The sequence below is a fragment of the Neopsephotus bourkii genome, unplaced genomic scaffold, assembly GCF_033783945.1.
Source record: "Neopsephotus bourkii isolate Nb327-2 ecotype Australia unplaced genomic scaffold, CSIRO-AGI_Nbou_v1 NB_491, whole genome shotgun sequence".
Classification (NCBI taxonomy): Eukaryota; Metazoa; Chordata; class Aves; order Psittaciformes; family Psittacidae; genus Neopsephotus; species Neopsephotus bourkii.
The window spans coordinates 104,102-168,651 of NW_026900992.1; the positions used below are offsets into that span (position 1 = coordinate 104,102).

Genomic DNA, 64,550 nt, shown 5'->3' on the forward strand with positions numbered 1-64,550 from the left:
TCCTCCCAGAGGACAAGGCCGTATTGGAGTTACCAGCACTGCAGGTCCCGTGTCTGCCTCCATCACACCCTCACAAAGGCATTTCCACCTGCGCCAGGGATGTCCCTCATTACACGTGGCTGGCGGCTTCTGGGAAGGGCCTGGCTCTGCAGGACACACGCTCTGGCTTCCAGCTGAGAAGCCCAAGCAGCTTGGGTGCTTGTATGGGTCAGGAGCTCCCTGGCCAACCCGCTGCCTGGTTTCCTCCTTCCAGCACCCTCAGTTCCCCCTGCCCCAGCCTCTGCCGTGGTCACACGTGGTGCAGAGCACGCAACCCACAGCGGAAGAGCCCTGACGGCAAAGTACAGCGCAGCGGTGGGGAGCCACTGAGTGGAACTGAGCCCCGCGCAGCCCCGGAGCCAGCTCCCGGCACCGACCTCTCACCGGGGCAGGATGGAGGATTTGGGTAAGCCAGGTCCCGCTGGAGCCAGCACAGCGCTTGGTGAGGGGCTGCGCCTCCAGCAGCTCGGGGCAGCTTTGTCCTTCCGCTGCCTCAGGGTGAAGTGGGGATGCTGCCAAGGGGGCAGCAACGGAGCTGCCCTTCCCACTGTGCCCTCCTGCCCAGGGGTAGACAGGGCCCAGCAATGGAGAGCACTTGAAGGCAGGAAACGGGCTGTGGCAGCGCTGGGAGCCTGGCTGCACTGCAGCGGGGCAGCACCAGGCGCAGCACAGTGTCCAGGGTGCTGGGAGCCATCCCTGGGGACATGCGGGCAGGGAAGCAGCCCCACAGTGGGGGCATCACCCCCGTGTCCCTGTGTGAGGGCAGTGGGATGCTGGGGGACAGCGGCGAGGTACGAGCAGGCAGAGCAAGTGCTTCGCCCTCCCCACAGGAAGCAGCGCTGCGGCACGCAGGAGGCACTGAGGTTGGGCTCTCCCGTGTGGGGCTTGTGCTGGGGTGAAGCTGAGGGCTGGGGCTGTTTCGTTGTAAGACAGAGATGGTGTGAGGAGGGCGTGGGGGGGAAGCAGGACCCTGCTGCCAGCGGTTCCCATTGGGAATGGGGACCCGGTTAAGGGTGCTCAGGGCCCCCACAGCCCCTCAAGCCCCAGCGCTGGCAGAAGCTGCTGCGAGGCTGCTTTTGCTCTGAGGTATCAGGAGCCGCCCTGGGCATGCAGGGAGCAGCAGGCGGTGCTGACCCCGCTCTCCCCATGCAGATGCGCTGCTGGAGGAGCTGGAGCAAAGCTCCCGCGAGGCCCCTGGGCTGCAGGCACCGGCACGCCTGGAGGTAACGCCCGGAGCTGGGGCCGGTGGCTGAGGCCCCGCTCAGCTCGTGACACGGGCGGTGCTGCCGGAAGCACCCTGCAGGCTCCCCGGGTTTGTCCTTCCAGGTGCAGTCGCCTGGGGCTCAGCCTCCCGCAGCGGCTGCGGACACGGTGTACAGGTAAAACCGGCCTGGGAAGGCAAAGCCAATGGGGTTTCCCTTTCCATCGCTTGGATGCCTCCTACAGGGGCACCCGCGTGTGCCCCCGAACAATTCCTTCCACGAGCTGGGGGGGGGGGGGTGCATCCTGCATCCTGCGCTTCCAGCAGCCCCCTCCCCGCCGCATGTCCCCAGAGAGGTCACCTCTGCACGGTTCTCAGCCCCTGCCCCCTCCATCTTCGGGGTGGAAGCTGCAGCACCCCTCACTCTGTGCCCAGCAGCCCTGTCCCAGCCCCGCAGCCGCTGTTCCCATCCTCCCCACCCACGGCAGCCGCTCAGCAGCTGGACAAGCTCCTGGCTGACCTGGGCCACATGCAGAGCAAGGTGAGCCCCAGCCCTGGGGTAAAGGGGTTGGTTACTGACCTGTAAGCAGCTCTCACCATCCTCCTGCCTCCTAGTTTGCAGCAGGGGGGCAGGGAGCCCAGGAGCCAGAGAAGACCGAGCCCAAGCCCTCTCTGGACAACATGCTGGGCAGCCTCACCCAGGACCTGCAGGAGCTGGGCATCACGGCCACCCCCACCAGTGTCTGCTCCACCTGTCACAAGCCCATTGCTGGCAAGGTGAGACCCTGACCTCCCTCCAGCACCTCCATCCACCGCCTCCATCCACCCTCCATGCATCCATCCACTGCCTCCATCCACCCTCCACCTCCGTCCAGCACCTGCATCCACCGCCTCCATCCACCCTCCACCTCCATCCAGCACCTCCATTCACCGCCTCCATCCACCCTCCACCTCCATCCAGCACCTCCATCCACTGCCTCCATCCACCCTCCACCTCCATCCAGCACCTCCATTCACCGCCTCCATCCACCCTCCACCTCCATCCAGCACCTCCATCCACCGCCTCCATCCACCCTCCACCTCCATGCATCCATCCATTGTCTCCATTCACCCTCCACCTCCATGCATCCATCCACTGTCTCCATTCACCCTCCACCTCCATGCATCCATCCACTGCCTCCATCCACCCTCCGCCTCCATCCAGCACCTCCAACCACCCTCCACCTCCATCCAGCACCTCCATCCACCGCCTCCATCCACCCTCCACCTCCATGCATCCATCCACTGTCTCCATTCACCCTCCACCTCCATGCATCCATCCATTGCCTCCATCCACCCTCCACCTCCATGCATCCATCCACTGCCTCTATCCACCCTCCACCTCCATCCAGCACCTCCATCCACTGCCTCCATCCACCCTCCACCTCCATCCAGCACTTCCATCCACCGCCTCCATCCACCCTCCACCTCCATGCATCCATCCACTGTCTCCATTCACCCTCCACCTCCATGCATCCATCCATTGCCTCCATCCACCCTCCACCTCCATGCATCCATCCACTGCCTCTATCCACCCTCCACCTCCATCCAGCACCTCCATCCACTGCCTCCATCCACCCTCCACCTCCATCCAGCACTTCCATCCACTGCCTCCATCCACCCTCCACCTCCATCCAGCACTTCCATCCACTGCCTCCATCCACCCTCCACCTCCATCCAGCACCTCCATCCACTGCCTCCATCCACCCTCCACCTCCATGCATCCATCCACTGCCTCCATCCACCCTCCACCTCCATCCAGCACCTCCATCCACTGCCTCCATCCACCCTCCACCTCCATCCAGCACCTCCATGCATCCATCACCTCCAGCTATTTCCTCCATCCATCCATCACCTTCACCCACCCTGCGCCTGCATCCAGCACCTCCATGCATCCTGTGCCTTCTCCATCCATTGCCTCCATCCATCCATCACCTTCATCCACCCTGCACCTCCGTCTATCCATTGCCTCCATTCATCCTGTGCCTTCTCCATCCATCACCTCCATCCACCCTGTGCCTCCATCCATCCATTGCCTCCATCCATTACCTCTGTCCACCCTTTGCCTCCAGCTATCCATTGTCTCTATCCATCCATTGCCTCTGTCCACCTTGTGCCTTCATGCATCCATGACCTCCATCCACTCTGTGCCTCCACTGACCCTGTGCCACCATCCCTGCTGCACCCCCATCCATCTCCCCGCAGCTCATGGGGTCCCTGGAGCTGCTTTCAGTGCCTCCCACCTCCCTGCAGGTGCTGACAGCGCTGGGCAGGACCTGGCACCCCGAGCACTTCACTTGTGCCCGCTGCGGGCAGGAGCTCGGTGCCCGGCCCTTCTTCGAGCGGGATGGGCAGCCCTACTGCGAGGATGACTATCACCAGGCCTTCGCGCCCTGCTGTGCCTACTGTGCCGGCCCCATCCGCGAGGTGAGGCTCCTCCAGCCCCCCTGCCCTGAACGCCCGGGCCCCTGCCTCACCCTGCCTCCTCCTGCAGAAGGTCCTCACGGCGCTGGACCAGACCTGGCACCCCGAGCACTTCTTCTGTGCCAGCTGCGGGAAGGTGTTTGGAGATGAGGGTACATCCCAGGGGACAGGCTGGGGGGTTCTGCCCCGCTCTGGGTAACCCCCGGCCCCGTCCGACCTCCTCCCAGCCTTTCCCTTGCCTCCTACCCTGAGCACCCCCATGGCCGTGACCCCTGTACCCCTGGCAGGTTTCCTGGTGCGGGACGGGAGGCCATACTGCCGCCAGGACTTCCTGGCCCTGTTTGCCCCCAAGTGCCAGGGTTGCGAGCGCCCGGTGACCGGCAGTTACCTGTCAGCGCTGAGCGGGGTCTGGCACTCCGAGTGCTTCGTGTGCACGGTGAGTGCGGGGAGGGCCGGGGGTGCCACGGGGCAAGCGTGTCCCTGCGGCCGTGCCAGCTGCCCCCATTCCGTGCCCGCAGGACTGCCTGAGCGGCTTCAGCAGCGGCTCCTTCTTCGAGCTGGAGGGCCGGCCCTACTGTGAGCAGCACTTCCACCAGCGCCAGGGCAGCATCTGCCATGGCTGCGGCCGCCCTGTCACCGGCCGCTGCGTCACAGCTGCGGGGCGCAAGTACCACCCCGAGCACTTCACCTGCACCTACTGCCTGCGCCCGCTGCACAAGGGCACGGTCCGCGAGCGCGGCAGCAGGATGTACTGCCAGGCCTGCCACGACAAGCTCTTCCTCTGAGCCCCGGCACGCAGCCGCCCCTCCCGGCTGCCCCTGGCATGGTCCCTGCTGGCACAAAAGGGATTTGCTTTGTTCCAGCCACCAGCCCCCCTGCTGAGCCAAGGTCCCCAGCCTCATCTCTGCCAAGCCAGGCATCCCAAGCATCGTTTCTTGTCATCCCCCCTCCAAGACATTCCTGGCATTGTCCCTGCCCAGCCACGTCCTAGACTCTGCCCCTTGACCTGACGCAATAAAACACTTGGCTTTGCCTTTGCTCTGCTCACTGGTGGCTTTAGGGACAAGGGCACAGAGCAAGATGGGAGGGCTGGAGCCCCCCCAGCCATGTGCCCCCATCAGCACTTCCCTGCCTGCAGGTGCACTGGGGTCCCAGCACCCAGGGGCCACGCAGCCCCAGCCTGCCTGGGGCGAAGCTCCAGCTCCAGCTCCAGCTGCACTGCACAGCACAGGGAAGCGGCACCACATGGGGCCCGGTCCCGCTCCAAAGAGCTGCCCCTATGCCCCAGCAAAAACCTGCCCAACAGCAACACGGCTCCAGAGCAAACCTGGCTGAGAGCAGGACCAGAAAACTGCTCCAGAACCGCAAACCCAGAGGTACAGGACTTGTGTTTGTTTCAGCGTGCACACAGGGGAGAAACCCGCGAGGGAATGGGGTGGTGGAGCCTGGCTCCGGGGTCCCTGGGGAGGGATGAGCACGGCCACGGCCCAGTGTGCTCTGCAGGGGCCCTGAGCCCGGCTGCTGGCGCTGCCCCCAGCACTGGTGCCGGCCGCCAGCCCCACAGGAGTGCAAATCCAAGCAGAGGCTTCCCAGCAAGGAGCCGGGCGCAGGGGGAGCAGCGCAGCCCCTGCAGGCACCACGGCCCGGGTTTAACCCCCATCTCCTGCCAGGAAGAGCGGGGTCTCTGCAGCCCTGGGAAGGGTTTGGCCGAGCAGCATCACCCAGAGCCCCCGGGCGGCAGCGGCCGAGGGCGGCACCCACACACTTTAAAAACTTTATTTATATAAAAAATCATCTTGTTGGAAAAGCGTTACAAGAGTGTGCGCGGGGGGGAGGGGCAGCCCCAGCCCCGCCCCCCCCGCGGGGAGCTGCTTTTTGGTTCATTTGGAATTAAACGTTACAAAAAGGAATTAGTGTTTTACATCGTTAAAGGAAGAGTCAAACCCCAGAGCAAACCCAATGAGCTGAGGGAGGGCTGGAGCCGGGCAGGGGGCAGCAGGGTGGGAGCTGGGGGGGGCAGGAGCAGGGCCCCAGCGGCTCCTCCGGGGGCTCCTGCTCCAGTTGCAGCCTTCTGCAGCGGCTTCCAGTTGTGCAGGGAGCCCAGGGGCTCCCGAGGATCGCAGCACTGAATGTACCACCACCACCACCGAGGGAGGAGGATGCATTCGCCTCAGCCCCTGGGGCAGCCCAGCCTCCCGGAAGAGGATGGAGACAAGAGACCTGCATCCCCTCAGTGAGGACAGCGGGGCTGGGACCCCCCCAAACGGGCTTCCAGCCCCACTGCAGCCAGTGGAGGCTCCCAGCGGGGAAGGGAAGAGCTCAGCTCTGCCAGGAGCCCGGGCACCCTTCCCCATTGAAGCCAACAGTACGATTCCAAGAGCTATTTCACAGTGGCAAAAGAAAGGCACATGTCACGAGGAGGCAGGGCAGTGGCAGCCCCGCCAGCGCCTGCTCCTCAGCCCGGGCACACAGGACACCCAAGAAGCTGCCTCCCCACAGGGACCCACCACCTCCCGTGCAGGGAGGCTCATCCCAAGCCCCTCGCACTGACCACCTTCCCCATGTAAGGATCCCTGCGCACACAGTGGGGGCCAGCAGCCCCATGCAGACCCCTCCGCAGGAACCAGAGCCAGGTCCTCCTTCCCATGGCCCCAAAGCCTTATTTAGAGCAAAGCAAGAGAAGTTATTGCTGTCTTTCCTTCCCCTCACAGCCGCCCTCACCCTGGTCCCACCGCCACCAGGGAGGGACGCTCCCGCTGTCCCCACAGCCCTGGCTGAAGAGTGATCCTGCACAAAAATATATCCTATAGGCAACAAACCAAACCAAACAAGCGGTGGCACGCGAGGTCCCAGTCTCCGTCCCTGCAGGCATCGGAGCAGAGGGAAGGTGTGGGAGAGAAGGCAGTTCCTGGTCAAGGCAGAGATCCGGAGCTCGTTTGCAGCATCCACGCCGGTCAATCCGGCAGAGTCGGGCAGGAGGGATTCACGCTGGAGGAAGGAGGTGGTGGAGGATGGGGAGGAAGAGTTACGGGTCGAGGCGTCCCGGAGCGGGAGATGCAGCGGCCCAGGGGAGGCAGAGTCCGGGCTGCCCCTGGGCCCAGGCGTTTGGCTGGCGAATTGGCACCAACAGTCCAGCAGAAACTCCAGGAATAAGACAAGGTCAAAGTCGGTCCATTCCACCACGAAGAGTTATATATATATATTTATATATATAATATATTATCAACCCCAACAGTGGAGGCAGGGAGGTCACAGCTAGATCTTCTGCTGTGGAGAGAAAGGGAAAGACGTCAGCATGCCCGGGGAGCAGGGGAGCAGCCGAGGTGTCATCACAGCCCGATGGTGATTGCAGGGATCAGTGATCAGAGCAGGACTGGCCTGGCCAAAGCACCCCAAGAGCAGAGCAGAGCAGAGCAGAGGGACGTGTCACTCCTGCTCAGATTGGGCAGGACACCACGGGACATACCGACACGGGGGAGAGCATGGGAGCATCCTCCTGCACCTCCTCTCCCTCAGGCTGCGGCTCCTGCCCCTCGTCCTGCTGCAGACACACCGGGTTAGTGGGGCCGATGGAGCGGGGGGGTGTTAGTTGGGGGAGCCCAGCTCTCGCCTCCTCCTGCCAGCCAGGACAGTGATCGGTCAACTCCTGCCCCCAGCCCCACTCACATCCCATCAGGAGGAGCTGCTCACCATCAAGGGCGCTGCCTTCACCGGCTCCATATCTCCAAGGTCACCAGATCTGTCCAGTGTCCTGCTGTGGTCCCGCTCATTGAGTGTGGAATAGTTGTCTGGAGCAGGAAAGGGGACAGTCAGTCATGTCACCTCCATGGGAGGCAGCATCATCCCCATAGGAGATGTGATCTCTGCCCCCTCCCAGCATACCAAGGAAGCAAGATGCTCCCACCACGCCAGTCCCAGTCCTACCTGGTCCCATGCTGCTCATCTGGATCTCCTCCCGGGAGGATTTCTTGTCTACAAGCATGGGAGAGCAGATCAGACACAGCCCCTGCAGCCACAAGCAGCAGAGGAACCGCTGCCTACCCCAGCTACAAGACCCCAGACCCAGCTGCATCCGCAGCACTGTTGACCTAAGGATGCTACAGGATCCACATGAACATAGGCCCTTTCTAGCCCTGAGAAGCCATCTAAAGCCCAAATCAATGGCATTATGTGAGCAGCTGTGGCTGCCAAGAAAGCCAGGGCTGAAGAGCAGGGAGGGGATGAAGGCCAACTCTTCCGCACACCCCCAAGGGCAATGGTGACAGCGGGGACAGGCACTGCAGGGGGGCACGTACCTGTTTTTTGGTTCCTGTCGATGAGAGGCAAGGTGCTGTCATCAAAGGAGTTGCCTCCCTGGGTCCGAGAGGCGTTGCTCAGGTTCACCTGCAGCATCAGACAGTGACCACTCACACCCTGGCCCATATATTCCTTCCTGATCCGCACATCCCACCAGCACCAGGATGGGCCCAGGAACCCTACCACAGCCCTTGAGCAAGGGGTGAAGCAACCAGAGGGTGCTGCAGAGCTCAGGGCTGCAGCCACGCCTGAGTGGAGGTGGCTGGCTGGGCTGGGGCAGCACCCAGCCCTCAGCAAACAAGGACAGCCCCAGCCTTTGCCAGTGTGCTAGTGGGGTCCTTCAGTCTGCCATCTCAGTGGAGAGAGGGGACAGAGATCCATGGGGCAGCAAAGACACAAGGGTTACTGATGTGGTAGAAACCATGGAAGCACACATGAATATGGTCACATAGGAACTGGGGCTTCTTCCCCCGAAAAGGTGATGGGATCAATAGCCCAACTGAAGTGCACCTACACCAATGCACAGCAGGGGCAACAAACAGGAAGAGCCGGAAGCCATCGTGCAGCAGGAGAACTATGACATTTGCCATCACAGAAGCATGGTGGCATGACTTCACAGCTGAGGAGCTGCAGTGAATGGCTATGAACTCTTCAGAAGGGATAGACAATGAAGGAAAGGCAATGGGGTAGCCCTGTAAGGGAGTGTTTTGATTGTCTGGAGCTTCATGATGGCAATGACAGGGTTGAGCGTTTATGGGTAAGAATCAGGGGGAAGGCCAAGAGGGCAGGTGTCATGGTGGGAGTCTGTTACAGAGTTCCCAACCAGAATGAAAAGGCAGACAGTATGTTCCCGTATGAAGACAGGCTGACAAAGTCGGGACTGTTCCACCTGGACAAGAGAAGCTGCGTGGAGACCTCAGAGCAGCCTTCCAGTATCTGAAGGGGGCTATAGGGATGCTGGGGAGGGACTCTTCATTAGGGACTGCAGTGACAGGACAAGGGGTGATGGGTTCAAACTGAAACAGGGGAAGTTTAGATTGGATCTAAGGAGGAAATTCTTTCCTGTGAGGGTGCTGAGGCACTGGAATGGGTGCCCAGGGAGGTTGTGAATGCTCCATCCCTGGCAGTGTTCAAGGCCAGGTTGGACGAGGCCTTGGGTGATATGGTTTAGAGTGAGGTGTCCCTGCCCATGGCAGGGGGTTGGAACTGGATGATCTTAAGCTCCTTTCCAACCCTAACTATTCTGTGATTCTTTGGGAAAGAAACCGAGCCGTGAGGAACCTTGTTCTTCAGCACTGCCACTGGCCTGCAGTCCTGCAGTCCTGCAAGCTCCCCTGCCTGCACATCTGCAGCTTGGGCGGGACACATGGCTTGAAAGTTCTACAGAGTGGTTCTTCCTTAGCAGAGACTTCCTGCAGCCACCTGCGGAGGGTGGCAGAGGGGACACCTCCCAGGCTGTCAGTCCCATCAGCAAGTTAAGAGCTGAAATCCAGTATCGCTGAGCTCCAGGAACACTCTCCCCCTGCTGCAGGACCCCCCCTCCTACCCTAGCCACAGCAGGGCACCTCCATACCTGGAAATCTGACTTCTTCCAGCCTTCCTTCTCGAGCGGCTTCCGCAGCTCTTTGTATCCCCACACTGTCTGCAAGACGAGGGCGGCCGCTCGGACCTCTCGCTCCGAGCGGTTCCTAGAAAGGGGTGAAGGAAGAGATGTTGGGAGATACCCATGGCTGGGGGGAAGCTGCTGGAGAAGCCCTCCCCTGCCCCCTTGCACTGTCCTTCGAGCAGAGCCTACCCAGATTTGTTGATCAGCACCAGCTTCTCGATCCCCTGAGTTTCCCGCAGCTTCTTGGCAGCCTCAAGGTTGTCCACAATGACTTCATTGATGGTGTTGAGGATTGACACCACTGCATCTTCAGAGAGGTTTTTGGCTGGGGTCTGTTGGCCTCCGGGCAGGTTCTTCACTAGGTTGGGGATGGCATGTTTACCTGGGGACGGGAAAGAGCTGGGCATGAGCAAGTGAGGAACAGGTCTGCAAGGGAAAAACCCCTGCAGGACAGGGACCAGTTCTGCTGTCCCTCTCAGCCCATGCTGCGCTGGGAGAGCAGCAGCAGACAGGCGCTGGACCGATGCATGCCCACACACCTCCTGAGCTCAGGACGTCCCTGCATGGCCCAGACGGATGGAGCCCAGGTCCCACCCCGTGCAGCCCTCACCTATCAGCTCCTTGTTGCGCAGGTCCACGGCCAGGTTGCGCAGGGCTCCGGCTGCAGCTTTCACCACGCGCTCGCTCTCGTGGCTCAGGAGGTCGGCGATGGCAGAGAGCCCCTTCTCCTGGCGCAGCGCTGCACGGATGCAGCGCCCGTACTGCAGGGCAGAGGCACAGCACATGGGGTCACCTGGGCAGGCACAGCCCCCCCACTCCTGGGGACACCCCCGGAGCCTTCCCACCACCCTCATCTTGGGAACCGAGGGTCCTGGCTTCACCCACAGTGAGACTGCAAAGGTCCCACTCCTGTCCAAAAGCCCCCCTCAACAGGCCAGGCAAGCAGTTTCCCAGATGGTCTTTCCATCCACACCAAAAGAATGCATGTCCAGGATCTGGGCAGCAGCCCAGACCATCATTCCCTGTCCCCAGTGTATGGAAGGGAAGGAATGGCAGTGAGCCCACTGCAGGTAGGGACACAGGCAGGCAGCCTTTGGGAACACACAAGTGGCAGGGAGCACAGGAGAGGCCTGATCCACACATGAACTGTGCTGTCAAACAGCCTTCCTGAGCAGGGAGCCCTGTACAAAGTGAACAGCCTGGAACAGCAGAGCCGAGGCCATCCACAGCTCCGCTGGTACCCCACGGTGATGCTCCTGCTCCCCAGAGCTCCTTCCCTACAGCACAGGTGAACACGGACAGGGCCAGCCCCAAGGCACTCACCGTCCAGCTGCCAGCACACAGGTTCTGAATGGCTCCCGCCGAAGCCTCCAGGATGGCTGGGGTCTTGCTCTCCTTCAGCAGGGAGATGTATATCCGAACCACTTCTGGCTGGAAGAGGAGCTCGTAGCCTGCCCGAGAACAGCAAGGACTTACCAGGGGCTCTGCTCACATCTGACTAGTTCCAAAGGGCCACTGCGGGGTAGGCGAAGCTGGGAGCATTGACCCAAGCTCCCTGCTTCCTGCGGGCTGGATCCTGGGTATGGTGGGAACCAGGCTGCCCCCAGCCCCAGCCCCAGCCCTGACTGCTGCTGCCTGGAGTCCCCAGCGCACTGCTGCAGTTCAGGAGGGCTCTGGGCTGTCGCCTTCAGCCAGGAGACCTCAGGCTCAGGACAGGCCTGGCTGAAGCACCCAGAGCAGGGCATGGGCTGGGGCAGGCCTGGCAGGCAGGCACTGTGCAGCAGGAGGAAGGGGGGGACACCTCCAGCAAGCGGCCACCAACCCCACCCTGAAGCAGCCTGGGTTGAGCTCACCCTAAGACTGAAGGCATCTGCTCTCCAGCTCCCACTGCCCCAGCACGGGGGCAGGGATCAGGCCTTCAGGTATGAGCTCTTTCCCATGGAAACATATGCCCACAGGGGACTTGCACAGCAGCAGCGAGACTGCGCTTTACAGCTGCAAGCTTGTTTTCCACCTTGCTCTCTGTTCTCAGCTGAGGTGAGGGACGTCTCCAGCCCCCAGGGACAGATCAGGCGGCTCCTCAGGCTTCCAGCATAGATGGTGCTGACCCTTCCCACAGCCCGGGTCAGCCTGAGGAGCCACCACTGCACACTGGAGCTGCTCACAGCATCAGGTCTGTCCTGAGCTCTCTTGTGAGTCTTCCAGCTTAACTCTTCACACCCCTGGGAGCAGCAGGCTCCTCCTAGGAACCACAGGGTGCTTCAAGCTAACTAATGCCCGCTGCTCGGGCAGCCAGCAAAGGCTGTGATTCACAGCCCTCAAGACATCGAGAGGCTTGTCCCCAAGGGCTTCTTGGCCCGACCCTTCCTCACACTCATGCTGGAGAACGCTTTAAGGCAGGGTTTAGGCTTTAACTTCTGCCTGTTCTTCATGCCCAAATGAGAAGAGCAGGAAAGAGGGCAAATGTGCTGGGAAGCCTGAGACCACCACCACAGAGGGCTACCCCTCCCGGGGCTCTGTCCCCAGGCTGACCCTCTGTCCCTAGGGCAATAGCTCCGTCCAGGCAGCCTGTCTCGAGGCAGCATGAACCTCCAAGCACAAGCAGCATCCTCACAACGGCTGTGCCAGAGCTGCTGCTTTAACAGGCACTTGGGCAACCAGAAACACCTCCTCCAACCCAAACCCCTGCCTGGCTGAGAGGCTCACTTCAATGGTGAGCTCTACCCACTCCCCTCCTGGACTGCTTGTGCAAGAGTGGCCCTGCAGAGCCTGGCCTTCCACAGACCCCCCCCAGAACATACCCTTGGCTGGAGTTGTTCTTTTGGGAAAATCCACTGTGTCGGCACCAGGGTCTTCTGGGAGCTTTTTACCTTCAAAGGGCAAACAGGAGTCAGGCACCTCCTCTCCCCACCCACCTCAGCCCAACAGCTCTTTGCCACTTGCTCCAAGGACAAGCCCAGAGGTGAGCTGAAGCCAAGCTACCAGCATGTAGCTGGGGCAGAACCAAAGCAGGCCAGAGGAGCACCCATCGATCCAACCATGGGAGAAGTAGAACCAGGAGCACACTCACCTCTGGAGAACCACTCGTCTATTGGCGAAGCGGAGAGAAGGACAGGAGAGAGGGAAGGCAGGAGGAGAGGAGTGCCGACAGCATCATGGGCAGATCATTTGGCAAGAAAGCAAAGGACGGGGAAGGGGCAAACAGGAGAGAAGGGAAGGTGTGGAGTTAGTGGCCATCTCTGCATCACCATCCCACCACCACAGAAACCCACCAGCAGCTTGTGTCAAATGCTTTGGGTAAGGCAAGCAGTAGGTCCCAAAGCCAGGGGAGGCATGGGCCACTGCATTTTAACCCTCACACAAGAGGTGCCAGAGCAGGAGCAGAGACCCCAGGCCACCCTGAAGCTCCACTGGAGATCTGTCTTCATCCCACCTCCCTCCATGCTGTTGCCACCACACGAACCTTTGCCCTTCTTGGCACCAAAGCAGCTCGCAGCGTGGGGCCCAGCGCTGTTGGCAGGGACCAGGGGTGCCTCCTGGTAGCGCTCAGCATGGGGGATCTCCCGGTGGACTTGGTAGGACAAGTTTCTCAGCAGGCACACGCAGTTCTCCACCAGCTGCAGACAAAACCAGGTTTGGCTTGGAGCACCCGTGCCCAAGTCTTGCCCATCCCATGCCTGAGTGAGGGCCCCATCACAGCCTGCAACCCAGAGCCAAGGGAGCTTGGTCTGCCCCAGAGGGAGATTCAGCTCCACCTTGGCTGCAGCACGTTCCTACCCCACCCCAGGCATGGCCAGGTCTGTGTGCACGAGCTCATGCTCTGCCAGGCCAAAACCTTTCTGCCATGAGCATGGAAGCTCCAGGGAAAGACTGAAGGAAAACTCAAGCCAAGGCCTTGTCAAGGCAGATCAGGGAGCCCCAAACCACGGGATACCACTGTGGGGTGAGTGACACCAGCAGACCCCTGTGAGCGGAGTGCCAGCCACCTCCTGATCAATGTGCCCAGGTCACAACCCACACAGGCTCTCTCTTCTCAAGTGGAGACTGGCGGAAGGCATGAGCCTGGACTGGGCTTTCCCGAGCTGGTCCCGTCAGTCCAAGTCCCTCCCTGATGAAGATTCCACCCATCCATTCTTTATCTGCCCTGGGCTGAACCCAGCTCCAGCCACCATGAACAGGGAGCGCTGCTGGAGCTGGCTGCCGAGGGCAGAGCTCTACACGTGCCCCGTGCTGGTACCTTGCTGTCCGAGTCCTTCTGGCCAATCTCAGACTGAACGATGTAGATGAGGGCATCCACGAGCCCGTCACACTCCCGCAGCTTGCGACGGGCCTCGCTCCGCTCCGAGCTCACGTTCCTGGCAGGCAGGAGAGAAGCAGCATGGGGGGGAGCTGAGGGAGGGCGCGGAGCTGCCAGCACCCAGCAGGGCTCAGAGGAAAGCTCCTGGAGCTCCCCTTCCCTGGGAGAAACTCCTCCAAAGCCAAGGACTGCACCACCAGGAGCTGTCCTGGGAGAGCAGCTCCCCTGGAGAAAGCACCAGGACCAGCCAAGAGGGAGCATTAGCACAGCCCCAGCCCACACCAGCGCTCCAGCAGCACTGGGCAGCCCCCTCCCGTACCTAAGGCAGCCAGCGGTGTTGGTGAGCACCGACTCCCACTCGATGTGGCGGGGTTTGGAGTCCTCGTTGGGTTCCCTCTCCCAGCCTGAGCGGGGAATCACCACCTCATCGGTCAGAGCATGCAGTGCATGATCCACGATGGCCATCTTGATGGAGTCATGCGAGGACAGGTTCCACAGTGTTCCTGCAACGCCACAGGCACGGGGTGATCAGACCACAGGGGCTTAGAAAACCTCACGCTGTGGATCCCTCACCCACCAGATGAGCCTCTCCTCTCCTCCCTCAGCCATTACCCGTGATGACCTCCGTGAGGTCCATGTCATGGGCCTTCCGCAAGAGGCGAACCAGAGCAGGCACCCCATCGCAGTTCTTGATGGCGATCTTATTGTCTTGGTCCTTGCCGAAGGAGATGTTCTTGAGGGCTCCGCAGGCACCGTAGTGCACCTCTTTCTTGGGGTGGTCCAGCAACCCCACGAGCACAGGAATGCCCTTCAGCTTGCGCACCTCCGTCTTCACCTTGTCGTTGCGGTAGCAGAGGTGCTGCAGGTAGGCGGCCGCGTTGGACTTGACGGTGTCCAGGCGGAAGCTGAGCATGGCGATCACCTCCGGCAGCTCCGGCTGGCGCCAGCTCCCGGCGCCGGGGCCTCCCTTCCGCAGGCTGTCCAGGCTGGCCAGGCTGCCGCGCTCGTGCTGGGCCAGGGGCGCCCAGTAGTACCGGTCAGGAGCCACCTCATCCACCAGCATGTCCTCGTAACTCCTGCCAGAGAACACAGCGGCCTCAGCACGAGCCTCACCCCCGCAGCCCACCCCAGGATGGGCCCAAGCGCACCCGGTCCCCAGGCACCATCAGGCGGGCAGCCAGGCAGCAGAGCAGTGCATCCCGCACAGGATGCAGCCACAGGAGGTCACCCCCAGGCACCCCCAGGCCTGCTCCGGGAGCACGCGATTGTTCCACAGGAGAAGGCAGCCCCAAGAGCTACTCCCGCCCCCCTCACCCCCCGGGCTCAGGGCAGAGCCCGGCCCCGGCTCTCTGCGTGCCCCCCCGGAGGCAGGAACCTTCCCGAGGCACAGAAGCCATGCGGGGCTGTGACCACTAGAGGGCAAGTTCACCCCAGCGCACTGCTGGAGAGAGCCTGGCCCAGGAGCTCCGCAGCCCGCTCCCGGCACCGCACGGGCACAGCCGGCTCCGGGGCCCTTCAGCTCCACGAGCCACGGCGACGGCAGGGTTTTACCCACGGGGCTCCAGCTCCTTTGCCCGCAGATGCACACAGGTGGCACTGGCTGCCCAGGGACAGGCTCAGCTGCGCAGCAAGGGACTGCAGGGATCAACCTCGCTGCTGCAACTGCTGCCCCAAGGTGACACTGAACACCCCAAACACCACCACCAAAATCTTGGGTTCTCACCCTAATTCTGTTGTCACTGACAACCTAACCCTTCCCCAGCCTGGCCAAGGGATCCAGGGATTTTCAGCACAAGGGCATGGGAGGGGACTTGGCACTTAAACAAGGGGCCTGACCCCTGCTGTCACCGGGCTGTGCCAGGGCACCCACACAGGACCAAGGTCCAGGGTGAGGCACCATTTCCAGCTCACACCTGCCCTGGGCACTGCTCGGCCACCTCCTGAGCTCCCAGATGAGGCTCCGGGAGCAGGGAAAGCTCCGCAGAGGATGACAGCAGGTTCTGCTCCCTGCCCCCTCTGTCATGGCACTGGCCCCGTGTGGCAGCCACCCCGGTGCCGCAGCTGGTGGCAGTGGGCTCCGAGGTTGGCTGTCAGCAAACTCCACAGGGAAGAGCTGCTCGAGCAGCCCAGCCGTGCCAGGGAGTCACTGCTGTGGCTCTGGGGCACACAGCCCAGTGCATGGTGCCAGCCCCCCTCCATCCCACAGCAGGACAGGGCAGCAGCAAGACCACGGCACAGGGTGCCCAGAGAAGCTGTGGCTGCCCCATCCCTGGCAGTGCTCAAGGCCAGGTTGGACACAGGGGCTTGGAGCAAGCTGCTCCAGTGGAAGGGGTCCCTGCCCTGGCAGGGGTTGGAGCTGGAGGAGATTTAAGGTCCCTTCCCAGCCAAACCAGGCTGGGATTCCATGACTCTAAGATGCAGGCAGGTGCCAGCACTGCGAAGGAGCCACCCAGTGCTCACCAACAGAGCCCAGCTGGCCTTGCTCCCATGGCCCAGAAGGGAGCTCCTGCCCAGCCCCTCAGTGCCAGACTCCTCCATGGATGGGGGAGCACACCCTGTGCTGCCACTGAACCCCCTTCTCCCTGCCCCTGCAGAGAGGGAGCTACGAAAGGAGCCCCAGGAGAGACCCATGTGCTGTGCACCCACAGCGTGTGCCCGTGCCTGGCTGGCTTCCCTCCTGAAGGAGGCCATTCGCAGCCAGGCCCCTGCTCAAGGCAAACAGCTCTGGAGCAGGGGGATGCTCATTGTGCTGCTCCATTCCTGCCATGGTAACTGAGAAGCAGGGGACAAGCCAAGCTCAAGAGCGCCTGGATTCCACAAACTGCTGTGATGGTTATCACAGGGGGAGTGAGCACCTGCTCATGGGCCACATCAACCCTGCTTCCATACCCTGCCCATTGCCCATCCTTGCAGGACAAGGTGACAGCTCCACCAGGGTTGCTTCTTGGCCTTGGGACCTTCTCCCTCTGCTGTGACCCAAGCCCCCCAGTGTCCTGCCCGCCTGTAGCTCCTGTTCCTGCCCTCCAGGATCTGGAAAGGTGGGAGGAGCATGGACACCACCCAGCCCAGCACAGAGGGCTTATGGTCTCAGAGACCAGGCAGATCAGGCCCCTCAGGGGGGGCTCCTGCTCCCGTGTGTTGGGTGGGACACGAACCCAGGGAGGATTTGCAACCCAGGGCACCTTTTGTATTTGCTGGCATTCCCTTCCCCTGCAGCCCAGCTGGAGCAGAGCAGCCCCGGGTCAGACACTTGCTGAACCCCCCTGTCCAGCGGCTCGCTGCGGGACCCACGGCCACGGGCTCAGAGCAGCTCCTGCTGGCTTCTCCCGGCTGCCCGTTGGGTGCAGGCAGCTCCGTGGGCACAGGCCTCAGAGGCGAGGGGGGGAACCCACTGCGAGAGCAACCGCCCCGACTGGTTCAGGTTCAGCAGAGCAGCGCAGGCCTGCGCTGGCACAGCCCAAGGGACAGAGCTCCTCCTCCAGCCCTTCGGGAGCTGCCCTGGATTTGCAGTGTGCCTCGAGCTGGGCGGATCTCCCGCAGCGGCTGGCAAGAGCCTCCTTCCCCTGGGCCTCCCTCCTGCCGCTGTCCCAGCCTAAGCAGCCTGTGCTCAGCCTTACCTGTCTCCCCCTGCCCAGGGTGCTAGATGTACACCCATCCCTATCCCTGGCATCCAGGCTCAGCCCCCTCTCCAGTCCTACCTCACCACGGTCCCAACCATCCTCCCAAACCCCAGCTGAGCCGAGGCTTAACCAGGCAGCAGCAGTGCCTGTGCAAGAGACAGAGCGGGCACAACACATCAGCCTACAGAGCTGTTGCCTCAGGGATGCAGCATTCCAGGATGGGGCCGCTCGCTGGCCGGACCGTGCAAGGACCACCGGAGCCAAGGGCAGCCCCAGCCTCGTGGGGCACCTGCTCAGAGCCGCTGCTGAACAGGTTGAGCCACTTCTTGCAGCCTGCGGGTGAGGGCTGGTGAGGTCCTGGCCATGCTGCAGCAGTGCTGTCTCCCCAGGGCACTGCGGGGCTCAGCACCGCTCCCAGGGCTGCTGTGGGGCTGTGCCATGCATCAAGCACGGCTCTCACAGGATAACCCCAGCTGGGGCGCCGGTGAACCCGCCCTCCCACCAGAAGGGGTGGCAAAGAAAGGGAAGGGCCTGGAGCTACATCCAACTGCCCAGTGGAACTCCTTGCTGCAGGAAGAGCAGCTCAATTAGCACCAACTTTTAACCACCAATTAAGCAAGCAATTAGAAGCGCATGCGAGCTTTCTCCTGCATGAGCTGAGCTTTCTCTTGGATACGCTTTCTCTTGCATGGGCTGCGCCTGACTCAGCTCGTGCCTTTGTCTCTGCAGTCCTCCCTCCTCCAAAGAGAGTGAGTGAGAGGGGACCCACAGCATCCCCCCTCCCCATACCTGAGCCGCCGGCGGGGATCGGATGGGGTCCCTGCCCGCCGGGCCGTGCCATAGTCGGACATGAGCCCGTAGTCCGCATCGTCGAAGCCCACGCTGCGCTGGTCGTCCTCCAGGCCATACGGCTCGGGGTGGAAGTGGTTGAGGTCCATGTTGCTGCCCCCGACGCGCACTTGAGGCTGGGGGCCGTAGATGTCCTGGCGGCTGGGGGCCCGGTATGTGTCCATGGAGGGGCGGTAGCGCTCGTCAATGCGGGTGACGCGGGACAGGCTGCCGTAGCTGTGGTCGCTGCCCGGGTACCCGTCCTCGTAGGGGCGGCCATAGCCATCGGGGTAGTGGTAGTTCCGAGGGAGCGTGGCCGTGCCCGCCTGGCTCAGGAACCCACCCGGGCCCCCGCTCCCGTTCTTGCGGAAGTTCCTGTCCATGGTCTGGACGTAGTTGCTGGTGACAGGGGAGGTCTCCAGGGGCAAACCGTCCGGCCCCACCGGCACCTGCTGCACCGTCCGGGTGGTCACCGTCTTCACCACCTTCTTCACCTAGAGGGACGGGTGCAGGACACATTGCTGTCAGGAAACCCACCACAGCCTGCATCCCCGCACTCCCCTTTCAGGCAGATGTCACATCCCCGTTTCAGCTCATGCAGCAAGCTGGCTGATACCAGGGTGCAGCACCCCAGCCATCAGGCTCCTGGCCAAAGCCCTGTCCCCCCGTGCTGCGCCCAGGCCTGTACCGTAGTCTCTGTACGCCGGGTTGTCCCATCATCTGATGTCTCCACAGACACGACTGACATGGCCCCTTCTGGGTCCTCCTCCATGGTGTACGTCTCCTCCACGATCTGGCCTGGGTCCTGCATCCTGGGGATTGTGCTGTACAAGAGGTGGCTGTGGTCCTAAGGGGAGCAAGGGGCAGGCAGTCAGCCCCCCACTGTCAACATGGACCTCCCTGGGATCAGCCTGGCAAGAGATCTCACCTCCTGGGGAGCCCCGGTATCCTCCTGCAGGAGAACAGGTACCAACACTTCCATACCCCAACCCCTTCAAGCCAGGGTGGCCACATCAGAAACACAAGTCCCCCTCTCCCAGGTAGGGTGGAGCCCTGCATCCCCAAGCCAGGCAGCAGGCTGCTGCAGCCAGAGGGCTCAGCTCCCCTCACCTGCGGCCCGTTGAGCTTCAGATCTTGGTACTTCTGCCTGTCCAGGTCAGCATCGCCCAAGAAACGGCCGTTCTGAAACACAGAGCACCACAGCAGGCCTGTTAACTGCACCGACCTCCCACTGCTGGGATGCCATGTACCCGCTCCCCCCTTCCCTGCCAGGCCCTGAGCAGACCATCTCCTGGATCCGACAGCCACCCAGTGCATGCCCCACGTGCCACCCCCAGGAGAGGCTCATGCTCCTCGGGGCCTGTGTGACGTGCAGCAAAGCACCCCATTCCAGCCTGACACAAGTTGGAGAACACATCATTCAGCCCCAGTGCTCCTGATGGAATGGCCCAGACCCCTTCCTGCTCCCAGCACAGCCCTGGAGACCTTCCACATCCTCCGGGGCAGGAGCCACAGGCAATGTCCTGACAGGATCACGGCTGCTCGGTGGCTGTTGCAGGGTGCTTCTGTTGGACCCCCTGCCCAGCCCACACATCCCCTACAACCACCTTCCCCAGGCAGCAAGGGGCCCGCCTCCTGCACACCCCCACGCAGCAGCCCACTGAGCACCCCCCTCCACAACAAAGCCCAGGAAAGGGAGGACAGGCGAGGGAGGCTTCGAGCCAAGGCAGATGAAACCGCACTTCCAGCCCTGCAGAAGGGAGATCTCTCCCAGCCCTGCTGTGGCTGTTTGGGGGATAAACAGGAACTCCAAGGACTCGTCCATTGTCACATGAGAGGGAGACAGACATGTGCTTCCCCACAGCTATCCACCAGTCCCTGCAGTTCAACCACCTTCCAAGAAGCCGAGTGGGATGGGGAGCAAAGATGCCCTGGTACTGAATACAGCCAGCCTCCAACCTCCATGAAACCAAGCCAGAGCTGGCCTGGCAGCAAGACACTCCAGGTCTCCAGACCCAGACACTCTTCCTTCCCACAGGGCTCTGGCTCTGCACATCCCCAGTCACCTCCAGCACCACCAGTGCTCCAAGAGCAGCCCAAGCTCTCCTCCACCTCACATCCAAGGAGGGCCAACGGAAGCGCCCAGGGCTGCCCACACCCAGGAGGGCTGACGAGGCCGGGGGCTCTGGGAGCCTCCGCAGCCCCCGCTGCCGGGGCTTTACCTGGTGCCGCCGGGGCAGCGTGCCGTTGGCCAAGCCCGGGCCGGCGTCCTGCGGGGAGACCCGGACTCGCTCCAGCTGGGCTGAGACGTGGCGCCGCTCCTCCTCGAGCGCCCGCGTCAGCTTCTCGAACTGCGCCTCCTGCTCCTTGACAGAGGCAAGGATGCTGGCGGTCGACTCCACCTCCGAGTCGTCCATGGGTGGCGGGCGCCCAGGGCGGGCAGGGTGGGACGGAGGGCACAGGGAGGCACAAGCGGAGGCGGCCTGGCGTCAGGCGAGGGGAAGAAAAGTGACCCAGGAGGGCAGGATCCCCTCTCTGCACTGCATGGGATTCGGGAAGGAAGGGGGAGAAGAGCGGTCAGAAGAGACTGATTCCAGTGGGACAGATCCTCAGAACAGGGGAAAACGATCTCGTGGCATTCCCACCCACCAGCGAGCGGCACGAGGGCTCAGGGCAGCACAGCCCTGTTGGATGCTCCTTGCCCCAGGATTTAAGCTTGGGGAAGCGGCACTCTGGGTCAGAAAGGGCTCCCCCATCGCAGCAAGCAGCCAGGGTCGGAAGAGCTGCTCTGCGCTGAGGAGGTTCCCTCTTCCCACAAGGGCCCTCCTCAGGCCTCACAGAACCGCTGCTCTCAGGGAGGGGAGGGCAGGTCCTGGAGCAGAGCAGGGGACGCTCCTGGGGAATGGGAAGTGACCCGTGTCCCATTACCTCAGCAGGGAGGGAGGGAGACGCTGTCACTTACATGCTCCCTCTTCCCCAGTGTGATACAAGATACACAACACAGCTTCTACCTGCCCAGGAAAGGGGACAAAGTGGGAGAGGATCCCCCTAAAGAGGACCCCATGAGTCCCCTTGGCTGCCAAACCCCCCCCCTCCAGCTTCTCACCAGGGTTCCCAAGGCTGCAGGTACCCTGAGGGAGGTGCTCGGCCCACACATCTAGGGCTGGACCCTCTCAGATCCCCTCCCCAGGCGGGGCAGTGAAGCAGCACACCCCAATCAGCACATTGACAGAAAGGCAATATGATTCCATACAGACCTGTCAGAGGAGGGAGCTCAGGTGGGATTGCAAAGGCACAGGAGAGCCGGGTCTAGACGCAGAGAGTCATGGGAGGAACAGCCCAGCCACCAGTGAGGAAGCAGGAGGGAAGAGAGCTGCAGGGACAGCAGGAGGAGGTCAGAATCACACCCGTGAACGCAACCCGAGGTGGGGAGGCAGCGGCCGGGAACGGGCTCTTCCCTCCCGCTCCTCTGCGCTGGGGGACGGAGCCGGGGCCGGAGCCGGGGGGGTCCCGCAGCACCCCCGGAAGCGCCGGGGCAGCGGCACAGGCGGGCGGGCTCAGCCCGGCCCTCGGGGCCCTCAGGCCTGCCCGGGCCCGCGCAGGCGTGCGGGGACTCGCCCGCGGCTGCTTTCCCACGGTGCGCGGCCGGGGGCTCCGAACGAGCGGGGCCGCACAGAACCCTTCTGGAAACGCCCCCCCCCCGCAGGCAGCCCGGGCACCGACCGCGCCCCACAGCACCCCCACGGCCGGGCCCCTTTGCGAGAGCACCCGCGCACCCGCACCCTGCAACTGCCCTCACCGCGAGCCCAGCGCCAACACCCACCCATGCCCACGTGTGCCCATGGCGCCGCGGCACATGGACCCCGGCCGGCCCCAGCTCCCAGTGCCCGGCCCCAGCTCCCAGCGCCCGGCCCCAGCTCCCAGTGCCCGGCCCCAGCTCCCAGCGCTCGGCCCCAGCTCCCAGTGCCCGGCCCCAGCCGGGCTGGGGTCCTTGCTGCCCAGCCCGCACCCCGGAGGAGCAGGCACCACTCCGGGCCCAGGGCCCAGGCAGGCTCCTGAAGGTTCCCAGACACGACTCCGACTCCCGGCTCCTGCGCGGGTTTTCCACCCCTCCCCCCTCGCGACAGGTACGCCCCGAGGCTTTCCCAGCGCCCCAGCTCCCCGAGCCTTGTATGGAGATGCAGGGGCAGCTCTGACCCTGCTGCTGGAGGTCTCGCCTGCCCCGTGGCTCTGCAGGGGATCCTGCTCAGGAGCGCCCTGGTGCCTCCCACAGCAGCGCTGACGCATCCGACTCTCACCCTTGAGTCACACGCTCGGTTTTGGTGGGCATCCACCCAAAGCACCCCAAGCAGAGGCACAGACCCGGGGCCCCTGGGACCCACTGCAGGTCACCATCACCCGCATGGACACGGGGCAGGGCTGCAGGGCCCAGCTCTGCATGGAGGCGCTGGGCAGAGGCAGCCTGGACCCACCGGCGCCAGCCCTCAACCACAGGACAAGGGGACATCTCCTTGCAACGTCCCAGACTTCTCCATCAGCTCAGGGGTGGTCCTACCCCCCCCCCCGCTGCAAACACCCAGAATCCTGCTGGAGCCCCCTGGCTCATGGTGATTCACCGAGCCCTTTTAAAGACAGGAGCAGCCGCTGTGAAGAGACCCCCCTCGACAGGACCCTGCCCGAGCAGCTGTGCTCCCATCTAACACCTCCCCAGCCAGCCCCTGACCATCTCTATGCACAAGAGGCAGATCTGGGGGTGCGCGAGGATGGAGCCAGCGCGCTGGCCTCAAGGGCAGATTTAGCTGCGCCCCTGCGCTCCTGAACAGGCTTCACTTGCTGGCAAGAAGCCTCAGCAGTGAGCAGCAAGCGCAGAGCAGCAGGGTTGGTATCTGTGGGAAGGCAGAAGAGAGCAGAGCCAGCAACCCCAGCAGATCCCTGCTGCCCCACAGAGCCCCAGCGCCACGTCCCCACCTCTCACATCCCCCTGGGAACACAGCCCGGAGAATGTGGAACTAACAATGAAGCTTGCAGGGCCCTCATGGGCCCCAGATAAGGGGCCAGAGCAGCCGAGGCTGTTTCCTTCCCGTCCCTTCCACTGGGAGTAAACACAACAGCAGGGGGAAGGAACAGGACAGGTCCCTCGCCCACCAGCTCTCCCTGTCCCCTGCACTCCCCAAGGCCCCTCCAGCCCAGGCAGGAGGATGTGTGGGGACACACAGAGGACCCCCTTCCCCTTTGAGCCCCCAGACCAGAGCAGGAAGCCTCAGGGAGAGGAGGCAGCCAAGGGGGTTTTGAGAGCCCTCGGCCTCAGGGCAGGCTCCGGAGGGGGCCATGGCTCTGCAAAGCCATCAACACGGAGCAGCTCAGGAGCAGGCACCGCAGGGTCACCCCGGGATTAGGGCTGGCGCTGTCCCTGCATACCTGAGCAGGGGCACGGCTCCACCACGGAGCAGCAGAACGGGGGCACCCGCGGCCAGGGGGGCTCCCCCGGCTCTGCCACCACCAGCACCGCCTCCTCCCTCCGCACTCGGCCCAGCCATCGGGTCTCCATCGATCCGGGATTAAAGACATAATTACTGAGAGGCAGTGCCAGGGCCAGAGCTGGAGCCGGCGCTGCCCGCAGCCGCCCGCCAGCAGCACCCCGGCCCCGCTGCGGGCTGGCACACAGAACCCCTGGGCACGGCGCAGCCCCTCGCTGCCTCCCGGAGCTCATGTGCAAAGCAAGGCAGGGAGGGGGGCAACAGGAGAGCCCCGGCCAGGCGGCCCCTGTGAGAGCCCGCAGCCAAGCACTCCGGATCCCGCAAGGGTGACATTCCAGGGATCGCTCTGCGCCCATTCCCCCCCCTTCCTGCCCAGCCTCTGAAGAGACAACTACAGAGCATTCTCCAAAGCCAGACCCTGACAGTCGCTGCCTTTTCATCAAGAGAGGCACTCGCTGACACACCCGGCACTTAAAAACCCAGCAGCCAAGAATAGCAGAGCTGGCTCCGGCCAGGGCAAAGCCAAAGCCTGGAGACAAAACACACCCCAGCAGCGCCTGCCCCGGGGCAGAAGCACCAGAGCACTTCCCTGGTGGCCATCGGGGCGAGGGCACCCAGGGACCAGCACAGCTACCCAGAAAGTTCACACCCAAATCCCTCTGCCTTGCCTCATCTCTCAGCTTCCTGCTTGAGTAAAGGCTTGGCAGTCACCAGAACACCCTAAACCTAACCAAGCCCCCCAGAGCTCACCCCTGAGAGCAGTCCTAACACGGCACATTCTTCCAGAGCTCCCTGCCTGCTTCCCAGCGGGATCCCAGAGCAAACCCTGGGCCTCGAGAAACAACCCCGAGGGCACAGGCGCAGCCATGCCCAGCTGGATGGAGCCCACCTGCACCCAGGGCTGCCAGGGGATGGGTTCGAGCCTTGGGAGGGCTCCGCAGCAGGAGCTCATCCCCATCAGCCACAGAGCTCAACCCAGGCAGGGAGAAGGCCAGGGCCTGGCAGGTAAGACACAGGCAGGAGGCCTGGCAGGCAGCACCCACTGCAGCTCCCCAGCACACAGCCCCTGCCTGGGGCTGCCCGAGGACCGGCTCCAGCCCTGCTCTGCCCTGAAAACCTGCTCCTGCTCCAGCACGTCCCCTACACGAGAAAACTGACAGCGCTGCTCAAGCAGCTGCCCTCATCCTGCCACACTGGGGCTCAGAGGGGAGCCAGGAGCTGCCTGCCCCTCGAAAGCCATCGACAGCTCTCAGCGCCAGACCCCGGCCTCCAGAGAGACAGGAAGCAACAAATTCTGCTCCTGGTTCCAGCTGCCATCATGATGCACTGAGAAAAACAGAAACCCCATCAATAATTCAAGCCTGCAATCGCCCGAGTGCTTGCAGTGCACTACACTTGCTTGCTCTGCACAGGTTCACAGCCCTGATAATTCACCACGGACTTCTGGTCAGTCTCAATTAGCTAAACAATAAATGAGGCAGCATCTCTGGCATCCTTCCACCCCCCTAAGCACAGGGTCCAGCTCACCTATCAGCCCTCAGCCTGCCCGAGGTGGCAAGCACCAGCACCAGCACCAGCACCAGCACCAGCACCAGCACCAGCACCAGCCAAGCACAGCGGGTGCTGGGCAGAGAGCCCACGAGCACCAGCTCCTCCCACCCCGTCTGCTCCAGTGTTCAGCTCAGGGGAGCACCGCAGGCCTCAGCCACGGGAAGGGCACCCCTGGCGGTGGGGGGCAGGAGCTCCCACATCCCCGCGTGGGCCATGGAGAGCTTGGGCCATGGCTGTTTCTCTGCCAGCACCCAGAGGCAGGCCCATGCCCGGCACAGAGCAGCAGCAGCCCAGGCAGGGACCCTCCTTCCGCCGTGCAGGTCAGCCTGCTCCAGCTCCTGGCCAGCTCTGCCCAAGCCCTGCCAGGCGCCGGAGCCCCCCCGTGTCCTGCCCAGGCCCCGGCCGCTCCTCTCGCCGCAGGCAGGCTGGGGAGCACCGGCCTTCGGACGAGGGCAGCTCCCGCGGGCGGGTCAGACACGGCCTCGGGCTCCGGCCTGCCCCATCGCAGCGCCGGGAGCGGCAGCGGGCACGGAGCCGGCAGGCGCTCGCCCCCGCCCAGCGCGCCCGACTGGTCGGACCGGCAGCGGATGGCGGCCTCGCCTGCCGCCCCCAGCGCGCTGGGAACACCGCCCTGCAGAGAGCAGAGCCGCGGAGGTGCAAGCAGCGACACGGCCCCGCGCCTGGGAGGGAGCGGGCCCGCAGCCAGCGCGGCGATAAGGAGAGGCAGAGATAAGGGCAGGGCGCGGCCCGGGCTGGGGGAAGCAGCGAGCGCATCATCCCCCCAGCACCGGGGGCCGAGCAACGAACGAGAGCCGTCGGGTCCGCGGGATGGGTCTGGACACAGCCGGGGGTTGTGAAACAGTGCGCGGATCCCTGCCCTGCCCTGCCCTGCCCTGCCCGAGGTCACCGGCAGACAGCAGCAGCGTGGGGTCAGCCCCAGCGCCAGGCCTGCGCCACCCGCACCCCGCTGGGCTCGGGGCACCGCTGAGTGCAGCCGGGACACGGCACCGGACCAGATCCTTCCCCCCGGGCTGGGCAGGAGAGCTGCCATCCCCTGCGCCGGCCGCCGCACCGGCCCCACGGAGCTCGCAGCAGCACTTGTGGGGAGAAGCTGAGCTCCCCCACCCCCGGTATGAAGGCAGCCGAGCCGCAGGGGTCCAGGCAGAGACTGTGCACCCGCAGCCCCGAACAGGTTGGCCACAGGGCCAGAACTCCCCTGCCAGCAGCATCCCGCTGCCCCAGGTCGCCCCAAAACCCCCACTCCCGCTGGGAACCGCTGCGTGGGTGCCCCTACCCCGGCCAGCAGCGAGGCCGGGTCCCCAGCACCCAGCCCCGCAGCTCGCACCCCGGGCCCCGCGCATTCCCATGCCGAGCGCTCGGCAGCACAAAGGCGGCTCTCTGTGCTCGGTGGGAATTCGCAGCTGAGCGCTCGGCAGGGACAAAGGGATTTCAGAGGCACATCCCCAGCCGGCCGCCTGCCTCCCTCCCCCCGGCGTTCCCGTTTCCTGTCACGGTAGCACCAGACCTCGGGGGCGCAGCAGCAAACAAACACCCAGCGCCGGATTCCGGGAACGGGGCCAGAGCATTCCCGGGGCAGGCCACGCTCCGACAGGCAGCGGGTCCGGCTTCACCCCGGCGGCCCCGGGGGGCCCCAGGTGAGCGGGGGGATCCAGGGCAGCTCCCCAGGTGCAGCAGCCACCGCGATGGGGACGGGAGCGGTCCCCGCGGCCGCAGGGCTCTGCTGGCACCCGGGTTGTGATGGAGCCCTCGGACTCAGCCTGCCCCGCACCCAGCTCTCCCCAAACCCACCCCAGGCTGAACTTTCCCACTCAGCTGCTTCACTCCCGCGGCAAAAGCAAACACGAGCCGGGCTCTGCGCAGATAAGGGCTGTGCCGGCAGGGCCCAGGGAGCAAAGTCCCTTCCATGAAACGGGAGACGCAGCAGTGCGGGGACAAGGGCAGGGCAGATGTGGTGAGGCCGCTCTGGCACCCCCGTGCTGGCACCCTGTCCCAGGGGCAGATTTAGCTCTTCAAGAGCTCACGTCTGGCCCCACATTCCCAGCAGGATTAAGGGAAGCCGTCCTCCCCTGGGCCACGGGCACAAGCATTCACAGCAGGCATCCACCCTGCACAGCCCCTGCCAGCAGAACCCAGGAGGCAGAGCTGCAGGACCCGGTGCCAGCGCAAATAAGCACCTGGATTTGGGTCCCTTTCCCTGGAACAGCCCTCACTGCAGCCTCTATATCCTTCTTCCCAGGAAAGGCACTTGAGTTCCTTTCCTCTCCCAACACCTGCAGCCATTCTAGGCCCCGGCACCCAGTCCCGACCAGTGCACAGCAGCACGGGACTGGGAGCACAGTGGGAACTGCACCCCTGGGCTCATCCAGAGAGCACCTGGCACCATCCATCCGCCTGCCCTGCAAGGACACTCAAGCCACCAAGGAGCCACAAAGCACTGGGTGCAGGAGCAGCCGGGGGGGCATTGCTGGGGTGCAGGCAGCCAGGCAGAGGCAGCAGCAGCTGGACCCCCCCAGCACAGCACCCACTGAGGTGACCTCCTCAGGTGCCTTCTCCCTACCAGCGGACAGGCCGGAGCCCTGGTGGGGAAGGAAAAGCCACTGGAGAAGCATAAAGGCAAGAGCCAGGCACTGAATCACAGCTGGGGTGGTGCAGGGGCTGCTGCCCCACAGGGTAACGGCCAAGTCCCAGCACGGTGCTCCAAGACCCTGCAGTGCCCATGGCCACGCACAGGCTGGCACAAGCCAGGGCTCAGGAAGAGCAGAGCAAGGGACAAGCAGGCCAGGCCGCTGCTCAGGGGCCAGCAGGACTTCACCCTACCCCAGAGCCCTGCCCCGACTGCCCGCTGGTGCCACATATGGCTGCTGTTCCCTGAGAGGTGGCTTCCCAGGCTCCTGCCCCAGCTGAAGGGAAGGAAACCTGCGTTTCCTGGTCAGACAGGAGGTGACATCGTGACTTCCCTTTCCTGTAAGCTTCTAAACACGACGTCCTGCCAAGGGCCTCTCCCCACAACCCCCAGCCCGCACGCAGACACCCTGGAACCAGGCTGGGATCACCGGGCACGGGCACCATCAGCCCGGCCCCAGCCAGGCCAGCACAGTGCACCCAGGAGACCAGACCCCCAGCCTGCTTGCTGGAAGCGCCCTGCCTCTGGGGAACACACAGGTCGGCTCCTCATCTGTGCTATCACGTTCATGCCCAGCGCTGGGAGCATCCTAGGAGCAGAGGCTGAAAGGTGCTGTTTTCCAGCCCCAGGACACGGATGTGCCCACTGTGCCCCAGCTATCTGTAGGGGCACCAACAGCCTATGCCCAGCACATCTGCTCACCAAGGCTGGAGGTGAGCATGCGCTGCCCAGCCAGGCTCCCCTCGCACCCCTCAGCTGCTCACCTGCACAACTCCCCCAGCCAAGCAGCACAAACACACACCTGAGCCACTGCGGTGTTCCCAAGGCTCCCGGAGGCAGGATGGGGGCATTCCTGGGACGCACAGCCACAAACCCCCTCCTGGACCAAGGCTGCTGCCACAGCTTTGCTCCTCAGGCCCATCCACCCCTCCTTGCCCAGCTGCCCTCACTACGGAAGGGGAATGGAGAGGGGAAGTGGCAGCTGCTGGAGACAGGCAGAGCCGAAGGGGGAGCAGGTTTCATAGGTGCCACCCCAGTGTACTCGAGGGGAGCTGCAGGAGCTCCCTCCTGCACGGAAGCCAGAGAAGAGGAGCAGCAGAGCACAGGGCTGGAGCAGCTCCCCCCAACCGCGCAGGGTCCCTGCCGCAGGCACCGGGGCTGCCCCTGCTCCCAGCAGAGCCCGGTGCGCAGCGCAGCGCTGACACATCCCGGTGCCCGCACTGGAGCCCGGCAGCGCCGGCAGCTCGGCGAGCTCCAACACGCCCCAGGAATGCGCCCCGGCACCGGGCAAGGGCCCTGCCAGCGGAGCGAGCGCGGCGCGGCCCGGCCCAGCCCACCCTGTCCTGCCCTTCCCTGCCCTTCCCACTCGGAAAACCCGTCCTTGCAGTTCCACGCGCTCCCTCCCACCGCGGCCCCGCTCCAGCGCCTCCCGGGCAGGAGGGACCCGGAGCATGGGGGGGCAGCGCCGGGATGGGGGAGCTCCCCCTGGGAAAGCCCAGCCCAGGCACCAGCCAAGACCGGGGCCAGCAGGCGCCTTCCTCCCTCCAGTCCGTGTGGGCCCAGCTCCCCAGAGCTCCTGGGCTGCCCCAGATCCCACCTCGCTGCCGGGAGGAGCCCCCAGCCCCAGGTACGCGCTGCGCTGCCCTACCCAGCGAGGTGAGGGGAGAGCAGCTCCTCTTGGCCCCTGTGGGACGCGGCCCAGGCAGGGCTCCCGCTGCCCCCAGGCTCCCCGTGCCCGCAGCAGGAAGCCCGTGAACTTTGAGCAGCGTTCGCTGGAACTGGGGCCAACGCCCCACGGAGCCGGGGCTGGGATGAAGGAGCGGGAGCAGGTCCTGCCCCTGCTGCCATCAGAGCCACCCAGCTCAGCCTGCTGCAGAGGGGACATCCCCCAGCACCCCGGAGCTGCACATGCCTGGCTGGCCCTCCCAGGACAGCAACACCTCGGCCAGGCCGGAGAATCATGGAATGGCTTCAGTTGGAAGGGAACTTGAAGCTCCTCCAGCTCCAACCCCTGCCAGGGCAGGGACCCCTTCCCCTGGAACAGCTTGCTCCAAGCCCCTGTGTCCAACCTGGCCCTGAGCACTGCCAGGGATGGGGCAGCCACAGCTTCTCTGGGCACCCTGTGCCAGCGCCTCAGCACCCTCACAGGGAAGGGCTTCTGCCTTATACCTAAATCTCCTGTTTCAGTTTGAACCCATTCCCCTTTACCCTATCACTCCAGCCCCTGACGAAGAGTCCCTCCCTCTCCAGCATCCTTGTAGCCCCCTTCAGACCCTGGAAACTGCTCTGAGGTCTCCACACAGCTTCTCCTCTCCAGACTGAGCAGCCCCAATGCTCTCAACCTAGGAGTACAAGGGGATTTACTCCCTGGGCTCATGTCCCTTCCCTATCTGTCCTGGAAAGCCAGTGGCCCCTGGCCTGGACCATCACCCCACCGAGCCTGCTCTGCTGTGTGGTGCACCCAGCCTGTGCACCCATGCCCGTATGAGTACCGAAGCAGCACCTCCACAGCCCCAGAGCCACCCCAAGACACCAAGGCTCTGGTGACACAAAAGCAATCCTTCCACCAGCACCAACACGTGGGCAATGAGCTGCCAAAATGGGACACCAGCCTGGTCCAGGTCCCCCACCCGCACTGGCACAAGCACCTCTGCAGTGGGTGCAAGCTCTGCAGCACAGTCCCAGTCACAGTGCACCCACAGGCTGGGGACAAGCTCCAGGGCACACACTGCTTGTCACTGCCCTCCTGCAGGGCAGCTCACGTCCATGGGCAGAGATGGGGGAGCCAGGAGTCCTCCCCACCTTGGCCAAGGCCCATGCGCTCCAGGCATCCCACTGCCGCCTCCAACCTGCTGCTCTGGGCTGGGAACAGCGGGGTGGGGGGGGCAGCCCCGGTTCAGGGTTCACCCATCCCAGCACCACGCCTGGCAGCTCATGCTCCTGAGTCACTGGATTGCCCCACACCCCGCAGCCACCTCCTCTGCCCCTCCGCACCACAGGGCCGGCTTTCCTGTGGGTCACACAAGGAAGCAGAAGCCCCCACTTCCTCCCTGGGAACTGGGGACGGGAACAGCACTGCAGGGGGACAAGGACCCACTCCCACCCGAGCCCACAGCAGGCTGAGCTCACACGGGAACAGAACGGGAGCTGCTCCTCAGGGCAGACCCTGTGTGCAGCGCGCAGGAGCCAGGGCGAGCTGGGGGCAGGCACCCCGGTGCTGAGGCAGCTCCAGCAGCACAGCACTGGCCTTCCCGGATGGAAGGAGGCGGATTCCCAACAAGCACAAGAGAGGCAGGAGCCAGAGGGACTCACGGCCCTGCTGCTGCTGCTGGGAGTTTCCAGACAAGAACTGGCTCCAAGCACCACTTCCCCCCAGCAGCCTCTCCATGACACGCAGCACGGAGAAGGTTGTGGCCACCTTGGGGAAGCCGAGGACTTTGGTCGAGAGCCGGTAAACCCAGCCCCTTTCCAGCAGCATTCCTGCACTCAGCCTCCTGCGCCGAGCCCACGTCACAGGCGGAGCTGCCTGAATCACCAACAGGTTTGGGCTTTGTCACCACACCAGGCAACACCTGCTGCCTTTTATGGACCCAACCAGCTCGGGTCCTGCTCCCCTGCCAGCAGGGCCGGGATGGGGCAACAGCCACTCTGCAAAGGGGGGTTCAGAGCCAGGGAGAGCCCTGCAGACAGCACCGCTCAGGCTGGGACAGGGTCTGTGGCTGCCAGCAGTAATGAGAGGCAGTTCTGAGGGGCTGTTGGGAAGAGAACCCAAGAGCTGGAGCCGGCGCTCTCCCCTGAGGTCACACACATTGCTAAGCTATTCTGACAAGACAACAGCCTCCCAAGCATGGGCCAAGCCAGGCTATTATTTTCGAGGTGTCCTAAAACCACCCCCAGCGCAGATACAATGGACCAAGGTCTTATCTCCGTGCCAGAGGGTGGAGGAGGGAAGGGATGTGCGGTAACCCAGGGGGAGAGACGCCAGCTGCGGTCTGGGCCGGAGCATCGCCTGACTCCCAGCCCATCCTTAGGGAAGAGATGGCCTCGAGGGCTCCCCAACCACAAGGACTGGGGCCTGACCTCCGTGTCGGAAGGGAGGAGGCTCAGCCCGGGCAGCCCCAGCACTCTCCACTGAACCAGCTTTCACCCTCCCACCCCATCCTATGAAGGCTCCAAGCCAGACTCCAACCCAGGCTGCACACTGCAGCCCCTCCTGCAGCAGAGCCCGGCCACAGCCTGTCCCGTGGAAGCACAACAGCCCTAAACCCTGCCTGTCCTTCTCTAACGCACAGGAGGAACCAGGACAGGCAGGACCCTGCCCCGGGAAGTGCTGGAGCAGCACGGAGCAGGGGTCACCCCGGGCAGGACCAGCGACCACCCTGCTCTGGCTCTTCCCAGCACCTGCAGCCCTCCACGCATCCGCCGCACACTCACAATGTGCAGCCAGCCCTGACCTCACCTACCGCGGGCTGGAGGTTCCCAGAGCAGGGAGAGCAGGCACATGAACAGCGGCATCAAGCAGGAACTGCAAACGCCAAGGGCCTGGTCCCCGCAGCACGGAGCTTCCCCTGCCCCGTGCAAAGCCCAGGACAAGCCCGTTCTCAATCCCACTCCACGAACCGGGCAGCGGAGTCCAGAAGCACCCGCACAGCACAGGGGGACAGCAGGACTGCAGTGAGACCCCCCCATCCACTCACCCGCACAGGGCCGGGTGCCGCAGCCCTGGGACAGCAACCTTCAGCCCCACCGCGGGCTCCCGGCTGCGGAGGGCAGCGCAGGCAACACCCGGTGCTCCTGTGCTGTCGGCGCCGTGCAGAGCCCGGGCCTTTGCGGAGAGGAGGCTCCTCCACCCCAGCCACCGGGGGCAGCTCCGTGGCCCCGGCTCGGAGCCCGCGGGCACAGCGGAGCCGCCCGTGCCCCGCACACGCCGGAATCCCTCAGAGCCCCCCAGGCTCCCACCCATTCACCCCCAGCCGAGTCCCTGAGCGCTGGCGGGGGGGCGCCCGCGCTGCGGGAGGCGACGCCGCAGAAGGGCACCGGCTCCGCACAAAGGGCGCCGGGGGGAGCCCGCTGAGCTGACAGCGCAGCCGGACCCCGCGCCCGGCCCAGCAGGGTCGCGCCTCGCCTGGAAGCCTCTCGGCATCACCTGCGCCCCGCGGCTCCGGCGGGACGGTTCCGAGCGCCGAGCTCCCGAAGGGGCCGTACCCCGGAGGGGGGGGACGCCCGCTCCGCGCACACTCGACCCTCCCCGGGCACTCCAGCCCCTTCCCTGCCAGAACAAAGGCGCGGACGGAGCACACACCGGGAGACGAGCCCGTCCTGGGCTGGGCAGAGGCGAGCCCGGGCTGCCGGGACGGGGCTACCCCGGGAAGCAGAGCCGGAGCCCAGCGCCGAGCCCAGCAGAGACCCGCGGCGGAGCCGAGCGCCGACCCCGCACAAAGGGAGCGGGGGGGGCCCCAGCGGTGCCGGCCGCGGGAAGCTGGCACACGGGCTGCCTTTGTTCCGGGCAGGGCGGGCGGCGGAGGCGGGCCGGCACCGGGCGGGGAGCGCGGCGGCCGCCCGGCCCAGCTGCCTTTGTGTCGCCCCCCTTGGGCTGGGTCCCGCCAGCGCCCCCGCCAGGGCCGGGCACCGCCGCTCCTCTCCGGCCGGCCCTTGGGGCGCGGCCCCGCCTGGCTCCCGGCTCCCCGGCACCGATCGGGCCCGGAGGGAGAGCGCGGCCGGGCCCCGGCCCCCACGGGAAGGCTCGGGGTGAGCGAGGGCAGACCCGGCCCCCTCCTGTCGCGGGAGCGTGCGGCTCCCGAGCGGCTGCGGCCCCGGCTCCCCTCCCGTCCCCGGGCAGCGGCGCGGCCACGACAGCGGGACTCACCGTGGCCGGGCTCCGGCGGTGCTGGGGGCGGTCCCGGCCCGCGGGGTTCCGCGGCGGTAGCGGAGCGCTGCGCTCGGCGGGACTGGCGGCGGCTGCGGGCGGTGGCGGCGCCGCGCGGGGCCGGGGCCAGTGCGGGCGGAGGGGTCGGGTCGGGCCGCGCCGCGCGCCGCTCCCGCACCTAAAATGGAAGTTGCTCCGGCGGGGCGGGGCCGAGGCTCCGCCCCCTGACGTCAGCGCGCTCCGCGGCCCCGACCCGCCAATGGCGGCCGCGCTGGGGGCGGGAGGGGGCAGCGCCCGAGCGGGGCTGGGGGGGTGGGGTCCGTCCCCGGTCCGGTCCCGGTGCGGTCCCGGTCGCGGTGCGCGCTCCCGAGCAGGGGCTCCCCTGCAGGCGCAGGGCCCAGCCCCGGGGTCCTGGCCCGGGAGCGGTCCCAGGCCCCTGCATGGGGCAGTGCAGCCCCGTGACGTCGCCCAGGGCTGCAGACCCACCGGGGTCACCGCGCCCGCAGGCTCAGGGAGCCGCTGTGCCTGGAGCTCGTTCCGGGGGATCACCGCGAGCCCCCCACCAGCGCTTGACCCCGGGAGCTCGTTCCCGGAGGGCGCCGTCCCCGCGCCCCCACCGCTGCGTCCCTCGGGCTCTTTACCCCGAGCCGTGGGCGCGGGACGCTCCGGGGCGGGACGAGGCGCAGCGGGGGTGCGGGCTGGGACCCGCCGGCCCCGCCGTGCTGGGAGGCTCCTCGCGCGGTCCGAGCCGTGTGGCCGGCGCCAGCACCGCAGCACGGGGCAGGGCTGGCTCAGCCGCGGGGCTCGGGGCCGCGCTCCCGGCGCCTCTCGTAGCAGAGGGGGAAGGAGCCGCCGGTGCGGCTCAGGGGAAGGATTCGGCCGCGGCACCGAATCACGGGGGTAGAGCCCGGGGCAGGGAGTTCAAATGTGAGGTTTAATAAATGCACGGGTCCAGGCAGGGAGCGGTGGCTCCAGCACCAGCGGCGCTCTGCGAGGCTGCAGCCTCCGTCCCAGGGCTGCTGCTGCTCCACGCTGCGGGCTCAGAGTGGGGGGACTTCCCCTGCCCTGGGACTCGAGGAAGTGCTGAGGAGCGGGCCCCTTCCTGTCCGTGCCCCTCACCTGGGAGAAGTCCGGGTCCCAGTCCCCCGGCAGCGGCTGTAGCCCCGGGCTGGTGGGATTCAGGCCCTGGGGTAATCCTGCGGGCTCCTGATGGCCAAGCGGGCAGTGAGCAAGAGAGTAAGAGGTGGGGAAGGTTCTGGGTGGGGACAGGTGATGCTTGGGGTAAACACACATTGCTGGGGAGGTGAGGAGGAGCTGGGGAAGAGGCGACAGCAGCCTGTGAATGCCTGAAGGAAGTGATCCACCCCTGGGGCTGGCCAGGGCCCGATACCCGCGGCAAAAAACCCACAAGAGGTGGGACCCATGCACATGAAGGGCACACTCGAGGAGATGATGGGGCCCTGGGACCCCAGTATCCTCCCTGATCTGTAACCCAGCTCATTCAGGCTGAGGGCTGCAGAGGACAGAGGGAGCCAGCCTCTGCTCTTTAAGGGAGGGCTTCTCCATCCTGTTGCAGGGAACCAATTCATCCCCATGGCCCCCCATTCTCCCAAAAGTCAGGCCCCTCTCAGCCCTGTGCCTTTATTGAGAACGGCTCCTGGAGCACACAACCCTCAGCTTCCCTGCCCTGCTCTTCACCCACATGAGGAGGAAGGTGGGTGCATCCCCTGAGCCCTGCGGACAAGGAGGGAGAAGAGTCCTGGCCTGGCGGTCCCAGGGGTTTGTGATCCCTCCAAAGGGACAGCTCTCCCCCAGGGAAGCAGCAGCAGTGATACCCTGTCCCTCCCTGCCCCTGCACCCCAGCACTAGCTACCCTGCCAGGGTGGATGGACATCAGCTCCCACAGACCCACAGCCAGCGTGGCTGTTTCAGCACAGAGCACTGCTGCTGCAGGGGAGCCACCATGGGGCAGCCCCACATCGGCTCACAAAGAATTTAAAGTCCTTAAAGGCTAAACTGTGTGAGACCACGTCTGAGGGCTCGGAGCTGGAGCTGGAGCCAGGCCTCTTTGAAGCTGAGCATGGGCCTCCTGTACCCAGAGCTGCAGGATGGTGCTGGACAGGGTCCATCAGCTCCAGCTCCTGGTTCAGCCCTGCCCCAGTACCCCCAAGCACCCAGTAAGGTATGCTTACCTGTGCTTACCTTCCAGACAGGCTGAGCCGTGACCCTCTGGTGTCCACTCCCCCAGCAGCTGGTCCAGCTCTTGTTTGGAACCGAGTCCGTGGCGGAGCGCCTGTCCCACGGCTTCCTGGGGAGAGGAGGAGATGTGGGACTGGCATGGGAAAAATGTGCCCTCTCTTACAGGAATCGTGTGTCACATCTCACACATCCCCTTCACCCTGCAGGGCTGCTGTACCCAGCTGCGGCGTCCATGGGACACGGCTGCCACCAGAGCAGCGCCACTGGGACAGAGCCAGACTGTTTACAGGAGAGCTCGATGCTCTCTGGTGAGCAGGGCAGGAGGAAGGGGGGGCGGCAGCCTCAGGCCCATCCCAGAGGTGGCTGCATTGTTCTAAATCAGGCTAACGAGGCGCTTCCGCAGCCCCTTTCCTCTGGGATCCCAACAGGTTGTTGTCTTCCCCCCGTACAAGGGAAGTGCGGCACCGGGGCATGGAACAGCTCATGTCAGACAGCAGTGGGGAGGGAGGAGGGGAGCCTGGGCTCTGGAGCCTCCCAGCCCTCACTGCAGGCACAGGGCAGTAAAGCAAGTCCACAGCCTGCCCTGACCCCCTCCTGGAGCAGCTCCACATCTCCTGCCTCCATCTGCCCTCAGGGCCTTTCCCAGCCATGGGCTCCTGCCTCCATCCCTGCCTCTGTGGCAGCAAAGCCCAAAAATGGGAAAAGAGGCAGCTCCTGCCCTGCAGGGTAGCAACAAAAGCAAAAGGGGACATTGCTGGGAGACCATCACAGCTGCGAGTGAGACCCAAGGCGAGCAGCTCCTTTCTCTTACAGAAACCAGCTCAGGGTTTGGCTCGGGAGGCACAGGGAAGATGTGACTTGTCCTGTGGGGAGGCCTCTTGCTACCAACTGCAGAGGCAGCCTGGAAAACCAGCGCACCTCCAGCCCGGGATCCCTTCCCCTCCCCAGGGCATCCCAGCAGGAGATAATCCCTGCCTGACATTCCCGGTCACTGAGTCACCCCGGGCTGCGCCCAGCCACCAGCCAAGGACAAAGCACAGCTCTGAGCACCTGGGGTGGACAAAGAACCAGCATTACCCAGCAGCAGGAGCCTCAGGCACGTCCTCAGCCCTCAAACACCGGCCCTGGTGTGTGAAGAGAGGGTCAGGGGACAAAAGGTGACTCTCTCCCAGGACACACTGGGCTGCCATGGGTGGATGCAGGACTTTGGGATCCACAGGGGACCCATGAAGCAGAGGAGTAGTTGCCCTGTTCCACCTGACAAGCACTTCCCATAGGCTGGAGGTAGCACAGTGAGGGTGCCTCTGCCCTTCCAGGGACCTGTTTTGCACAGGGTGAATGTAACCAATGCCTCTGGAGCAGAGGCCTCACCCCTCCTGTCATCGGCCAGCTCGAGAGCCCGCAAGGCCTCCAGACCCCTGTGATCCAAGGAGGTGGCTGCAGCGACCAGTGCTCTGCTCCTCCTGCAGATAGGAGCTGCCATGGGCCCCGAGCATGTCCAAGGACAGGGACAGACCTGGGTCACTCACCCTTTTATCACCCCTGCCTCTGGGGCGGCCATGGGAGAGGAAAGAGGGAGGGGACAAAGGGCAGGAAGAGCTCAGCTGTGCTTTGGCATCCTCTGTGGGGTGGACAAGCAAACGTGGCTCCTTCCTCCACAGCCGGAGCGGGTGAGCACGGCCTCTGCTGCCAGCCCCTCCTGCTCGCCAGTGCTCAGCCCTCTGCAGCAGGGCTGGGCAGGCACCGGGCACCTCAGCCTGGGCTGGAGGCACAGCTCCTCCTCCCAGCTCCACTTCTGATCCCCGTTCCCTCCCCTGCTCTGGCTGAGGCACCACATGAAGGGCTGGGCAGCAGCGGGGGAGCCCAGATGCTCACCATGCCCTAGAGCCAGGTGTGACTCTTCTGTGGGCTTAGGAGGCCTCTGCCCCTGAAGGTGCTTCCCAGGGATGGGAGCACAGGGACCAGGCAGGGTGGACGTGGACCTGCAGGTGGGTCACGAGGCTGGGGACAGACTCGGGCTCTGTCCAGGCAGGGCACATTTCCAGTGTCTGGTCCGTCTGCTCCCAAGGAGCTCCAGCCTCCCCGGAGGGGGCTGGGGGAGGAAACAGCTCCACTTTCCTTCTATTTTTATGAGCAGATGATAGCACTTTGATACCAAATTACTGATTTTGCTGTACCCTCGGCATTTACAGCTGGGCTCCAAGCCACCAGAGGTCAGTGGAAAGGCTGCCACTAACCTCAGCAGTGCTGGCCCAGACCCAGCATCGGGCTCTCTTTTCTCGGTTTGCATCCAGTTTGCACACAACAAAACAAATGGAAAACAAAAAACGCCCCCAAAGCACCCTCAGACGTTAAACGGGTGAAAACACATCTGGGACACGTGGAAACCTCGGGGGCGGAGACCATGTTTGAGCACTTTGTAGGCTCAAGATCCACGGTGTCACTGAACACCCCTGTCCTGCTGCGGCTCCTGAGGCATCCGCCCGCGCTGGCTGTTTGCAGGAGCCGCCGATACCCGCAGGCAACCGGGCTTGCTGGAATCGCTGTCCCTGTGCATGGAGTGCCTGACGCAGATGGTCCCACAATGGACGCGTTGTACCGTGCCAGCACGCTTCCAAGCCAGGCAGGCAGCACCGCCCGCACGAGGCCCGGCTCCCGGGCAGGGCGGCGGAGGCGCCGCGGTCAAACACCAAAGCACGGCCCGGGCGGCCCCGAGCCCGGGAGCCCCGCGCTGCGCTGATGGGGGCGGTGCTCCCGGGTGCCCGGAGCAGGGGAGCTCTGCCCCGCACCACGGCTCGGCCGCCCCTCGCTCCCCGCGCACCGGGCCCAGGGCTGCCTCTAGCGCAGCCCCCAGGGGAGCGCCACGGGCTAGGCCCCGGCCGCAGGCCGCGCCCGCCCCGCCATGGCGGCCCCCCGCCTCGCTCACCCCTTCCCGCCTCAGCCCCGCCGCGCCGCCATTGGCCGGCAGGGCGCAACGGGCGGGCTGGGTGAGCCAATGGCGGCGGCTGTTACTGGGCGAGGCTATGGGCGCGAGGCGCGTGGGTGTTAGGAGGAGGAGGAGGAGGAGGAGGAGGAGGGGTCGAGGCCGCGCCCGCGCCCGCCCGGTTCTGGTCCGGGTCCCGGTCTCGGTCCTGATCTCGGTCCTGGTCGCAGCGGCAGCTCCCACCCCCTCCGGCAGGTAGGCGGTGGGACGCTCCCGCCGAGAGCGGGCTGAGTGGGCTCCTGGGTCCTGCGGCCGCGCTTCAGGCCGGAGCCTGGGCCCGGGCTCCAAACCCGCCCGGTCTGACCCCAAGGTGGCCGCGTCCGGCGCCCTCTGGCGGCCAAAGGGGGCGGTGGGCGCCGCGCGGGGCTGCTCTGGGTCCCGCACCCCGCTCCTGCACCCTGCTCCTGCGCAGGCCCCGCACCCCAGTCCCAGCCCTTCGGGCAGGTCCGAGCGGGGGAGGCGGGTGCTGATCCCTGTGCCCATCTCCGCAGGGCACCCATGGGCTCTCCGTCAGCTGCCCCGAGGCTGCTGTACCGCAGCACCCGCCTGCTCCGCACGGCCTTCCAGCAGCTCCACCAGCAGCAGCAGCGCGCCGATGTCTTCTGTGACGTGGTCCTGCAGGCCGAGGGTGAGCAGACAGCGAGGCCCATGGAGGCACCGTGGTCATTGGGGTACTGCAGGCAGGGTCCTGGGAGCCCCCCAGGAAGAGCAGGGTGGTGACAGCCACTGTCCCTTCACAGGCGAGGTGGTGGTGGCCCATTGCTGCGTCCTCTCCGCCTGCAGCCCCTTCTTCATGGAGCAGCTGGGCCGGGAGCTGCCTCCCCGGGGCGGCAGGGTGGTGCTGGAGCTGGGGGGGCTGAAGATCAGGGCACTGCGCAAGCTGGTGCGCTTCCTGTACACTGCCGAGCTGGATGCCACATGGGAGGAGGTGCAGGAGGTGCTGGCGGCCGCGCGCCGCCTCCAGGTCACCGAGCTCGAGTCGCTGCAGCTGCAGGGGGGACGCCTGGTGAGGCCGGGACCCCAGCGACAGCTCAACCGCTCCTGCCTGCGCTCCGCGCGGCACTGCTCCCCCCTGGCGGAGGGCAGCAGCGCTGAGCCCGGTGGTACAGAGATGCCCCATGGGAGCACCGGTGTGTGCCCACAAGAGAGTGCTGATACACCCCCCCTGCACGCTCCAGAGCCCATGCACCACAGCCCCGTGCAGCGGGTAAAGCTGCGGAAGGTGAAGAGTGGGGGGTGCTGGGAGGTGGTGCAGGACCCACAGCCCCCCAGCACTATGGCCACGGGTGATGAGGGGGTGATGGATGCGCAGCCCACCCTGGGTGCAGGTGCAGTGGGGCAGGCGGACAGGCGCTGCATGTGGGCGGCCTGGAGGAAGCAGTGCCAGGGGTGCGCTGCACCCGAGCAGGGCTCCGGGCTGGTGCCACTGGAGGACCCCACAGGCGACCCCAAGGAGGAAGAGGTTGATGTGGGGACGCTAGAGCTGTGCCTGCCCCCAAGCACTGTCTTCGTCTGGCCCTGCCCCTCCTCTGAGTCTGATGAGGAGGTGGATGTTCTCACCTAGAGAGGGCAGTTCTGCCCCTACTGCTGCCCTCACCCCTGGGCTTATGGTACTGAAATAAAGTATCAGAGCTGACAGAGCATCTGTGGAGCTTTACTGGGGAATAAAAGATGGATGCAGGAAGATAAAGCGGGATACAAGGGGAAAAAGAGGGATGCAGGGGAGAAGAGAGGGTAGGCAGGGGGATGTGGGGGAAAGCAGGGGGTCCAGCGGTGGCTGCTCACGGCAGAGCTGCAGCATCGGAGACAGGACTGGGGCTGGCAGATGCCCCCCACTTGGTCTCGCCTCTTCATGGATGCTCCGCCGCAGGTGCTGGTCCCAGCCTGGCTGCAGGGAGAGGGTGCTGTGTGTGATCCTCGTTGCCATCCCTGTGCTGTCCTGTCCGGGTGCTCACTCACCCAGCCGCCATCTCTATGCTAAGCTGTTTTTCAGGGCTTTGACCACGTCCTCCGGTTGGGGGAACTTCAGCTTGCGGGGAGGGCCCTTCCCAATGCCGCTCCACAGCTCCACGCCTGGGGGAACGAGGGGACAGGTCAGGGGTGCCGGGAACACCCCCACCTGCCGGCCCCCTGCTCCCGGCACTCACTGCTACCGTCCTCCTTCACCAGGGACACCTCGAAGCTGTTTCTCCGTGGCTGCCGGGGGTTGATGTCCACGGCGAGGTTTGCCACGGCCTCGCGCAGCGCCGCGCTCACCGCCGCCGCGTTGCGCCCGAACACGCGTCAGCTCTTGCTGGGGAGGCACGGGGGTCAGCACCGGGGCGGGCACCCACGGACCCTCCCCAGCGGCCCGGCTCACCAGTGCTCGATGACGACGCGGGGACCGGTGCCCCCCGGGCTGCCCTCGCCCTGGCTGCGTCCCCGCTTTCGCGGGGCATCCGCCTGCTCCGGTGCCTCTGCCGCCGCCGGCTGCTGGGCCCCGCGCTTCCTCCCGCGGGGAGCCATCCTAGGGAAAGCGCGGCGCCGTGGGGCCGGGCAACGGAGGGTGCCCGGGGTCCAGAGGAGCCTTCCAGGGAAGATGGGGGGGCCAGGGACCCGCAACTGCGGTAGAAGGGGTTCCCCACCGGGGCCCTGACACGGGAGGCAGAGAGGGGATGCCCGGTAACCCGCCCCTGTGAGAAGGGGGGGCCCCAAGGACCCCGCTTTGGGAGAGCGGGCGGGAAGAAGGGCCCCGGGGCTGCCGCCGCGGTAACGGGGTAGGTGCGGGCGGGAGAGATCCCGGGACCGGGGAGAGGAAGGGTTCCGGGGAGGGAAAGGGGGGGGTCCCTGGGCCCGCAGCGGCCTCACCGCCTCCTACCTGCCGCGCCGCGCTGACCACGTGCCGGGACAACGGGCACCGCGCCGGACTGCGCCACTCGGCCGAACCCCCTCGGGAGGGAGGGGCCGAACGGCGCCCGGCGGGTTTGGGAACCGGGGAACGGGGAACCAGGCCTCGGAGCTCCCCGCCCCGTCCCACGTCTCCGCAGGAGCCCCTCGCTCTTCCCGCCTGAGCGGCGCCGGGCCGAACCTCGGTGCCCAACCTCCCACCCCCCGCGCAAGCTCAGTGGTTCCGTCCGCGCTTCCCGTCCCGCCGCGCAGCCTGCGCAGCAGCGCCAACCAATCAGAGCGCGACGTGCTAGCCACGGCCCCGCCCCCGCGGCAAGCCCCGCCCCCGGGCCCGGGCCCAGCCACAGACACGAGCACCGGCACGAACCGTTTATTGTCAGCGATGAGATGCGCGTTCACCGGGCAGGGTCTGTCCCGCGGCCCCGCTGCTGGGCCCTGCTCGTCCCGGGCCCACCCGGGAGCTCCCTGCGCGGCGAGTGGCGGCAGGCCCAGCCCCGGGGCTGGTGCCACCAGGGTGATGCGAGGAGGCGATGGGTGACAGCACAGTGCAGCCTCTACTTGTCTTTTTTGGCCTCACCATCGGGGTGCCCGGTGGGTGCCTGCCCCCCGGGGGGCTCCTCCTCCCGCGGCTTCATCTGCTTCTTGGCCTTCTGGTAGAGCTCATTGAGGTTGAACTCCCGGATCACATTCTCCTGTGGCCGAGAGGCAGCGCTGGCACCCCCAGGACCTCCCTTCCCCCTCAAGGGCTGCTAAGCCCCATCCTGTCCCAGAGGTGAGGGCCTGAGGCACATCCCACCCACCTCAGAGAAGGTCCAGGACACGGCCCGGCCCTTCTTGTCGATCTGTGGCCGGCGCATGGTCTCTGTCCCGCCCTGGAAGAGGATGAGGGTGGGCAGCTGCTTGGTGAGGGGCGAGGTGCTGACCTTGTACCTGTGGCAGGGAAAGGCCAACAGTGACTCCCAGGCTGGTGGGGGGCTCCCGGGGACTCTGCCCCAGCACCGGCCCTGCCGCCCATACCTGGTGCTGACGTCCGTGTACCGGCCAACATCCACCTTCCCAAAGTGCAGCCCCGAGCAGTTGTACCTGGGGAGGATTGGGACACGCGGCTGTGAGCGCCCTGTGAGCGTCACAAGAGCCCTGGCCCCACCACTCGCTGGGGCCCCGCAGGCACCACGCACTTAAGAGAGAGGTCGGCAAAGATGGGGGCAAATGACTGGCACTCGCTGGACCAGTTGGCGAAGAACTCGACGATCCAGGTCACCCGCTTGTCCCGGTCCAGCTCCTCCTACCAGAGGGACATGGGGCTCAGCGTGGGGGGGGCAGGCAGAGCTCCCTGCACCATGGGGAGGGGATACTCACGTCTATGGTCTTGTCACTGAAATATTTGATGTACTCAGGGCCCATGTAGAGCGGGGGCTTGCAGGTCATCAGGAACACTGCAACGACAGAGCCCTGAGCCCCCTGCAGTGCCTGGAAGGGCCAGGCAGGGTTTGGGATGAGATTCCTCCCTCCCCATAGCAGTTGGGGAGCCAAGGCAGAGCAAGCCGTGGGTCCCATTCCCCCCTTCCCTTCCCCACCAAGGTGCTTCCTCAGCCCCTCCTTGTCCACGGGGCTCCTGACACCTGCAGCCTTCCCCTGCACTGAAAGGCACAAGCCAACCCTGCAGCAAGAGGGAGCTCCAGCCCTTTCAGCAAGGGGGTGTGGAGGACGAGCAGACACAGTGGGTGCTGAGGGCCTAGGGGCACCGCTGCTGTCCCCATGCTATGGGACCCCTGAACAGGTCTCACCAATGCAGAGTGTGAGGTAGAGCAGACCCATCCGGATGTCGAGGCGAAAGAAGAGGATGGCGTTTGCTACCTTGCTGAACATGAAAATGTTCCCAATGTGCTGCTCCACCGTGACTGGGAAAGGGAGAGAGGAAGAGACGATGGGGCCACATCACACCAGGAGCTGGGGAGGTTGGGAGTGGGGACCAGATGTGGTCCTCCAGAAGCCAACCAGCCCCCCCCCCCCCGCACAGGCCCCGGCTCACTGGAGCGTCGGTTCTTCATCATGACGATGGCGCTGAGGAACATGAGGATCTCCACCTCGCGCTGGGACAAGAGAGACGCCGTGAGCGGGAGGCGCCCTGGGGCCTCTGCAGCCGCAGAGCCCGGCAATGGCCGCCCGCAGCCGCAGGCGAGCAGCTCCCGCCCCGCAGGGCACAGAGACGAAGCCCCGCTGGCCCCGCAGCGCTGCCCGCTCCCTGCCTCCCCGGAGCTGGCGCTGCCCCTGCACCGACGCGCAGTGCTCCCCTCCCACCAGCACCGGGGCATCGCTATGGGGCTGCTCGCCCCCAGCCAGCGGGCCGGGCCGGGCCCGGCCGGGCCGGGCCGGGCCGCGCCGCCTCACCCAGTCGAAGTCGCAGGGGTTCCCATCCTCGCGCTGCGAGGGCAGCCCGCGGCAGAGCGGCGGCACCTTGCGCACGAGCAGGAAGGCGGCGGCGAGCAGCGCGGACAGCGGGTAGTACGGGCGGGCGAGCCAGCGGCACAGCGAGGGCACGGCCGAGAGCAGCGCCAGCACCGGCGCCACCACCGCCATCTTGCCCGGCCCGACGGCCAATGGCGAGCCGCGCCGCCGCGCTACCCGGACGCCGGCGTGCCAATGAGGAAGGAAAAGAGGAGAGACCAATCAAAGGGCTTGGACTGACTGTCTCTTAGCAACCGGGCCGGCGGGCGGGGCCTGAGAGGCGCTCGGCCAATCGCGGGGAGGCGGAGCGGCCCCGCGCGGGGCACGCCGGGAACATGGAGAACTTCTCGGCGCTGTTCGGTGGGGCCGAGCCGCCGCCCGCCGCCGCCGCCGCTGCGCTGGGCTTCGGGCCGGCCAAAGCGCCTGGCGCCGGGGCCGCGCCGCCCCCCGCTGCCGCTGCGCCGCCGCCGGGCGAGGACGCGGCCCGCAAGGCCGCCGCCGGCCCCTTCTACCTGCTGCGGGAGCTGCCAGGTGCGGGGCGGGACCACGGGGCGGGGGCGGGCGCCGCGCTGGGCCAATCGGCGTGGCGGGACGAGGGTCCGGCGGTGACTGGCTGAGCGACGGGCCAGTGAGGGGACAGGGTGGTGGACGGGGAGGTGCAAACGGGCCAATCGGCGTTAAGGGGGCGGGGCCAAGCGGTTCTGCCCGGGTGGGGAAGTGGGGCCTTGCGGGGGCCGCGGTCCCGGGGCCTGGCGGGGGGAGCGGGGCGGGGCCGGACCGGGGCGGGGGGGGCAGCACCTTCCCCATCCCCTTCTGCGGCGCCGGCGCAGGCACGACGGAGCTGACGGGCAGCACGAACCTGATCACGCACTACAACCTGGAGCACGCCTACAACAAGTTCTGCGGCAAGAAGGTGAAGGAGAAGCTCAGCAACTTCCTGCCCGACCTGCCCGGCATGATCGACCTGCCCGGCTCGCACGACAACAGCAGCCTCCGCTCCCTCATCGAGAAGCCCCCGATCTGCGGCAGCTCCTTTACCCCCCTCACCAGCACCATGCTCACGGGGTTCCGCCTCCACGCCGGCCCGGTGAGCGCTGGGCCCTGAGCCGGGGGGGGCGCTGGGGCCGGAAGGGCCCGGTCAGGCCTAACCCGCCCCGTCTGTCCCGCAGCTGCCCGAGCAGTGCCGGCTCATGCACATCCAGCCGCCCAAAAAGAAGAACAAGCACAAGCACAAGCAGAGCCGCACGCAGGATCCCGTCCCCCCAGGTACAGGGCTGCAGGCACAGCCGCCCCTTCCCCATTGCGTCAGCCCCGGGGTCCCACTCACCCCCATCTTGTTCCTCCAGAAACCCCCTCAGACTCCGACCACAAGAAGAAGAAGAAGAAAAAAGAGGAGGACCCTGAGCGCAAGAGGAAGAAGAAAGAGAAGAAGAAAAAGAAGGTGGGGGGGGGAAGCCGGGGCCAGGTCCCCCTGTGGCCCCCGCAGGGGCTGTTCCCTGGGGCGCAGCTGTGGAGTGGGAGCTCTCACGGAACCGTGTCTGTCCTTCCTCCACAGAACCGGCACAGCCCGGAGCACCCGGGCGTGGGCAGCTCCCAGGCCAGCGGAAGTCTGCGGTGAGGCCACGGAGCCCTGGCCGCCAGGAACGGCCCCAGCTGAGCTGGGAGGACTCATCCCTCCCGCAGCGCTCGGGGCGGCCTGACCCCCCCCGGCAGAGAGGAGAGCCCCAGCTCGCGGGACCAGGGAACACGGACTCTGCTGGTGCCGGGGCTGCGGCCTCGGCCTTTTATACCCAAAGAACCCAGGGCATCGGGGCCTCTTTTTTAGTCACCTTTTAATTAAAGTGTCTGCTCTGAGGGGCTGGTGGCCGTGGCTGCTGCAACCCTCGGCTGTCAGCGCGGGGCGAGGAGCCGAGACCCAGGGGCCGCACGGGATCAGCACTGCCCCAGCACAAGGATCGTGGCTGAGCCCCTGCCCCAGCTCTGAGCCTGTGTCCTGCTGAAGCAGGGGCAAGGGGGGCTCCTACGATGGCTTTGGTGGCCGCTCTGCACCGAGGGGCTCTGTGCCCACTGCCCCTTGCTGTCCAGGGCAGGAGTGACCCCGTGTTGGAAGCAGCCACTGGTGGAGCGGCCGATGCTGCTGCTGTGGGCACTGGGCACAGCGATGCCGAGGTTCTCCTGTCCCCGGTGCCCTGTGCAGGTTCCTGAACCTCACCCGCTCCTGAGACCTTCCCCAGAGCCGCCCCCCTGGCCCTGGGAACACACCTTCTGCAGCGGGGTCTGCCCAGGAACAGCCCGAGGAGGAGCCGGGCTCGGCTCCACGGGGGCCCTGCACGGGGAGCAGGGGGGGGGATGCTGAGACCCCGCGGGACGGGCCCCTCGAGGGACGCTGAACAAAGCACACGCTCGGCTGCCTCATTAAATAGCCTTTTATTCCTCGTTTTAAAATGGGTAATCAATAAAAACCAATGGCCTGGCCCCGCACGGCCACGGGCAGGTATTGCGGCGAGGAGTCCCGTGGTGCCTCAAGTGTGCGGCCTCGGCGGGGGGAGCGCGGGCTCCTTGGCTGCGGGGGGGTTTTGGCATGTGATGAGGAAATATTGCTTCAGGGTGCGCTCGGCGGCCACAAACCCGCGTGTGGCAGCGAGAGCCCCCCAGCCCCACGGCCACACACACCTGGGCACGCAGAGCAGGAGCTGCACTGGGGGCCGCAGCTGCACCAGCCCCTGGCCATGCACTGGGGCCGGGACTGCTCCTCGACCCTTCCTCCTCCTCACAGCCCCGGGGCTGGCGCTTCACAGGCGAAGAGCCGGGGAGGAGCATGTCCGAGCGTCCGCAGCTCCAGCATCAGCACAGGAGGCGGCACCAGCCCCACGTCCCTGCTCCGGGGCCCTGGCCCTGCGCAGGAAAGGGCTCGTTTCTTCCTCTCTCTGGGTAAGATAATATAATTTCTGCTTCTTTTTCGAATATTTATATTTATAGATATAGATATTTCTATGTACACACACCCCGGAACTCAGAAAGAGAAAAAAAATAGAATCCGTAACAAGAATCATAAAAAAAAGTGTTCTGCTTTAAAAACTGCGTTCCCGCGGCGCGAGGCCATTGCAGGCGCCCCGGCGGGGGCGGGAGGAGCAGCGGAGCCGGCGCCCCCGGTGCCCCCGGTGCCCGCAGGGTCCAGGCGCGGGACGAGCCCCGGTGCCCGCAGGACGGGCGGAGCGGTGCCGGCTCACACCGAGATCTCGTAGGTGGTGCCCCCCACGCCAGAGACCTTCTTGACACCTCCACGCGTGGGGCTGCTGAGCGGCACCGGCCCCGCGCCCGCAGGCCCCGGGCCCAGGCTCTTGGGCTGCCCGTTGGACTTGCTGTGGGCTCCTCGCATCTGCACCTCGTCCCTGTGGGGAGGACGGAGGACACGGGGTGAGGAGGAGGAGAGGGAGCGGGCACCAGGGGATGGGGTAGGGGGGGACAAGCTTGTGCCAGCATGGGGGGGGTCCAGAACCCAGCGCAGCCACAGCCCTCCCCCAGCACCTCTCCAGCTCCCCAGGAGGCCGGGGGGAGGCCCTGGGGGGCACAAGCTCTGTTCTGGAGGAGCAGGGATTCCCTCCATTGCCCAGGCCATGTGCGGCATCGCTCCCCGTGAGGGGCACGTCACTGCCCGGGTGCTGCTGCAGTGGGAGGGGGGGGACACAACCCAGGTGGGGGACAGTGGGAGGATGTGGTGGTCCCCGGCTCCCCCAGGGCAAGGGTCCCGCTGGGCGCTGCGTGCGCGGCTCGGTACTCACTTGGGTGGCAGCAGGGGCTGCAAGGCCACCTCCTCCGCCTCGGGGCCGCCGGCCTGAGGGGCTGGTTTTTGGCTGCTGTAGGACACGGACTTGCCGAGGTGGGGGGCTCGGGGCTGCTCGGGGGAGCCCAGGGAGCGCGCCCGCAGCGCGCCGGGGGGCTCGGGCTTGCCGAAGCGAGGCAGGGCTGGGCGCGGGAGCGGGTTCTTGCCCGCGGGCGAGCGCTTGGAATCGTCCAAGGAGCCGCTGGAGCGCGGCGGCGACTGCACCCCCGCGGCCGCTGGCCCCGCGTCCTCGTCCCGGCCCGCGGGCGGCGGCTGCTGCAGCAGCTTCTCCCGCTCCTGGATGGAGGCCACGATGTGGCGGGACAGATTGTCATAGCGCACGGGCGAGGGCTCGCGGGGCGGCGCGGGGCTGCCGAAGCGGCCGTGCAGGTCGCTCTCCCGCTGCTGCGCGATGCGGGCCGACAGGAAGGGCGAGGTGTACCCCAGCGGCGCCTCCGGCTCCGGGCCCGCCTGCACCGACTCGAAGTCGGGGCTGTCGGAGGGCGTGAGGAGGCTGTCGTACGAGAGGCTGCCGTTGCGCGTCTGGTTCACCAGGCTCTTGTAGGAGGTGGACGTGGTGCCCTCGGAGCGGATGGACTGGAGCTGGCCCAGCTCGAAGCCCGTGCCCTGCGCCGACTTGAGGCTGGAGGAGCGGGAGCCGCTCGAGAGGGGGTCGAAGTGGAAGCTCTTGCTGAAGGTGGGCGAGCGGAAGCTCTCGGGCTCCAGGCTGGGCTCCGAGCGGTAGCTGGGCTTGTGGCCGCCCTCACCCATGGAGTTGGGCTCCTTCAGGCTGTTCACTCGGCTCAGCTGCGGGATGCAGACGCAGCCGTCACCACCGAGGGGCCCCTGCGGAGCTGCCGGTGCCCACCCCAAGCCCCCCAGCCTGGAGGCAGCCCCAGGGGCCGGGTCTCCCCTTACCTTGGCACTGGTGGAGTGGGGCAAGGCCGCCGAGCTGCTGCTGCTGCTGTAGCCGGGCCGGTACTTGTACATGGTGGGGGTCGGGGGGCTGTCCTTGCCTAGCAAGCTGCTGTCTGCAGGAGGGCAAGAGGAGGACGCTCAGACCCACAGGGAACACTCGCGGAGTCTCCCCTCCCTTCCCAAGAACCGGCTCTGAGCCTGGGGCACACAGACCAGGGGTGGAAGCAGAGGAGGGATGGGCTGGAGGAGAGGGGCAATGGGGCGGGAGGAACAGACTGGGATGGAGAACGTGTCCCCATAACAAGGGGTCTGGGGCTGGCACCTTCCTGGGCCGGGTGACCTCTGGGTCCCATGGGTGCCTTCTCCAGGCAGCAGGGCCAGACGGGGGCAGGGAGAGCTGCTGGAAGCAGGCGTTCCTGAGCTCTGCCCTCAACATCCCACCTCTCGCGAGCCCTGGCAGCAGCAGGGCTCACAGGGAGTCTCAGGCTGCCACACGCGCTCTGCCCCCACGCCAGGCCTGACCCTCCTGTGCCTCCTCCATCCTGGCGATGCTCCTGCTCCTGCACGGCACCGCTGCGGCCGCTCGCATCCCGCGGCTTCTCCAAGCACGAGGGGCCGCATCCAGGACCCCAGGCACCTCCTGCCCCCAGTGCGGCGGCTTCGGGGCTGCCCTGCACCTGCTCCAGCTGCGGCCCTGGCTCCTGCTCTGCCTGGTGCAGCCCTGGGCTCCCTCCCAGGGGCTGCCCGGGACCCTGACACCTTCCTTACCCTCGGTGGTGGCCAGGGTTAAGTGTGTCCTCAGGCCCGTGTAGTGGCTGAGGTCTGGCTTAGGGGGGGGTGGCGGCTCGGCATCAGCAGACTGGCTCTCGGTCACCTCCAGGCTTCCTTTGGACTGCAGAGACAAAGCGCAGAGGGGGTCAGGGGGGAGCAAGGCCTCAGCCCTCCCCTTGCACACAGGGAGTGCGTGGGCAGCAGCGCTATGGGGGCTCCCGCTGCCGCTGGTGCTTGGAGGTGCCTCGAGTGCTGCAAGTGTTGAGCGAAACCACCAGAGAATGGTGCTGGGGGGGACAGGGTGGGGAAGGGCGATGGAGGGGGCGAAGCCTCATGTGGCTGCTGCCGCATGGGTGGGACACGGCTTCTGTCCCGTGGGGACACAGAGCAGGACGACACGGAGGAGGATGGGGACGGGACAAGGCTCACTCGGTTCTTTACTCACGGATGCAGGCGCGCACCCCTGGGCTCCGCAGAGGGCCCCAGCGCAGGCAGTGCTGCTCCCCACCCTCCTCACCTTCGTCCTCTTCAGCTCTGTCTGGATACCATTGTCCATGATCTTGACCGTGATCTGACCGTCGGACACCCCGGGCCGCAGGAACGGGGGTCTCACCAGCACCGTCTGCTCAGCCCTCAGGCGCCCCAGGTACCTGGGAAGGGGGGGAGGAAGGTAAGGACAGGGCCCGGGCAGGGCTGGGGCAGGGCTGGGGCAGGGCCAGGGCAGGGCCGGGGCAGGGCTGGGGCAGGGCTGGGGCAGGGCTGGGGCAGGGCCGGGGCAGGGCTGGGGCAGGGCTGGGGCAGGGCCGGGCTCACCTGGGGGCCGGGGAGCTGCAGAGGACCCGGCTCACGTTCTTACAGCAACCGTTGGTGAAGGGGTTGACGCCACCACGGAACTTGCCCGTAACCTGCAGGGTGAGGAGCAGAGCGCAGCGTAAATGGGGAGCAGAGCGCAGTGTAAATGGGGAGCAGAGCGCAGTGTAAATGGGGAGCAGAGCGCAGTGTAAATGGGGAGCAGAGCGCAGCGTAAATGGGGAGCAGAGCGCAGTGTAAATGGGGAGCAGAGCGCAGCGTAAATGGGGAGCAGAGCGCAGCGTAAATGGGGAGCAGAGCGCAGCGTAAATGGGGAGCAGAGCGCAGTGTAAATGGGGAGCAGAGCGCAGTGTAAATGGGGAGCAGAGCGCAGTGTAAATGGGGAGCAGAGCGCAGTGTAACTGGGGAGCAGAGCGCAGTGTAAATGGGGAGCAGAGCACAGTGTAAATGGGGAGCATAGCACAGTGTAACCGAGGAGCAGAGCGCAGTGTAAATGGGGAGCAGAGCGCAGTGTAAATGGGGAGCACAGCGCAGTGTAAATGGGGAGCAGAGCGCAGTGTAACTGGGGAGCAGATCGCAGTGTAACCGAGGAGCACAGCGCAGTGTAACTGGGGAGCAGAGTGCAGTGTAACTGGGGAGCAGAGCACAGTGTAAATGGGGAGCAGAGCACAGTGTAACCGAGGAGCAGAGCTCAGTGTAAATGGGGAGCAGAGCGCAGCGTAAATGGGGAGCACAGCACAGTGTAACCGGGGAGCAGAGCGCAGTGTAAATGGGGAGCAGAGCGCAGTGTAAATGGGGAGCAGAGCGCAGTGTAACTGGGGAGCAGAGCGCAGTGTAAATGGGGAGCAGAGCGCAGTGTAAATGGGGAGCAGAGCGCAGTGTAAATGGGGAGCAGAGCGCAGTGTAAATGGGGAGCAGAGCGCAGCGTAAATGGGGAGCAGAGCGCAGTGTAAATGGGGAGCAGAGCGCAGTGTAAATGGGGAGCAGAGCGCAGTGTAAATGGGGAGCAGAGCGCAGTGTAACTGGGGAGCAGAGCGCAGTGTAAATGGGGAGCAGAGCTCAGTGTAAATGGGGAGCAGAGCGCAGTGTAAATGGGGAGCAGAGCGCAGTGTAAATGGGGAGCAGAGCGCAGCGTAAATGGGGAGCAGAGCGCAGTGTAAATGGGGAGCAGAGCGCAGTGTAAATGGGGAGCAGAGCGCAGTGTAACTGGGGAGCAGAGCGCAGTGTAACTGGGGAGCAGAGCGCAGTGTAAATGGGGAGCAGAGCGCAGTGTAAATGGGGAGCAGAGCGCAGTGTAAATGGGGAGCAGAGCGCAGTGTAAATGGGGAGCAGAGCGCAGCGTAAATGGGGAGCAGAGCGCAGTGTAAATGGGGAGCAGAGCGCAGTGTAACTGGGGAGCAGAGCTCAGGGTAACCGAGGAGCAGAGCGCAGTGTAACTGGGGAGCAGAGCTCAGGGTAACCGGGGAGCAGAGCGCAGTGTAAATGGGGAGCAGAGCGCAGTGTAAATGGGGAGCAGAGCGCAGTGTAAATGGGGAGCAGAGCGCAGTGTAAATGGGGAGCAGAGCGCAGTGTAAATGGGGAGCAGAGCGCAGTGTAAATGGGGAGCAGAGCGCAGCGTAAATGGGGAGCAGAGCGCAGTAAATGGGGAGCAGAGCGCAGCGTAAATGGGGAGCAGAGCGCAGCGTAAATGGGGAGCAGAGCGCAGCGTAAATGGGGAGCAGAGCGCAGTGTAAATGGGGAGCAGAGCGCAGTGTAAATGGGGAGCAGAGCGCAGCGTAAATGGGGAGCAGAGCGCAGCGTAAATGGGGAGCAGAGCGCAGCGTAAATGGGGAGCAGAGCGCAGCGTAAATGGGGAGCAGAGCGCAGTGTAAATGGGGAGCAGAGCGCAGCATAACCGGGGATCAACCTAATCCCAGCCCCTGCACCCCCCCAGCCGTACCTGCTCGTTGGTGGTGCGGCCCCTTGCCACGAGCACCACGTGGAAGCCGGTGAGGCCAGCGACAGGAATGAAGAAGAGTCCGGCCACGCACATCACCACCATCCTGTGCACGGGCAGCTAAGGAAGAGCCGCAGCGCCGCACCCCCCGCCCCCCCGCACCCCCGGCCCGCAGAGGATACGTGACGGCCATGCGGACACCAGAGAGCTCCTCCACCTGGTAGAGCACGTAGAGCAGCCCGAAGCCGAAGACGCCCATGATGTGCGCGGTGAGCGACAGCAGGAACAGGAAGAAGTAGCGGTAATTGCGCCGCCCGATGCAGTTGTTGACCCAGGGGCAGTGGTGGTCGAACTCCTGCGGCGGGGGCAGAGGGGGTGAGGGCTCGGCTCCAGGCCCCGGCAGGGCCCGCGGCAGCGCCCGGCGGCTCCTCACCTCCACGCAGTTGTCGCAGACGCTGCAGTGGGAGCAGCGCGGCGGGCGGTAGAAGCGGCAGGTCGCGCACCACTTCATGCGCACCTGGATGCCCTTGATCTCCACCGTCTTGTAGAGCGGGGCACGGAAGTCGTCCTCCTTGTCCTCGTCCTCCTCCGCTGCGGGGGGCGGCAGCGCAGCCCCGCGTCAGGGCACAGGGACCCCCGAACACAGCCACAGGTGGGGGCTCCCCAGCGCCCACACCCAACGCACCCCCTGAGCCCCAGGCACCCGACACCAGTGTTCCCAGTGCTTCCACCCCGGGCCTACAGGCTGGTGCTGAACCCAGCGTCACCACGCGGCAGGGCACCGAGGCCTCCCCTCGAGCCCTTGGGCTCTGGGATCCTTCCCCTGGAGGGAGGCAGGAGGCAGACTCACCTCGTGGGAATATGCCAGGGTCCATGAAGGTGGCCATGCTGAAGTTGGCCAGCACAAAGAGGAAGACGACAGCATTGTAGACAGGAATGACGGGGGACACGTTGAGGCTGAGCCCCGGGCACCTGCGGGCACAGCAGCAGTGAGACACGCGGGCCCTGTCCCAAGGGGCACTCCCCACGTCACCGCCCCACAGCCGTCCCTGGGAGCTATTCCCACCGTGGCCAGGCCATCCCTGCTCCCCTCTCCTGGTCCAGGTTTCCAGGCTCCCACCCAGGCAGGCACCTACAGAGGTTCCTTGCAATCAACTGCCCTCAACTTGACAGGCTGAGAGAGAAGGCTCCTGAAGGGGAGACCTGAGAGCAGCTCCAGTGCCTAAAGGGGCTGCAGGAAACCTGGAGAGGGGCTTGGGACAAGGGCCTGTAGGGACAGGCCAAGGGGAATGGCTTGAACCTGCCCGAGGGGAGACTGAGCTGAGCTCTTAGGCAGAAGCTCTTCCCTGTGAGGGTGCTGAGGCGCTGGCACAGGGTGCCCAGAGAAGCTGTGGCTGCCCCATCCCTGGCAGTGCTCAAGGCCAGGTTGGACACAGGGGCTTGGAGCAAGCTGCTCCAGTGGAAGGGGTCCCTGCCCTGGCAGGGGTTGGAGCTGGAGGAGCTTTAAGGTCCCTTCAACCCAAACCAGGCTGGGGTTCTGTAAGCTCTGCTCTCACCCAGTGCCCTCCACTCCTAAGGCACAGCTGCACCCAGGCCCCCCTGACCCAGCTCAGCCCAGCCCTGGGGCTGTGGGGAGGGCTCTGCTCAGTCTCCAGGCAGCGGAGCCCCCGCTCACCCGGTGCACTGCAGCAGGCAGGGGATCGGGATCGCTGCAGTAATGCCCTAAGCTGCTTTGGGGCTAATCCTGCGGATCTGGGGCAGCAGCTGTCCCGGCCCGGGCCCGGGAGCCGTGCGCAGCACTGCGGGGCTGACAGATGGTGCCCGTGCTGCCATCCCCCAGCCCCGGCCTCTCCTCCAGCAGCACCGGCCAGGCTGGGGGCAGATCCCGTCCCCAGCAAGGGACCGGTCCCACCACTGGGACAGCCCCAGCCCTTGCCCCAGCAGCCCTGGGAGCCCCGGTAAGGCTCGAGGGGGAATGAACCCTTGTTCCAGAGCTCTGCCCCCAGTCCAGGGCTGGCAGGGCACTGACCGAGGGCAGAGGGGCTCCCTCCCGCACGTGTGAGGACAGGGACAGTGCTGGGCCAAGGGCTGCCTCTGGACAAGGGTCAAGCAGGAGGCGAGACGTGGCTGGGCAGGAGGAGCAGCGCTCACCCCTGCACCAGGGCCAGAGCCAGCAGCAGGGGCAGGAGCAGCAGCGCTCACCCCTGCACCAGGGCCAGAGCCAGCAGCAGGACCAGCGCTCAGCCCCTGGCACTGCCCTGGCAGCAGAGCAGGGTGCGGCGCACCGGGTGCACCCAGGCTCAGCTCCATGCCCCGGCCCATCCCTGCACCCAGAGAGGGTGGGAGGCAGCACTGGGCCCCGCTCCCACCACGGCCAAGGCAGGGCCCGAGCAGGGCGGAGGAGAAACCTCTGGACTCAGCAGAGCGCAGCAGGACCCGGCCCCGCTGCCACCGGGCACAAGGCGGCTCCTGTCCTGCAGCAGGGCCCAGCCGCGCCTCCAACCGCCACCCCCAGCCCTCTCCTGCACCCATCCCCGTGCCCCGGTGCTGAGGAGCCCCCAGATCCCTGCTGGGCACCTCCTGGGGCACCTCTGCCCCTGTGGGCAGGGTCTGGGGCAGCGGCTCCATCACAGCCTGCCCTGCACCCCCCACTGCAGGTCCTGCAGTGAGCTGGGATGGGCCGGGAAGGGGGAACCACCTCCAGCCTGTGCCCGACCCCCGGGAGCTGCACTGGGGGATCACTGGTCAGGATGCACAGGGCACTGCAGAGCACTGAGCGAGGGAAGCAGGCGCTGACCACAGCGAGCCCACCCGGGCCGGCACTGCCACGGGAGCGGCACCAGAGCCAGAGCTCGCACGGAGCCGCTTCCCCATCACTCCCCAGCACCAGGGCTCGTCCCAGGCGCCAGCACCCAGCTGCTGCCCTGGCGGCTCCAGGGGCTAGCACGGAGCAGAGGCCACAACATCTCAAGTCTCACAGGGGGGAAACCGGTGCTGGTTGGGAGCAGGAGCCAGGAGCCCAGAGCCCAGAGCCCAGAGCCCTGCGTGCGGGGCTCACCCCGGAGCGGGAGCAGCAGCTCGGGGATACCCCCCTGCAGCCCTGGTCCAGCCCTGGTCCAGCAGCACCGGAGGGATGTGGAGAGAGCCCAGAGGAGGCCATGGGGATGCTGCGAGGGCTGGAGCAGCTCTGCTCTGGAGCCAGGCTGAGAGAGCTGGGCTGGGGCAGCCTGGAGAAGAGAAGGCTCCTGAAGGGGAGACCTGAGAGCAGCTCCAGTGCCTAAAGGGGCTGCAGGGAACCTGGAGAGGGGCTGGGGACAAGGGCCTGTAGGAAACCCAGGGACTCTATGAGACTTCAGCCCCACCTCTCTCAATCACTGCTGCTGTCCTGACCCAGCGGGGCTCCCCTCCAGCCTCAGGGCACCACAGCCCTTTTGGAGGGGTACCTCTGCTCTGAGGCCCTGGGAACCGAACACACGCAGTGCTCAAGGGGAGGCGGCCACTCACAGCGTCCCTGCGCCCCGAGGCAGGGCACAGCCAAGCACCCAGCTCCGGAGGAGCCTCCCTGCTCCACTCCCTGCTCCGCGGCTGAGCTGAGGCTGCCAGGGGAGATGGGGCAAGAAGGGGGCAGGGGCTCAGAGAGCCCCAGGGGCAGGAAGCCTCCTTCCAGAGCTAACCCACAAGGAGCTCCTGGCTCCAGATGGGGAAACTCCAGCCCAAGCCTTTGCCAGAACTGGATGGAGGGGAGCCAGGGAGACTGAATGCCAGCGTCGCTGCATGGGGCAGTGCCAGGATCCCTGCACGGGGCAGTGCCAGAGCCCTGCACGGGGCAGTGCCAGGATCCCTGCACGGGGCAGTGCCAGCGTCCCTGCACGGGGCAGTGCCAGGATCCCTGCATGGGGCAGTGCCAGGATCCCTGCATGGGGCAGTGCCAGAGCCCTGCATGGGGCAGTGCGAGGATCCCTGCATGGGGCAGTGCCAGAGCCCTGCATGGGGCAGTGCCAGGATCCCTGCACGGGGCAGTGCCAGGATCCCCGCATGGGGCAGTGCCAGAGCCCTGCATGGGGCAGTGCCAGGATCCCTGCACGGGGCAGTGCCAGAGCCCTGCACGGGGCAGTGCCAGGATCCCTGCACGGGGCAGTGCCAGGGTCCCTGCAGAGGCCACAGTTAATGGGCACAGACCCTGCCCGCCCACCTCTGCTGCGGGGCTGTGTTCAGCTGCAGGTGGAGCAGGGGCTCTCTGCAGCACATGCCCCAGCCCTGGCCTCCAAGCCCCGGTTCCTCCGGAGCCAGACCGGAGCTGATGAGGCTGAACAGACCTGCGGGGAGCCGGCGCCTCGGGGCCACCCCCAGCCCCTGGCCCATCCGGTCTCACCGGCTGCTCCGCATGGAGCCGGCCTGGCCCTCACCACCCGCATGGGCTGCGGCTCCCGAGGGCGGCCGCACCGTGAGCGCTGCCCTGCCACAAACACAGCCCCGGGAGGGGAGCAGGACCCCAACAACCCCACATCACTGAGACCTCACCACCGGCACCCAGCAGGGCCGGCGCCCCCACATCACCCCAGTGCTGGCGCTCGGCAGCGCCGGGAGCACCGGTGCTGTGCTCCTGAGGGGTCCATCACCAGCGGCACTGGTGTGCTCCTGCCCTCCTGCTCCGGGAGCACTGGTGCTGTGCTCCTGAGGGGTCCATCACCAGCAGCACTGGTGTGCTCCTGCCCTCCTGCTCCAGGAGCACCGGTGCTGTGCTCCTGAGGGGTCCATCACCAGCGGCACTGGTGTGCTCCTGCCCTCCTGCTCCGGGAGCACCGGTGCTGTGCTCCTGAGGGGTCCATCACCAGCGGCACTGGTGTGCTCCTGCCCTCCTGCTCCGGGAGCACTGGTGCTGTGCTCCTGAGGGGTCCATCACCAGCGGCACTGGTGTGCTCCTGCCCTCCTGCTCCGGGAGCACTGGTGCTGTGCTCCTGAGGGGTCCATCACCAGCAGCACTGGTGTGCTCCTGCCCTCCTGCTCCAGGAGCACCGGTGCTGTGCTCCTGAGGGGTCCATCACCAGCGGCACTGGTGTGCTCCTGCCTCTGCTCCGGGAGCACCGGTGCTGTGCTCCTGAGGGGTCCATCACCAGCGGCACTGGTGTGCTCCTGCCCTCCTGCTCCGGGAGCACCGTGCGGCTCCTGAGGGGTCCATCACCAGCGGCACTGGTGTGCTCCTGCCCTCCTGCTCCGGGAGCACCGGTGCTGTGCTCCTGAGGGGTCCATCACCAGCGGCACTGGTGTGCTCCTGCCCTCCTGCTCCGGGAGCACCGGTGCTGTGCTCCTGAGGGGTCCATCACCAGCGGCACTGGTGTGCTCCTGCCCTCTGCTCCGGGAGCACCGGTGCTGTGCTCCTGAGGGGTCCATCACCAGCGGCACTGGTGTGCTCCTGCCCTCCTGCTCCGGGAGCACCGGTGCTGTGCTCCTGAGGGGTCCATCACCAGCGGCACTGGTGTGCTCCTGCCCTCCTGCTCCGGGAGCACCGGTGCTGTGCTCCTGAGGGGTCCATCACCAGTGGCACTGGTGTGCTCCTGCCCTCCTGCTCCGGGAGCACCGGTGCTGTGCTCCTGAGGGGTCCATCACCAGCAGCACTGGTGTGCTCCTGCCCTCCTGCTCCGGGACAGGGGCAGGGGCTGCGGGCGCTGCTGCAGCTCCAGCAGCAGGGGCATGGGCTGAGGCTCTGCACAGCAGGAGCAGGGGGGCCGCTCCTCACGCCCATGGCAGCAGCACCCAACAGCCTCGTCCCTGGCACCGCATCAGAGAACCCGGGAGCCTCCAGCGCCCTGAGGCACGGCTGGACCCGGGACGGGCCCTCTGCAACCAGGCCATGGGTGCCGGGTCCTGCTGCCCCCAAGGACCCCTCCTGCCCCCGGGCTCCGGAGCCACCAGAGGCACCCCCAGGTACCAGAGGCACCCCCAGGCACCAGAGGCACCCCCAGTGCAGGGGCCTGGCCCCGGCTCCATCCCTGTCCTCTCCTGGGCACCTGGAGCAGGAGCTGCCCGCCCGGACAGGAGCCGGTCCCCTGCAGCCTGCCCAGGGCAGGGGCGGGAGGGAAAGTCGGGCTCACTGCTTTATGGCCAGGTTCACCTGATTGCAGGCGCTGACGCGGCCCCAAAGCCACAAGCGTAGCCACAGGCAAGAGTGGAGGCAGACAGAAGGAAGAGGGCGGCTGAGGGCGCTGCTTGGGGGGGTCCGTGCTTCCAGAGGGAAGGAGAGGCTGAGCTCGGGGTGCACAAGGAGCAGGGACAGGGACAGGCTCGGGGGAGACAGAAATGGAGAAACTGACCCCAAAGGACAATTTCAGCCCTAGAGCAGCCCCTGTCTGAGACCCCAGGGAGTCAGAGACCCCACTCCCTCCAGAGGGAGCACAGGGCAGGGCAGGGCACGGAGTCCTGGAACTGGTTGGGTTGGAAGGGACCTCAAAGCTCCTCCAGCTCCAACCCCTGCCAGGGCAGGGACCCCTTCCACTGGAGCAGCTTGCTCCAAGCCCCAGTGTCCAACCTGGCCTTGAGCACTGCCAGGGATGGGGCAGCCACAGCTTCTCTGGGCACCCTGTGCCAGCGCCTCAGCACCCTCACAGGGAAGAGCTTCTGCCTAAGAGCTCAGCTCAGTCTCCCCTCGGGCAGGTTCAAGCCATTCCCCTTGGCCTGTCCCTACAGGCCCTTGTCCCAAGCCCCTCTCCAGGTTCCCTGCAGCCCCTTTAGGCACTGGAGCTGCTCTCAGGTCTCCCCTTCAGGAGCCTTCTCTTCTCCAGGCTGCCCCAGCCCAGCTCTCTCAGCCTGGCTCCAGAGCAGAGCTGCTCCAGCCCTCGCAGCAGCTCCATGGCCTCCTCTGGGCTCTCTCCACATCCCCTCTCCTACTGCCCGCTCCCCCCAGTGCCATCAGCCCCAGCCCGCTGCAGCCATCCCAGGCGAACGCATCAGTTCCAGAGAGCTCCCGGCTCATGCACGCGGAGCCTGGGCCATGGGGATGGACCAGAGGAGGCCACACTGCAGGAACACGAGTGGAGCCTGTGGAGGGCTGTGCCCTGCCCCAGCTGCTCTGCTCCGGATGAGGCCCAGGGGACGTGTCCCAGAGCACAGCTCCCAGCCCACTCCCAGAGCTGGAGCTGGGGGTGATGCTGGCAGCGAGCACTGCAGGGGCACGGCAGCACAGGCTGCTTGCCTAGGAGGGAAGGGGCCCAGTGACCCACGGAACCTCCCTGGCTCCCGTGCCCCTGCATCCAGCAGGAGCTGCCCAGGGGAACTGGAACACGGGAGCAGCACAATTCCCTCCCTGCTGAGTAACCGGGGTGCGGGTGCTGGGCTGCTCTGCTCGAGGCCTGATGCGATGGCTTGAAGCAGGTTAAACCACATCCACTGACCTGCCCGGTGCATCCACACAGACCCTGCCCGCTGCATCCACACAGACCCTGCCCGCTGCATCCAGACCCTGCCCGCTGCATCCACACAGACCCTGCCCGCTGCATCCACACAGACCCTGCCCGGTGCATCCAGACCCTGCCCGCTGCATCCACACAGACCCTGCCCGCTGCATCCACACAGACCCTGCCCGCTGCATCCAGACCGACCCTGCCCGCTGCATCCACACAGACCCTGCCCAGTGCATCCAGAGACCCTGCCCGCTGCATCCAGACCGACCCTGCCCGCTGCATCCACACAGACCCTGCCCAGTGCATCCAGAGACCCTGCCCGCTGCATCCACACAGACCCTGCCCGCTGCATCCAGACCGACCCTGCCCGCTGCATCCACACAGACCCTGCCCAGTGCATCCAGAGACCCTGCCCGGTGCATCCAGAGACCCTGCCCGCTGCATCCAGACCGACCCTGCCCGCTGCATCCACACAGACCCTGCCCAGTGCATCCAGAGACCCTGCCCGCTGCATCCAGACCCTGCCCACTGCATCCACACAGACCCTGCCCGCTGCATCCAGACCGACCCTGCCCGCTGCATCCACACAGACCCTGCCCGCTGCATCCAGACCCTGCCCGCTGCATCCACACAGACCCTGCCCGCTGCATCCAGACCCTGCCTGCTGCATCCAGACCCTGCCCGCTGCATCCAGACCCTGCCCGGTGCATCCAGACCCTGCCCGCTGCATCCACACAGACCCTGCCCAGTGCATCCAGAGACCCTGCCCGGTGCATCCAGACCCTGCCCGCTGCATCCACACAGACCCTGCCCGCTGCATCCAGACCCTGCCCGCTGCATCCACACAGACCCTGCCCGCTGCATCCACACAGACCCTGCCCGCTGCATCCAGACCCTGCCCGCTGCATCCACACAGACCCTGCCCTCCACCCCCCCCATCCACAGACCCTGCCCGCGCTCACACAGACCCTGCCCGCTGCATCCACACAGACCCTGCCCCCACAGACCCTGCCCGCTGCATCCACACAGACCCTGCCCGCTGCATCCACACAGACCCTGCCCGCTGCATCCAGACCCTGCCCGCTGCATCCACACAGACCCTGCCCGCTGCATCCACACAGACCCTGCCCGCTGCATCCACACAGACCCTGCCCGCTGCATCCACACAGACCCTGCCCGCTGCATCCACACAGACCCTGCCCGCTGCATCCAGACCCTGCCCGCTGCATCCACACAGACCCTGCCCGGTGCATCCAGACCCTGCCCGCTGCATCCAGACCCTGCCCGGTGCATCCAGAGACCCTGCCCGCTGCATCCACACAGACCCTGCCCGCTGCATCCACACAGACCCTGCCCGCTGCATCCACACAGACCCTGCCCACTGCATCCACAGAGCCCAGCACCCCCCACCGGCAGGGGCTGCCCCGCTGTACCCCCCAAGCACAGCACAGAGCCAGGGCCCCCCCATGCTCCCGGGCAGTGGAAGCTGAGGCTGGAGCCGGCAGCACCGGGGCTCCTGGGGCTCTGCTCTGAGCGACACCAGCAGCTGCCCCCCCCCCCCGCTCCGTCCTCAGGCCTCCGGTTACTCCCTCACTGCCCGGCTGTTGCCAGGCGCTGCAGGCAGTGACCTTCGGCCGCACGGCAGCACCCAGGCACCCCCTGCACCCCCGGCACCCATGGGGGCTGCGGCCTCCCCTCCGCAGTGCTGGGACAGGAGGGACGGGAGACGATGAGGGATGGGGAGGTGATGGAGGCACATGGGGAGATGATGGAGGGGCATGGGGAGATGATGAGGGATGGGGAGAGGATGGAGGCACGGGGAGGTGATGGAGGGGCATGGGGAGATGATGGACACATGGGGAGAGGATGGAGGGGCATGAGGAGATGATGGAGGCATGGGGAGATGATGAAGCATGAGGAGATTGATGCAGGCATGGGGAGATGATGGAGGCACAGGGAGATGATGAGAGATGGGGAGAGCATGAGGGATGGGGGGGATGATGAGAGATAGGGAGATGATGAGGGATGCTCAAGAGGCGCAGCAGAGGCAAGGGCAGGGGGCTGCTGGAGGATGCTCAAGAGGCTCCTCTGCCTCCTCCTCCTGAGCCTGGGGCTGGAGCTGCTGCACCCCAGGCCTCCCAACCACCCCTTCACACACAGCCACCTCCCAGGTGTGGGCACAGAAACAACCCCGCTGACCCACAGAGCAGAGTGCTGCCCCCATGGCACCCCTCAGAGCCCACCACGGGACCGTGCTGCAGGGTCACCATCCAGTCCCTTCCGCAGTGCTCCCCCATTCCTGCCCCACACAGGGGCTCGGCCCCAGCCCAGCCCTGCCACCTCCCCAGTCCCAGCTCCCTGTGTCCCCATCACTGTCACCAAGCCATTTGTCCCCCAGGAAGGGAAAGTGTTACCATGAGCAGCAGCCTGAGCCCATTCCCAGCCCAGGGAGACCCCTATGGCCCAGCCCAGCCCGCTCCAGAACCGGAACCGTTTCACACCCTGGCCCCAAGGCCACAGCGTCAGCCCTCAGAGCCCCGCTTCCCTGAGCCGGGCTCCAGCAGCGAGGGCCACGCAGGGGTCACAGAACTGCTTCAGCTTCCATTTGTGGCTCCCAGAGCACTTGGGGAACTCTATAAATAACAGGGAGCCCGCCCCGGCCCCACAGAGCCCCGGGCTCCAGAGGGAGCAGCATCACTGCCGCTTCCACCTGCAGCTCACCCACTAATCCCCAGCCTGGCTCATGCCTGAGAGCTCCCATTGAGCCTTGTGCTGTGCAACACCCAGCACTGCACCGCACTGCACAGCCCTGAACAGCCCAGAAACTGCACAGCCCAGCACTGCACCGCACTGCACAGCCCAGCACTGCACTGCACAGCCCTGAACAGTCCAGCCCAGCACAGCCCAGCACTGCACAGCCCAGAAACTGCACAGCCCAGCCCAGCCCAGAAACTGCACAGCCCAGCACTGCACCGCATTGCACTGCCCAGCACTGCACTGCACAGCCCTGAACAGCCCAGCCCAGCACAGGCCAGCACTGCACAGCCCAGAAACTGCACAGCCCTGCACCGCACTGCACAGCTCAACACTGCACAGCACTGCTCAGCCCAGCCCAGCACTGCACAGCCCAGCACTACACAGCCCAGAAACTGCTCAGCCCAGCACAGCCCTGCACCGCACAGCCCAGCACTGCACAGCCCTGCACAGTGCAGCCCAGCCCAGCACTGCCCAGCCCAGCACTGCACTGCACTGCTCAGCCCAGCCCAGCCCAGCCCAGCCCAGCACTGCACAGCCCAGAAACTGCTCAGCCCAGCACTGCCCAGCCCAGCACTGCACAGCCCAGCACTGCCCAGCCCTGCATGGGAGCAGCTGCCAGGAGCCGGAGCCGAAGGAGCTGGATCCACCACGCGCCGCTTCCTCAGCCTCACCCCACTGAAAGCCAAGGGACACGGGCCCAGCCATGGCTGAAGCGCTCCATGGGCTGGGGGCTGCTTCACCACCCACCCTCCAGCATCCAGAGCACAGCCCCAGCCCCAGCCCCAGATCTGCCCTCGCCCTCCCCGCCCCCAGGCCGAGCAATGGGACTCACGTGAAGGCGAAGAAGAGGGTGGTGGCTCCCACTAGGAAGATGGCAGCAGCCGAGACCGGGACGTACTTGCTGGGTTTGAATCTCTTTCCAGAAGCTGCTGGCATGGTGGAGCTGTGGTGGGGGGTCCGCCCCGCAGCATAGCCCAGGCCCTGCAGTCAGCGCCAGGCGAGAAGGGCAGGGGGATGGGGCAGCCCGGACACCCCCGGCGGTCCCAGGGCAGGAGGCTGGGCAGGAGCCGGCGCTAGGCTCTGCCCCGCGGGGGGTCACGGGCACAGCGCAGGGGGGGGGAAACCATTAAACTGTGGGGCCGGAGCCCTGGGTGTGGGGTTAGAGCAGTCCCTGGGAGCGTTCCTGTCTCCAGCAGCAGCCTGGGAAGAGCAGGTCCTCAGCGCCCTGGGCAGCAGCCAGGCTCCGAGGGGAAGGGGCTCCCCCAGTGCTCAGGGCCCAGGAGCAGCTCCCAGCAGCGGCGCTGGGCAGGAGCGAGCCCCAAGGAAGCCACTTCCCCTTTCTAATCCGCGCTGAGCCGCGGGGGGGCCCCGGCTGCCCCTGCAGCGCTCCGGGGGCTCTCCCTGGTCCCCCCGCCGGGCAGGGTTAATGTCCCCTCTGTGGGCCTTGGCCGCGGAGCCGGGAGCAGCTGGCGCGAGGCTGAGCTCTAAATCCTGCCCTGGCGAGGGGGGCTGCGCCGCGGAGCCCGCGCTCTGCCCTCCTCCTCCTCGCTCCTGCCTCCGGAGCCCCCAGGCCTCTCGGTGGGCTCAGCGGCCGCTCGGTGCTCGGGGAGCCTCATGAAATCCTTCCTGCAGGCGCCATGTCCAAGCAGCACGGGGCAGGTGAGCGGGGTCTGCAGGGAGCTTTCACGGCCCCAGAAGACAGCCGATGGGGAGAACGGTGCTGCACGGCTCTGC

At 65.8% G+C, this 64,550-nt stretch overlaps 8 protein-coding genes across 18 annotated transcripts in view; 4 read left to right on the top strand and 4 right to left on the bottom strand.

Annotated features, from left to right (window-relative positions):
• Positions 1-354: 354 nt before the first annotated feature.
• On the top strand, positions 355-4,577 carry LPXN (leupaxin). The gene is made up of 9 exons (XM_061350405.1): positions 355-445; positions 1,192-1,262; positions 1,333-1,418; positions 1,679-1,781; positions 1,856-2,017; positions 3,533-3,706; positions 3,774-3,855; positions 3,991-4,139; positions 4,222-4,577. The coding sequence occupies exons 1-9, from the start codon at positions 433-435 to the stop codon at positions 4,486-4,488; spliced, it is 1,107 nt and encodes a 368-aa protein (XP_061206389.1). The 5' UTR covers positions 355-432; the 3' UTR covers positions 4,489-4,577.
• An 886-nt stretch (positions 4,578-5,463) lies between these two features.
• CTNND1 (catenin delta 1) lies at positions 5,464-20,949 on the bottom strand. Of its 8 annotated transcripts, none has more exons than XM_061350408.1 (19): positions 20,573-20,949; positions 19,461-19,532; positions 19,039-19,197; positions 18,312-18,844; positions 14,515-14,978; positions 14,222-14,405; positions 13,843-13,960; positions 13,069-13,222; positions 12,676-12,693; positions 12,407-12,475; positions 10,929-11,056; positions 10,216-10,366; positions 9,795-9,987; positions 9,573-9,687; positions 7,999-8,086; positions 7,628-7,675; positions 7,394-7,491; positions 7,170-7,319; positions 5,464-6,967 (listed from the first exon to the last, which is right to left on the bottom strand). In XM_061350408.1, the coding sequence occupies exons 1-19, from the start codon at positions 20,765-20,767 to the stop codon at positions 6,959-6,961; spliced, it is 2,946 nt and encodes a 981-aa protein (XP_061206392.1). In that variant the 5' UTR covers positions 20,768-20,949; the 3' UTR covers positions 5,464-6,958. The 8 variants fall into 8 exon arrangements, with proteins under 8 accessions (XP_061206392.1, XP_061206391.1, XP_061206396.1 ...); XM_061350407.1 differs by having other exon boundaries at positions 5,464-6,970; XM_061350412.1 differs by having other exon boundaries at positions 7,170-7,244; positions 20,573-20,948.
• Positions 20,950-21,675: 726 nt separating this feature from the next.
• LOC133210723 (skin secretory protein xP2-like) lies at positions 21,676-22,632 on the top strand. The gene has a single exon (XM_061350391.1). The coding sequence runs from the start codon at positions 21,676-21,678 to the stop codon at positions 22,630-22,632; it is 957 nt and encodes a 318-aa protein (XP_061206375.1).
• Positions 22,633-38,989: 16,357 nt separating this feature from the next.
• Positions 38,990-40,634, top strand: BTBD18 (BTB domain containing 18). The gene is made up of 3 exons (XM_061350392.1): positions 38,990-39,125; positions 39,483-39,698; positions 39,811-40,634. Exons 1-3 carry the CDS (start codon positions 38,990-38,992, stop codon positions 40,632-40,634), a joined length of 1,176 nt encoding a protein of 391 aa, XP_061206376.1.
• Positions 40,635-40,754: 120 nt separating this feature from the next.
• Positions 40,755-42,007, bottom strand: SELENOH (selenoprotein H). Its single transcript, XM_061350395.1, has 5 exons — positions 41,928-42,007; positions 41,430-41,576; positions 41,218-41,363; positions 41,030-41,143; positions 40,755-40,958 (listed from the first exon to the last, which is right to left on the bottom strand). Exons 2-4 carry the CDS (start codon positions 41,573-41,575, stop codon positions 41,043-41,045), a joined length of 393 nt encoding a protein of 130 aa, XP_061206379.1. The 5' UTR covers position 41,576; positions 41,928-42,007; the 3' UTR covers positions 40,755-40,958; positions 41,030-41,042.
• Positions 42,008-42,309: 302 nt separating this feature from the next.
• Positions 42,310-64,550, bottom strand: part of TMX2 (thioredoxin related transmembrane protein 2) — an 84,726-nt gene continuing 62,485 nt past the window's right edge. Inside the window, exons 2-9 of one of the 3 annotated variants that reach the window (XM_061350432.1) lie at positions 44,348-44,536; positions 43,989-44,049; positions 43,744-43,857; positions 43,316-43,392; positions 43,135-43,241; positions 42,974-43,039; positions 42,757-42,886; positions 42,310-42,648 (exon numbers count right to left, since the gene is read on the bottom strand). In XM_061350432.1, the coding sequence (XP_061206416.1) occupies positions 42,511-42,648; positions 42,757-42,886; positions 42,974-43,039; positions 43,135-43,241; positions 43,316-43,392; positions 43,744-43,857; positions 43,989-44,049; positions 44,348-44,536 (882 nt within the window). In that variant the 3' untranslated portion in view covers positions 42,310-42,510. Of the gene's footprint in view, positions 42,649-42,756; positions 43,040-43,134; positions 43,242-43,315; positions 43,393-43,743; positions 43,858-43,988; positions 44,050-44,347; positions 44,537-64,550 lie in introns of those variants that run through there. The other 2 variants (XM_061350431.1, XM_061350434.1) reach the window with 2 other exon arrangements.
• MED19 (mediator complex subunit 19) lies at positions 44,725-46,258 on the top strand. Its single transcript, XM_061350423.1, has 5 exons — positions 44,725-44,935; positions 45,235-45,491; positions 45,574-45,670; positions 45,751-45,845; positions 45,960-46,258. Exons 1-5 carry the CDS (start codon positions 44,740-44,742, stop codon positions 46,020-46,022), a joined length of 708 nt encoding a protein of 235 aa, XP_061206407.1. The 5' UTR covers positions 44,725-44,739; the 3' UTR covers positions 46,023-46,258.
• ZDHHC5 (zinc finger DHHC-type palmitoyltransferase 5) lies at positions 46,813-63,986 on the bottom strand. Of its 2 annotated transcripts, XM_061350420.1 has the most exons (12): positions 63,649-63,986; positions 53,513-53,634; positions 53,096-53,253; positions 52,845-53,017; positions 52,666-52,768; positions 50,730-50,821; positions 50,434-50,566; positions 49,914-50,037; positions 49,146-49,258; positions 48,187-49,034; positions 47,759-47,796; positions 46,813-47,600 (listed from the first exon to the last, which is right to left on the bottom strand). In XM_061350420.1, the coding sequence occupies exons 1-12, from the start codon at positions 63,750-63,752 to the stop codon at positions 47,476-47,478; spliced, it is 2,133 nt and encodes a 710-aa protein (XP_061206404.1). In that variant the 5' UTR covers positions 63,753-63,986; the 3' UTR covers positions 46,813-47,475. The 2 variants fall into 2 exon arrangements, with proteins under 2 accessions (XP_061206404.1, XP_061206403.1); XM_061350419.1 differs by having other exon boundaries at positions 46,813-47,796.

What these genes read in the sequence shown, in the direction of transcription:
- LPXN (XM_061350405.1), top strand. An exon ending in GCTGCGGACACGGTGTACAG is followed by an intron (nt 1,419 to 1,678) that starts GTAAAACCGGCC and finishes TGTGCCCAGCAG; the next exon opens with CCCTGTCCCAGCCCCGCAGC. An exon ending in GTGCCGGCCCCATCCGCGAG is followed by an intron (nt 3,707 to 3,773) that starts GTGAGGCTCCTC and finishes CTCCTCCTGCAG; the next exon opens with AAGGTCCTCACGGCGCTGGA.
- CTNND1 (XM_061350407.1), bottom strand. Translation starts at nt 20,767, where the DNA reads ATGGACGACTCGGAGGTGGAGTCGACCGCCAGCATCCTTGCCTCTGTC. An exon ending in TGTGTGCTGGCAGCTGGACG is followed by an intron (nt 10,367 to 10,928) that starts GTGAGTGCCTTG and finishes TCTGCCCTGCAG; the next exon opens with TACGGGCGCTGCATCCGTGC. An exon ending in TGAAGGCAGCGCCCTTGATG is followed by an intron (nt 7,320 to 7,393) that starts GTGAGCAGCTCC and finishes CCTGGCTGGCAG; the next exon opens with GAGGAGGCGAGAGCTGGGCT.
- ZDHHC5 (XM_061350419.1), bottom strand. Translation starts at nt 63,752, where the DNA reads ATGCCAGCAGCTTCTGGAAAGAGATTCAAACCCAGCAAGTACGTCCCG. An exon ending in TCTGCGACAACTGCGTGGAG is followed by an intron (nt 53,018 to 53,095) that starts GTGAGGAGCCGC and finishes CCCCCGCCGCAG; the next exon opens with GAGTTCGACCACCACTGCCC. An exon ending in CAGAGCTGAAGAGGACGAAG is followed by an intron (nt 50,038 to 50,433) that starts GTGAGGAGGGTG and finishes TTGTCTCTGCAG; the next exon opens with TCCAAAGGAAGCCTGGAGGT.
- MED19 (XM_061350423.1), top strand. Translation starts at nt 44,740, where the DNA reads ATGGAGAACTTCTCGGCGCTGTTCGGTGGGGCCGAGCCGCCGCCCGCC. An exon ending in TCCGCCTCCACGCCGGCCCG is followed by an intron (nt 45,492 to 45,573) that starts GTGAGCGCTGGG and finishes TCTGTCCCGCAG; the next exon opens with CTGCCCGAGCAGTGCCGGCT. An exon ending in GCAGGATCCCGTCCCCCCAG is followed by an intron (nt 45,671 to 45,750) that starts GTACAGGGCTGC and finishes TTGTTCCTCCAG; the next exon opens with AAACCCCCTCAGACTCCGAC.
- BTBD18 (XM_061350392.1), top strand. Translation starts at nt 38,990, where the DNA reads ATGGCGGCCCCCCGCCTCGCTCACCCCTTCCCGCCTCAGCCCCGCCGC. An exon ending in AGGCTATGGGCGCGAGGCGC is followed by an intron (nt 39,126 to 39,482) that starts GTGGGTGTTAGG and finishes GCTCCTGCGCAG; the next exon opens with GCCCCGCACCCCAGTCCCAG. An exon ending in CGTGGTCCTGCAGGCCGAGG is followed by an intron (nt 39,699 to 39,810) that starts GTGAGCAGACAG and finishes GTCCCTTCACAG; the next exon opens with GCGAGGTGGTGGTGGCCCAT.
- LOC133210723 (XM_061350391.1), top strand. Translation starts at nt 21,676, where the DNA reads ATGGGAGGAACAGCCCAGCCACCAGTGAGGAAGCAGGAGGGAAGAGAG.